At 39.0% G+C, this 59,907-nt stretch overlaps 1 protein-coding gene, 1 non-coding gene and 2 pseudogenes across 2 annotated transcripts; 1 reads left to right on the top strand and 3 right to left on the bottom strand.

Annotated features, from left to right (window-relative positions):
* Positions 1-1,705: 1,705 nt before the first annotated feature.
* On the bottom strand, positions 1,706-45,326 carry TOPAZ1 (testis and ovary specific TOPAZ 1). The gene is given in 21 exon segments (XM_008154480.3): positions 1,706-1,970; positions 5,067-5,250; positions 5,694-5,897; positions 7,357-7,521; positions 12,781-12,946; positions 14,958-15,058; positions 15,733-15,907; positions 18,362-18,428; positions 21,967-22,082; positions 23,188-23,280; positions 23,481-23,632; positions 26,373-26,436; positions 26,788-26,913; positions 28,990-29,075; positions 30,669-30,808; positions 32,931-32,992; positions 37,349-37,476; positions 38,132-38,190; positions 42,113-44,564; positions 44,968-45,106; positions 45,108-45,326. Coding segments are annotated over 21 exon segments (5,118 nt in total). The 3' UTR covers positions 1,706-1,750.
* LOC114228628 (U6 spliceosomal RNA) lies at positions 14,030-14,133 on the bottom strand. Its single transcript, XR_003614758.1, has one exon. It is a non-coding gene; the product is annotated as a U6 spliceosomal RNA (small nuclear RNA).
* LOC103297722 (cytochrome c oxidase subunit 6B1-like) lies at positions 33,989-34,248 on the top strand (annotated as a pseudogene).
* A 9,864-nt stretch (positions 45,327-55,190) lies between the features above and the next one.
* LOC114228584 (small nucleolar RNA SNORA48) lies at positions 55,191-55,335 on the bottom strand (annotated as a pseudogene).
* Positions 55,336-59,907: the final 4,572 nt, after the last annotated feature.

Below are 59,907 nucleotides of genomic sequence, written 5' to 3'. Positions count from 1 at the left end.
TCTTGTCAAGTTACAGACTTATTCCAAGGATGCTGCCATTACCATATTTTGGGAGCTCCTTTAAGAAATACTTTCAGCCCCTGTAGTCACTTTTTTTTTATTATTCACCTTATTCAGACTTTTTCTCCAAATGATTATGGTTTAAAGTAGCAAATCTAAAGTATCAAATTAAGGACTGAAGATGACCACCTTAGAGAATGACTGGTAAATTCTGAAGATGACTTCAGAAAAGGAGTTTAAACTTCCTAAGGTGGTTTATATGGCATAATCCCTGTTTGGATATTTAAGCGCTGGTATATTTGTCTAAAATAACTTTCCTTCAGAGGGAAGGATACTGGAACAGACTGACAGCTGTGAGAGGGAAGGGAGGAGGGTTGGATGAAAGAAGGTGAAGGGATTAGCCAAAGAACATGCATGCATGACACACAGGCACAGACAAGTGTGGGGAAGGCCAGAAAGAAGGGGGGTGGGGTGGAGGCTGGCTGGAGGTGGGCAAAGGGTGGGGGGAAACGGGGACATCTTCAAGAGTGTCAACAAAGTAAGTTTTCTTTAGTCATACCTAGTGTATTTTTAAAATACACATTGGAAGATCAGACAGGCCGAAAACCAGGACTACAGGCTTTATTAGAGGAGAAGGCCCTGCAGGGCTGTCTCAAGGGGAGAACAGCAACACGTGCAGAGGTGAACAGGCCTTTTGAGGGGAGGAATGGGAAGGAATGGGGGCTTAGTGTACTCGGCACGCGCTGACTGGTGGCTTAATGTATGGTCCATGTAAGGTCCATAGTCACTCAGGTACTTAGGGACAAGGGCTTAGGGCAGTGGTCGGCAAACCGCGGCTCGCGAGCCACATTTGGCTCTTTGGCCCTTTGAGTGTTCTAACGCCACTTCTTCAAAATAGACTCGCCCAGGCCAAAAACCGACTTCTGCGCATGGACCACGAAGTTTCAATCACACTGTACGTGCACGCCAGCATGTGGTATTTTGTGGAAGAGCCACACTCAAGGGGCCAAAGAGCCGCATGTGGCTCTCGAGCCGCGGTTTGCCGACCACTGGCTTAGGGTATTTGGCAGGTGCTGATTGGTGGTTCAATGTCTAGTCCATATAAAGTGCCTGGTTAGGTACTCAGGTATGTCCAGGCCACAGGTGCAGGTTACGTCATACTCCGCCCACCAGTTGGGGGAAGGGAGGGTCTATCACATTCAGCATTCTAAAATACACTAAAGGAAAACTATTCACAGGGTAACTTAAAAAATTTTGGTATAACTCAAAAGTTATTCTGGAATTTGTGTTTGAGTCACTTTTCAACATTACTTGACTATTCTATATTACAGATGTGGAATAGGCTTTAGGAACTGGACTGAGTATACACTCAACCTATTTCTTACCCCTAAAGGTTTTTCTGAATACTTGGTTACCTGCCTGCTTGCACATTTCTCCTTTTATGTCTTCCTCTCATTAAATGCTGCACAATATTCATTCAGTTTGTGGTTTTTCAATGTTTGAATTTAAAAATAAATAGGTATTTACTTAGGTTTACCTAACTTAAAAAGAAGTAAAGTAATTTGAAAAATCACTTCAGTGGGGGTAAAACTATTATAAATTGCTTACATCAATCACAGCTTTTAGTGTTTGAAGTCTACTAACTTACTGTAAATCAATAAAGGGCAAAAGCTGAATATAGTGAAAACTATATTTTTATTGCCTTTTATTTTCAACAACGATTACTTGAACTTAAAAAATAAAGTATTAACTAATGGTTATTGAAAAGCCAAACCTTTCCAGCCCACTTCATGTTTTCTTTCAACCATTTCAGGGCAGAACAATGTTCCAAACTATAAACCTGCTCCTTATTAACATTGACCGTCATGTGCTTAATGAAAAGCTTTGGGTCTGATAAACGAGCAGCCATCATTAATCTTTCCACTGCAGCTTGATAATCATCCTTGCTCCGAGACTTGTTTTCTTCACATCTATAAAGCAAAGACCTCACAGAGTCAGAAACTTGAAAGGAAGCTAGATAGTTTCTTCAAGATATTTACATTTATTACTACTAGTTATGGCAGACTTTTTACTACATTCTTCTACCAGTGGCTTTCAAAGTTTTTTGACCAGACGATGACATAATAAAGATGTTTTGAGTTGGGACCCAGTAGACATCCTCATACATAAAAATGGAAAAGTTTCAGCGAACAAGATGCATCCTTATGACAATGTACTCTATTTTCTATTGTCTCAATTTTAATTATGTGGTTGCAACCCCCTGATTGCACCACACAAATGGGCTACAACCGTGATCTGAAAAACACTGATCTAGAACACTGCTAATAACCTCAATCTTCAAAGTTAAAAATCGCATAATTTTTCATTATAATGCATAGAATAATATTGAATTTCATCAGGTTTGGAGTTACTGACCTGTTTTACCTTGACACTGCCTATTTTTGACTGTAAACATACTATGTAGCTAACATTTGTAACAGAAATTATAGTGTTCCTTTATTAAATTTCTGGTTATTTTTCTTCAGCCCTGATTTTTAAGGTACTTCACAAATTGCTAAAATTTACTTTTCTAAAAACTTTTCTACTAGTCTCCAAATTTCATAAAATTCATACCTAATGGCTTTTCCCCCTATGGGATAGGGAGTGGGAAGTATTTAAAATAGAGATGTGGTGGTTATATTAAGCATCACTTTTTCTTTGTGTTTGCTGCATCCTGCTCTTGGCATCTATAGGGTCCAGCAGCAAGGCTCAAGAATGAGCATACCTGCATTAACAGCACAGTGGTCCACAGAGTGGTGGGAGTGAGGAACAGGAACCCCAAGGGTCACAGAGAGGAAAGATTGGTCAAGAGCTTTCTAGTACCTTCTGGCTTAGGAATTAGTGCCTAGAACCTGGTAGATTGGGCATGTGCCAACTGTGTGCAGTTTTTGAAACTTAAGTATGAATAAAATTCTTTCTCATAGAGGTTTGTAACAAGATGGGGCTCAGTATGATAATAAGAGAGTATTGGCTTGGACAAAATCAAAGATGGGTCACAAATACCCCTAAAATCCAACAATGAGTACAGAGGCTGCATATATGTGGAGAATGAAAAGCTATGAGAAAACTACATCCTCCTTAGGATGAAGGGGAGCCCGATGTCTCAGCCACTGCAGTGCACAGGGTAAATAAGGAAGCCCTCAGAAAAGAACAGAGCTAAAACAAAGAAAAAAAAAAGCCAATTTTAGTTGGTTTAAAAAAGAAGATGGCCCTAGCCCTAATCAACTGTTGAACAAAACAGAAACAGAGGTATGGGTACATGGAACAGAATGACAGCTGTCAGAGGGGAGAGGGGCACTGGATGAAAGAAGGTGAAGGGATTAGCCACAACATATATGCATGACACACAGACACAATGACAGTGTGGTGATGGCCAGAGGGGAAGGGGAGTGGGGACTGAGTGGAGGTGGGCTAAGGAGGGGAGGAGGATGGGAACATTTGTTAATAGTGCCAACAACAACAAAAATGGCCCTAAAATTATTTCCTAATTTGTTTTACGTATGGGCGAGATGAAATGCCTGATTTATCACAAATAGAATAAAGCAGACATGACATTGTACAACTCTGGACACTAGGTTGTTAAATAACAATTCTCCACGGGTCCCTTGCATTTCCGCAAGTTTTGAGAGCAGAAACACTGACTACCCCTTCTTCTGGATTTCAATGATGTTTATATAATGAACAATCTTGGGGGAAAAAAAGAGTTTCTCCTTCTGGAGCAAAGGGCAGGTTTGTTACAGCCTTTCAAGATGGAGACAGTGTTTCCCTGCAGAGCAGAGAAGCGGCCTGCTTATTACCCATGATTTGGGTTTTCTAAGTTCAGGATGCCTCTGCTGTAACAGAACCTACTGCATGTGCAGGTAGCCTCTGGGCCCATCTGTGGGACTGGGGACAAGAGAAAGAGATACAGATATGCAGATAATCATGCTGCTTGCTGTACTAGAAGTAATGCAAGTCCTCTGTTTCCAACCCAGGAGTCTGGTGTTATGCTAGAGTCCAGGAAACGGCTTGTAGCCTGCAAATAGGGTAAAATCTCAGAGCCTTCAGAGTTCTGGACATAGATCATAGAAAACACAGCTTCTTCCTTGCCTTTTCTCTCCTGGATTGCTCACTCTGAGAGCAGTTAGCTGTTATGTCATGAAGACACTCAAGGGACTTACGGAAGGGTCTATGTGGTAAGGAACTGAGGCTTCCTGCCAACAGCCACATGAGTGAGCCATTTAGGGAACGGATGCTCTAGCCCCAGTCAAGCCATCAGGTAGGTGACTATAGCTCCTGACCACATCCTGACTCCGTGACAGACCCGGAGCCAGAACCATCCTGCTTAAGCTACTCCAAAATTCCTGACCCATAGAAACTAAAATAATATTTGCTGTTTTAAGCCACTAAGTTTTGGGATAATTTATACTCAGTAATAGATAGCTGAAAGAATATTCAATCTGAGGATCTGGTTTGTGACACCAATAAACTGAAGCAAAATTCCTGTCAGCTCTAAAAGAGGAGTCCCATGGGAACTTTATATTACAAGTTTCCTGGGTAAGGCTGATAAGAAATGGTATAAGCCTAAATTCTGGGACTTTGAACAAAATTATTTGAAGGAATACTAGTCTGGTTCAACAGTTACACTATACTATTTATGAATTTACAACAACATTTTAAAATACAGAAACTAGGTTAATTGAACCTACTAAACTATTACATATTTCCCTTTTAGATCTTTGTGTTGACCAAAAAGATAAATAACTTAGATATCCATCTAAAAACTACAAGTACATGAAAAAGATTGATACCTAAAGAGGACTCCTCTCTTGAACCATTTACAGCATCTCTGAAGTTGTTAAAGTTTTTATTGAATGCTTTGGTTTTAAGTCTCAAATAGGTCACATTCTTTCTTAATTTAAATGTTACCAAAGTTTGTAAATATACACTACACAATTATATAAATATATAAATCATCTACATCCTAGGGAATATGTAGGGAGTCATGATCTGCTTTCAGGATGCAACTATAAGTTATATCAACCAACCTTTTCAAAACTATCTGCAGCATCTGGGTAGGAGTACCAGGACTCTGAATACTACTAGCATTGGATACCAGGAAGATTTCAATAGCTAAAAGCATTTCAACCTCAGATAAGTAAGAAGGAATCCGTAGAAGTTTTCGGTATAAATTTCCCTCTAACGGTGGATAGCAACTCAATGAAAGAGCACCTGAAAATCAAATAATAGATCAAACTTTACTATAGGTAAAGTAATTATAGGTGATAATTACTTACAGTATAGAATAACTGTTCACATTAGAAGCAGATTTATCTCACAAATTATATGATAGTGATCTTATCCTGGTACATTTAAAATTATTCTTTGTACAGTTTCAATCATTAAATATGAAGTGAGCAATATTTAAAAAACTCTGAAAAATGACTTTTGAGGCTCATCATGACAACCATATATTTGAAGCTATAGTCAACACAACATAATTTCAGAATAACTAAAAAACCAGAATAGCTACTTGGACCACTGTCTTTGAATGTGTATCATGTGCTCTTGTACATATTTGAATGTCTGGTAGTAAATATTGTATAAGGATTCAAGGTTAGAAAATCAAAGTCAAAACCAATATATCAAAAAAATTGTTTAAAAATGCAACTTACTTTTGTAGTGGGTTCTGGCTTTGAGCCATAAACAACTCCTTCCTAAAGAAGTAATTAATCTTCTAAGAGAGGAAAAATCAATAGGGATGCTCTTTGAAATCATGAATTCTGCTACGGAGGATGAAATACCAAGACTATTGCTTTCTACACAGGCATCTAGAAGTTTATTAAAAAGAAGGCTATACTGTGAGACCTCCACAACTTCTGAAAAGAAAAAAAGATACAATGAAATGGGTCTATTTTAGCCTCTCAAACTTCTCTCTTTTACTACTTCCCTTTTCCCTTTGCTCCTCTTGGCATTTTAGGAGCCACAGTCACTCAAAGCAATCATCTTACATATTCTCTAAGTAACAAAAAAGCACTCAACCAAAGCAAACTGTTAATTTATTTTATAATGAAGAATATGAAAGGAAGCGTGACAATGATTTCAGAAGCTGCCTGAACACCTCTATGACCCCCACGTATGACCGCATCAGCAGTGTCTCGGATGGATGACTGCATGGTTTGCATTCTCTCTACAGTTTAGACCTCAGACATATATTTATCATGAGTAAAAATAAATCATCCCCTCAGAAATATTCACTTTCAAATGAAAGAAAATCCTTTGTTGGGTAATTCTATTCCTTTCTATTCTTCACTTAGAAGAAAGTGAAGTCACTTTGGAGATTTCCAAGTCTTTTATTCCCTATATTGTTAGTTCAATCTATAACCTAGACTCTAGGTCTTCAATCACTTTAGGATCTTTTAGTGTCCAGGCCTCACCAGAAAATTAATATCGTTACCTTTAGTCTCTTCCTAAACATTACCACCAGAGGAGCTTTCCTAAAACACCAACTTTGATTGATGAAGCACTAAGAGGAGGCCCTCAGGTTAACGTTTTCATTAAATGCTAACCGTCATTCTGAACCCACCACTCAAAACCTTTGCTCGTTTCCCTCATGGACTCCCTCTTCCCGTGCATGCATGATCTGAGCTTTAGAATTCAAGAGCACCACCTGCCACTGCCCACATTAGTACTTTCTTTCTTTGAACTTGTCATCTGCTTAATTTCCTCTACTTATTCCATGTTTACCTATGTTATAAGGTAATGGAAATCAAGTTCTATATTTGTTAAGTAATAAAAGAAAAAGTATTCATTATTCCAGTGCAATGAATTATTTTAAGATAAAAAGCTTGCTGGGGACACTTGACATTGTTTGCTGATGACTTGACAGAGGTAGGGAAAGGGGAATGATGAACTGCTAACAACTCAGAGATAAGCATTTCTGCTATTCTTTTCTTTAAAAAAATGTATTTTATTGATTTTTTTTAACAGAGAGGAAGGGAGTTAGTAACATCGATCAGCTGCCTCTTGCACACCCCCTACTGGGGATGTGCCCGAAACTGAGGTACATGCCCTTGACCGGAATCGAACCTGGGGCCCTTTAGTCTGCAGGCTGATGCTCTAGCCACTGAGCCAAATTGGTTAGGGCTGCTTTTCTTTTTTAAAACCATCAGGAGAGCATATTCAATTTGCAGAAAACAGATTTTACACAAAACAACTTCATTAAAAATATATGCTGGAATATAAAACTTAACGAAGACAGGTGGAGAACTATTTCTTATTAACAGTTAAATATTAGATGGGCGAGAGATAATTAAGCTAGACTTTTAAAAAACATACCTTGAGAATTATGAAAACCTGGTAGATTTTGCAAAACTTCAAATGTCTGTCTGTAAAGGCTCTTGGCTAAGATTTCATGTGCAATTGCACAGAGCAGATTGTGTCGATTGAGTATATCCAGTCTATCACAAGGCCACTGTGGTGAATCGATTATCCAGTCTGACTCTTTAAAAAAGAAAAAAGTACTAACACTTTATTTACACTATGAAAATTACACTTAGTATAATCACAACTAATGTTTTTACCTTTTGGAAAGTGACAAAACTAAAATATGTGTTCTCAAAAAAGATAACCGTGGCTCAAATTTATTAGAAACATGTATACCGTGGTGATCATAATGCCTTATGTTTTAATTCTTTATTTTCTTAATATACTAATCAGTTATTGATTCAGAAGTTAATGTTTATTTTTATAGGACAAAAATGTTCACATTATAACATACTTATAATAATGTAAAATAATATTTGTGTGAACAACTTCAATAATTTTATAATAAAGAATACATAATTAGTTTTGCTATTCTTGGGGAACAGCTTTTCCTCCCAGTTTTAAAGATAATTTTTATCATAAAGTATTTGATATGTATAGAAGAATGTCTAACATATGTAAGTTAAATAAAATGAATTCTTATGTGCCCATCACACAGCTTAAAAAAAGAGATTATCACCTATAATGCTGAAGTTCCTTATTTTTTCTTAGATCTGATGGATATATGACACAAAAAATATACTGTGGTCTTTTTTTCATAAAAATTGCATTGTTCCTTTATTTAGTACTCATTGTTTATTGTTAAGGTAGAATAATGTATTTTTGAAAGACTAATGTATTTTAGGAGATTCATTTTGAAATCTTAACAAATGTGTAGCTATATAAAAAATCTGAACCAGTTGATTATTTTATAGCAAAGTTAAATGAAACCAATAGTTCGAAAGTCATTTGGAAATTAATAAGCTTAATTCAATCAGTTCATAACTTTATCAACATAAATACTTTCATGCCAATTTTATAAAAACACTTATAACAATACATTCTCAAGAATAAAAGCCAGTTTATGGTGTACTTAATACCAGTTTTATGGTGATGAAAGTTCTTACTGCATTAATCCTCATGTTTTCCTCTGTTCCATAGTTGGGAAATATTTCCATTTGTCTAAAAATTTGAGTCAAGTGGCAATCACATTTTCTATAATAGATATTCTTGATCCACTTACCTTCCAACATATGCATATTCAGTCAATACCATGAAGATTTTGAATGTAGGCACTGAGAATGAAAGACTATAAAGACAGTCTGCATTGGATGAATTTCCAGGTTAGTCCGTGAGACAAGCAAATAACTATCCTTTACTATGGTGAATACTGTGATTGGGGGACGGGAGGGGAGAGATATCCAAACATATCCATTCTTGCCCTAGCTGGTTTGGCTCAGAGAATAGAGCGTCAGCCTGTAGACTGAAGAGTTGGATTCCATCAAGGGCACATGCCTAGGCTGTGGGCTTGATCCCCAGTAGGGGGCATGCAGGAGGCAGCCGATCAATGATTCTCTCTCATCATTGATGTTTCTATCTCTCCTTCTCCCTTCCTCTCTGAAATTAATAAAAATATAACCCCCCCCAAAAACAATAAAACATATCTATTCTCCTCTAAATGTATACATTTAATATAATCCTGACCAAATTTTCAACAGAACTGACTCAATACATCCCAAAGGATAAACAGTTGAGAATAGTAAAAAATAGTATGGAAAAGATAAATATTATCACCTATTCTAAAGCTATATTAACTAAAAAGGATATGGTGCTAGCACAGAAAACGAGATCTCTGGGAGAGAAGTATAGAAACTGACCCAAACAGATATGATTCTAATCTATAATAATCTATAATAATAAAAGCATAATATGCTAATTAGACCGGACAGCCGAACGACTGGTTGACTGGTCGCTATGATGTGTTCTGATTATTAGGGGGCAGACACTCAGTGCAGGACCTGCTTCCTGGTGGTCAGTGTGCTCCCACAGCCAACCTCCCAAGGCCGCTTCCCCAGCCAACCTTCCCTGGTCCCTCCCCACAGCCAACCTTCCGCGCCCTGATCAGCCCCTATCGCTGGCCAGGCCAAGGGAACCCACCCGTGCACGAATTTGTGACCAGGCCTCTAGTATATGATAAAAGTGGCATTTCAAATAAGTGAGTAAAGAATGAGTTGGAACATTTGGAGAAGAGAGATAAAGTTAGGTTCCCATCTCATATCAAAATTTAAAAGTAACAATAAAAAAATTTGAAAACCATATGGGTGAATATATAATTTTGAGATAGCCAAGAACTGCCTAAAGCATGATATAAAAACTATTAAAGATTTAAAAATCAGTTTATGTTAAACAGAAAATGTCAGTTGGGCAAAAGAAAACAAAAATGCAAAAAAAAATCATAACTTTCTAAGTGTGATATATACATCATTGAACTAATTTTAGATGTTACACTGTAAGTTTAATAATTTATTTGTGTATTATACAAATTCTAAAAATAAAAGGATCACATTAAATATAAAAATCAAATTAAACCTGTGATTTCATATATATTATTACTTACGATGAGAACATGTTGGTTGATTTACTTTTAAAATAATGTTTACTTTTAAATATAAACTATCCCTATATGCATTTTCAATTGTGACGGATATTTTGCCAAAAAGCTCCTAAACAATGCATGTGAATGCCCGTTTCTATATGCACTCACAAAAAGCAAATCATCAAACTCCGCTCTTTGCTAGACTGACAGGTGTTCTGTTATTTTAATGTATACTTCTAAGTCTCACTACAAGTGAGATTCAGCCACTTCTATTTCTTTCTTGAGAATGGCCTGTTCCCTGCAGAACCCTTTCAAGACAAAAAAATTCTGGGGAGAACTTAGCATACTTCTGTGGGCCCTTCTTTTGAAGCAAGAATATTCTACATATGAAAATGACTTTCAATTAAAATGCTCACTGCAAAAGAGAATCTTGTGCTTAAACTTATAAAAAATTTAAAGATAATCTCAAAATTGAAACATCAAAGTAAAAATTTTAAATCTCCTCAGACCACTCCACATCTCTACCACAGACTCCCCTCATTCTCTAGTTTGAGAAAAACTAGTTGTGCCAGAAACTTTCAGGCAGAAATGTCCTTTCATGGAATGACCCAAGCCCTTTTTATCAACTATTTTAATCTTTCATTTCTTGCCACATTTCTTCTTTCTAACAGAACAAACCACCAATATGAATATGTATATGTGCCAGTATGTGTTTGTGGGTTAGTGTAAAGGTTATCTATTTGCTTTACTTGTACATATATTCCATCTTCCCACCTGAATTCTCAAGGTCTCTTCATTATTATCTATTATTTTTTTACATTTTTAAATACTCAACCAAGGATAATTTTTCATTGATTTTAGAGTGGAAGAGAAAGAGAAACATCGATGTGAGAGAAGCATATCGATTAGTTGCCTCCTGCATGTGCCCTGACCAGGGCCCAGGCCGGGAAGGAGCCTGCAACCAAGGTACATGCCCTTGACTGGAATCGAACCCAGGATCCTTTAGTCCACAGGCTGATGCTCTATCCATTGAGCCAAACCAGCTAGGGCAGTGATGGGCAACCTTTTGAGCTTGGTGTGTCAAACTTCGCCAAAAAACTGAGCATAACTCGGGTAGTGTGTCACTTTGAGGAAAAAACATTATTTTGCAAATGTTTCATCCTCAGGAGCAGCAAATGTTTTATCCTCGGCATGCGGCCGCCTCAGCGGCTGCGTGTCATCAGAAATGGCTACGCGTGTCAGTGCTGACACGCGTGTCATAGGTTCGCCATCACTGAGCTAGGGCATCCTTATCCCATTTTATCAAATAAAATCAACCTGATGGTCTAAGTAGCCAGAGTTACCATTAGAAACCATGCTGTGCTACTACTACCAAACAAACCTTAGTTGCTTTTGTTGGCTTAATTTCATTTTAATTTCTGCTGGGTGGATTAATTTACCAGGGAAAGTAAGCTCTGCTTATCTTCATTGGAAGTCATGTTTGCTTGTACATGCAAATATAGAATTTATGCAGATTGCAGGCTCTAAACCTGGATTGTATGGGTTTGAATCTGGCCTCTACTATTTACTTATATGTCATTTGGGACAAATTGCTTCATGTCTCTGACAACATTTTTAAAAAAATATATATTTTATTAATTTTCTAGAGAAAGGGAGAGGGATAGAGAGCTAGAAACATCAATGAGAGAGAAACATCGATCAGCTGCCTCCTGCACACTCCCCACTGGGTATGTGCCCACAACCAAAGTACATGCCCTTGACCAGAATCGAACCTGGGACCCTTGAGTCCGCAGGCCGATGCTCTATCTACTGAGCCAAACCATTCAGGGCAACATTTTTTTAAAAAAATATCTTTATTGATTTCAGAGAGGAAGGGAGAGATTGAAACATCAATGATGAGAGAGAATCACTGATCATCTGCCTCCTGCACGTCCCCTACTGGGGATCAAGCCTGCAACCCAGGTATGTGCCCTTGGCCAGAATCGAACCCGGGATCCTTCAGTCCGAAGGCTGACGCTCTATCCAGCTAGGGCTCTGACAACCTTTTTTTATCCATTAAATGGTAATTGTAATAATTCCAAACTCATAGGGCTTCTGTGAAGATTAACTGAGATAATAAAGGTAAATAATTTAGTCTGGTGCCTACAAGAATGTAAGAACTAGCTTTTCAACAAAGTTTCATACAATTTCTTCTTTAAAGCTAGGTTAACTTTATCCTTTCATCTTATACAACTGCCTTTCCTACCCACATGACCACTAGGGTTAGACCAAATTATCACCCACAATTCAATACCAACTAAAGGCAGTGATTTTCGCCGAAACCGGTTTGGCTCAGTGGATAGAGCGTTGGACTGAAGGGTCCCAGGTTCGATTCCGGTCAATGGCATGTACCTTCGTTTCGGGAACATCCCCAGTAGGAGGTGTGCAGGAGGCAGCTGATCGATGTTTCTCCCTCATCGATGTTTCTAACTCTCTATCCCTCTCCCTTCCTTTCTGTAAAAAAATCAATAAAATATATTTAAAGGCAGTGATTTTCAATCGGTGTGCCTCAAAAATTTTAAAAACATGCAATACCTGACTATTTAGTCAGGGGTACTGATCTTTTCCCCCTTACATTGTCAAATAAAAAATGACAACAGCCAACACAACAATAGCCATCTGGTGTGAATGAATTAAAATTATACCTATCTTTTGTCAGATCAGCAAAAAATATATTTTTTGGTATGCTACAAAATTTTAGTAATTAGTTTGTGTGCCATGAGATGAAAAAGGTTGAAAATGGCTGACTTAAGGTAATTCATTACATAGACAAGAATTTATATAACACAAATTATTTTATGTTTGCATATATCAGAACTTACCTCTTAATACCCACATGGCACCATCTATGCTTCCACTTTTTAGAAAAATTTCTACTGCAACATTTACAATTTGACATCTTGATGCTAACTTCTCAGGCCCTGTAAGTCCTTTTAAACTTGTAAAATGTATTTTCAATTCATATAGCATATCTAAGACCTTCCTTCCCTAGAGTAAAAATAAAGAGCACTGAGTATCAAACATTTAGCGTATTACAGAAATACAAAGCCACACTGATTAATTATAGAGAAACTCAATATCCAATTTGAATCACCATTCTAGACAGACAGTTCTCAAACTGCTCCAAGACTCTACTTAAGTCCTCTAAAGATTTTATTTGGCACAAGGATTTCATGCCTTGCTGTGGAAAATTACTAATTATAAGTTTTTGCACTTTTTTCTGTTGATCATCCTGAAGTCCAGGAGGGAGACAAAGAGAAAATGAAGACAATTTATTATCAAATTCAGATAAAGAAAGATAGTGAAAAAAAAAAAGGATAAGATTATTGGCTGAAAACTGTTTCTTTGAACAGATTACTTCACGTAGACTACATAAAGATTATCTCTAGTCTGCACATCAGAAATTGGACATACATTATTTTATATTAGGGGTCAGCAAACTTTTTCTACAGACAGATAGTAAATAATTTAGGCTTTGAAGGTCACATCTGATCAGTTGTACATTTTCTTTGGTTATTGTGTTTAATGTCTAACTCCTTAAAAATGTAAAAAACATTCTTAGCTCTCAAGATGTACAAAAACAGGCTGTGGGCCACACTTGGCCCTTAGTTTGCAGACCCTTGTTTTATATTATGTGACACTATTTTGAGTCAGATGCATATTATAATGTTAAGGTACTTTCAATTTGACAATATAAATAGTGCACTTTTAAGAGTTAGCTGCTTCAGTTTAATTTCAATGATTTTACTTTTATGTTCAAAAAGCTATGTTTCATTAAAAAAACTAAGCTAGAATATCTGTTCTAAATAAGATAGTGAAAAATTTTAATTAAAATAGAAATTCACCAGCCTCTTAAGAATAATAGCCTATTAAAATTAAAATCTGAGCAAAATCAATGTGTTTTTAAAAAATGTCTTTTTGTTAGGTAGTCCTTAATTTCTCAAGCATTAAATGTCCAAGATATTAATGCTAAGATCAAGCTTAAACTAGGTTGTGAGGCCTGGGACAAGGTACATTCTGCCCATCCCAGACCTACTATACAAAGAGTACTAAACCTTTTTTTTTTTTTTTTTTAATATGGAATCTTAAAATTTGCGTGTCATCCTTGCGTAGGGGCAGTGCTAATCTTCTCTGTATCGTTCCAATTTTAGTATATGTGCTGCAGAAGCAAGCACAGTACTAAACCTCTTGGAGACTTTAGAGACTGAGGACCTTCTACAATGATTCTGCTGTTGTTTTTAATTTTAAAAAGTTCATGACTTTTGTATGTGTATAAGTGACCATGTACTTAAATGTCATTGAACTCATTCAACTTTGAAATAACCATTTTACAAGAAGAAAGTAACAAGATACATATTAATAGTTGATGCAATAGTGAGCATACTCTCAACTGTCCCACTCTCTCTATGTTACTCCATCCCTCAGCACTTACTCCCAATTTTGGATTTTCTTATCTTCTACTTAAGTTTACTAAATCTATAATCCTACCCACCACTTCTCAGGGAAATCTAAAGAATGGTAGTATAACATGGTCTGGAATCACTAGACCGCTTTTATGGTGAGCCAAACCTCAAAGGCAGACATCAAGATATATAGTATATAGTATTCCAGAGCATTCTAGGAGGTGATTTTTAAGGAGTTCTATTAATTGCGAGTATCCTGGGTTTATCTTTAAAAAGGTGTCTTGAACTCTTGCAAAATTACAATGTTACTCAGGAGCTGAGAAAATAAATTCTGAATTGAAAGTTGCTTCAAATAAATATATTTAGCACAGCTTCCTAAGTGTTTCCTACATTGAAATTCTTCATAGTAGTCAGTCTGATGCCATCTCCTTTCCACATTTGCCTAATATAGCACTTAATAATTCACTTACTGGTCTGGGAGTCATTTAGTCACTTGTGATGATTATTAGCAAATTCCTAACTTAACCTATATTCTGTTCAAAAATGTGAAACTAACACTTTTAATACCAAGCCAAAACAAAAATTTAAGAAAGTACCTTGGACCACTGCAACAGCTTGTGATAGAAGTATATAGCACTGATTCCGATTCTTCCCAGCAAAGTTTTATCTACTTCACTATTTTGCGGATCTTTGCTAACTGAAACACAAAGTAGGCATATGGAAGAAAGTGAAATAGTCACTTAAAAAATGGAAAAGGCAAGTTAATATGAAATTAATGAAATGAACACGAACACCAGGTGTTGGCAAACTATAGCCACAGTCCAAATCTGGCCTGTGGCCTGTTTTCAGATATAGCCTGTGAACTAAGAATTCTTTTATTTTTGAAAAGAAAAAAAAAAGTGACATAGATCATATGTGATGTGTGCAAAGCCTGAAATATTTACTATCTGGTTCTTTACAGAAAAAGTTTGCCGGCCTCTGATAAAGAATATAGCAGTGAAGAGTTCATGTAAAAATAAAATTTCAAAAATATATGAATTTTGGTGACTTGTAATAGTGAAGACTGTAACAATTTTAATGATTCAAAAATTCAGGTGCTCCAATATAATTTGCAACAACAGTTTTACCAATCTGAATAAAAAGAAAAATAAGAACATGAAACATCTGATATTAAGACACCAATTTTTAACCTTATATCATTAACCTAGCTTAACAATACATAGATGGAAAAATTTATAAACCGGAAAAGTATCTGAAACCTGCAATATTAACTTATCCTCAACATGGAAAATATTAAGAGCTTTACATTCCTGTTAAGAATATTACATTACCCTAACGCAAAAGACTCATACCAAAACAGTGACATTTTACCTGTTTGAGCAAATTCACAAAATGGAACATTTGGCCTCTCTTCTTTATAGCCTTTTGTTAGTGTTTCAGCAACACAAGTACAAAATCTCTGGAAATCTACAAATTTTTCACAGTCCATTTTTACCTTAAGGTATAAATTTCCCAATTTGGTCCAGTCACCTTTTTCCTTACAATACTATTAGAATTATTAAAAACAAAACAGAAAAAGAAAGCTGTTATTTATGCAAACATATTATGCAGTAGGCATATACAGGCATTAAATGTACAGAAATGAATAAGACTTAATCTCTGCAAATCTTAGAAACTTACTGACAAGTGTTACAACATCAATAACATGCTATTGTATAGCTTTTCTGACTATTGCAGAGCCTTTATAAATTCTAGATGGAAATGTATATTTGTTTTAATTATCTAGTTTCTAACGTATTTAATGATATCACCCTTAAAATTGAACTAGACAGTGGAGATAGATTTTAAGGAATTTCTTCTACAAAAGGGGGCTCCAAAGTAAATTTTGGTAAACTTACTATCTTACTATTATTTTCTATTAAAAACTAAGAAATAGTTTTCCACACCAACAAAAAATTATTTCAAGGATATAAATACTAAGACTAGACCAACAAGTACTAGATGAGTACAAAAATTATCTTAAAAAGTAAAATCATCCTGAAAGCCCTCTATTTCTTATACTCTAAACTAGAGGCACGGTGCAGGGAGTGGGCCTAAGCCGTCAGTCGGACACCCCTAGTGCTGCTGTGGAGGCATGTTCTACAGCTGTGACCTTGGCTTCTGGCTGAGCGGCGGTCTCCCTGTGGGAGCACACTGACCACCAGGGGGCAGCTCCTGCATTGAGCATATGCCCTCTGGTGGTCAGTGCGCATCATAGGGACCAGTCATTCCGCTGTTCGGTCTATTTGCATATTAGCCTTTTATGCCGAAACTGCCTCTTTAACATCCCCAGAGGTGTCCTGTATTGCAAGAAGGCACAGGCTAGGCCAAGGGATCCGACCAGTGCACGATCGGGGCCAGGGAGGGACACGGGAGGTTGGCCAGCCAGGGAGGGGTATAGGGCATGTCCGGCCCATCTTGCTCAGGCCCGATTGGCTGGACCCAAGCAGCAAGCTAACCTACTGGTCGGAGTATCTGCTCCCTTGTGGTCAGTGCATGTCATAGCGACTGGTCAACCGGTCGACTGTCTGCCCCATGGTGGTCAGTGCACATCATAGCGAGTGGTTGAATGGTCTTAGCACAGTGATGGGCAACCTTTTGAGCTTGGTGTGTCAAACTTCGCCAAAAAACTGAGCATAACTCGGGTAGTGTGTCACTTTGAGGAAAAAACTAACTCCAAGACTCTAGTCGCAAATGTTTCATCCTCAGGAGCAGCAAATGTTTCATCCTTGGCATGTGGCCACGTGTCATCAGAAATGGCTACGCGTGTCAGTGCTGACATGCGTGTCATACGTTCGCCATCACTGTCTTAGCATATCATTAGCATATTATGCTTTGATTGGTTGAACGAATTATCGGACAACTGGACACTTAGCATATTAGCCTTTTATTATATAGGATGCTAGGTGAGAGCATGCTGATCTGGGCTTTCCCGTCATTTCACATACTGTAGCCATCCATGGATCATGACAAGTAAGCAAACTTGCTTGTGCATTGAATGAGTCTGCCATTGATAAGAGTTAAAGGCTAAGCTTTAAGCCCTGGTCAGGTAGTTCAGTTGGTTAGAGAATCGTCCTGATAAACCATGGTTGCAGGTTCGATCTCCAGTCAGGGCACATATAAAAATCAACCAACAAATGTTGGAAGGTAGCTCAGTTGGTTGGAGCATTGTCCCATATATCAAAAGGTGGGGTTAGATTACTGTTAGGGCACATACCTTGGTTGGGGGCTTAGTCCCTGGTCGGGGTGTGTATGGGTGGCAACCAGTCAATATTTCTCCCTCACATCAATATTTCTCTCTCTCTCCCCATCCCTCCCTCTCTCTCCTCATCCCCCTCTCTCTAAAAGTCAGTAAATCATTGAGTGAGGATTAAAAAAAAAGAACCAATGAATGCATAAATAAGTGAAACAACAAATCAATGTTTCTTCTTTCCTCTTTCGCTATAAATAAAAAATTAAAAAATAAATAAAGGCTAAGATCTAGCGGAAACCGGTTTGGCTCGGTGGATAGAGCATCGGTCTGCGGACTGAAAGGTCCCAGGTTCGATCCGGTCAAGGGCATGTACATTGGTTGCGGGCACATCCCCGGTAGGGGGTGTGCAGGAGGCAGCTGGTCGATGTTTCTCTCTCATCGATGTTTCTAGCTCTCTATCCCTCTCCCTTCCTCTCTGTAAAAAATCAATAAAATATATTTTTAAAAAAAGTCTAAGATCTAGATTATTACACCTTAACATAAGTTAATTTTAAACTAATTATTTCCAGAATTACTTTTTGGATAGTCTACAATTCTAAAAATTATGTTTGCCTTTCAAAGTCTTAAAAAAAAATTAAACTTTCTTTCCCTTGATCATTTTTTCTCTGTATAACAGCCACATTTCTAAAACATTTCCTAAAATGGGTTTATTATTCAAAGTTTCTGAGCAATGATCCCAGCAATTTATTTAAAAAATAAGTGTCATACCTTTATTTCATTCAAGGCTAAATCTAAATCACAGGTCCAGTTCTTTTTAAATTGCCTCATTTGTAACCTTTAACAATAGAGGAAAGTGTTAATTAAAGAAAGTGCCATTTGTCCCCCCAAAAGTCACTATTGCTCCTAATTCATTTATTTTACAGTTTATACCTAAGAGACTGGAGGAAAAAGAATGCATTAATATACTATGAAAATTCTTTAGAGCTAAAAATATGTCTACTGCATAAATATCTACATCACACTATTTCCTCCTCAAACCATGGGCAACAATAAGGACAAAGTAAATCCCACACAAAACCATACCTTAAGCCTAACTTGGAAGTCAGAATGCCAAAGATTCAAAATAATTGTGAATAAGAAGAGAAAAAATATTAAATCACAGCACTTGATGCCCTTGCTCTCTACTGTTCCCACTCCACTTTCACTGCTCCACAAGCAAAGTCAGACCAAAACAAAAACAATGCAAAAAAACAAACAAAACCAAAACCAAAACAAAAAACAACAACAAACCTGTGGGAAGAATAAAAAATGGAAATACCAGAGGGATCTAACATTGATTAAAAAAAAAGAAATACCACTATAGCCCTGCTGGTGTGGCTCAGTGATTGAGTGTCCACCTCTGAGCCAAAAGGTCACTGGTTCGATTCCCAGTCAGGGCACTGCCCCAATTGTGGGCTCAGTCACCAGTGGGGGGTATGTGTGAGGCAGACAATCAATGTTTCTCTCTCACTGATGCTTCTATCTATTGCTCTTCCCTTCCTATCTCTCTAAAAGTCAATAAAAAATATATAATAAAAAAAACCACTACAAAGACTAAGTCCACACTAAGTTTAAAAATGATGAAAAATAGAAGTGTATGGGTAAGTAGAACACAGACCATACAGAAGGAACTTAAAAAGTTTATATGATTTAGCCAAAACCGGTTTGGCTCAGTGGATAGAGCGTCGGCCTGCGGACTGAAGGGTCCCAGGTTCGATTCCGGTCAAGGGCATGGGCCTTGGTTGCGGGCACATCCCCAGTGGGGGTTGTGCAAGAGGCAGCTGATCGATGTTTCTCTATCATCGATGTTTCTAACTCTCTATCCCTCTCTCTTCCTCTCTGTAAAAAATCAATAAAATATATTTAAAAAAAAGTTTATATGATTTAAAGAAGGCAATTTGAAATGCATAGCTTTTGGGAAAGGACAAAAAGACAAAAATGAAAAGGAGAAGCACCCTTTGGCAATAGCAAAGAGGAAAAAAAGAAAAAAGGGAAAAAAAAAGGTACCATTAAACTAAGTGTTGCAACAGACCTATAAGAAATGCTCAATGTCACTAAACATCAAAGATAATGGCTACCATCAATAAATCAAGTGCTATTTTTATTGCAACAAGTTGGAGAGAACTGAAATACCCATTACTTATCATACATCCACACAATGGAGTACTTTGCATTTATAAAAAGTGATGAATTTCTCTATGAATTGATTGATTTTCAAGATATACTGTTTGAGTGAAAAAAAGCAAAGTTGTAAAGAATACTTTTTGTATGCTATACTTTATGTGAGAAAGAAGTGAATATAAAAAAATATATACAGCCAAACCGGTTTAGCTCAGTGGATAGAGCGTCAGCCTGCGGACTCAAGGGTCCCAGGTTCGATTCCGGTCAAGAGCATGTACCTTAGTTGCGGGCACATCCCCAGTAGGGGGTGTGCAGGAGGCGGCTGATCGATGTTTCTCTCTCATCGATGTTTCTTTTTTTTTTTTTTTTTTTTTTTTTTTACAGAGAGGAAGAGAGAGGGACAGAGAGTTAGAAACATCAATGAAAGAGAAACATCGATCAGCTGCCTCCTGCACACCCCCCACTGGGGATGTGCCCGCAACCAAGGTACATGCCCTTGACCGGAATCGAACCTGGAACCTTTCAGGCCGCAGGCTGACGCTCTATCCACTGAGCCAAACCGGTTTCGGCTCATCGATGTTTCTAACTCTCTATCCCTCTCTCTTCCTCTCTGTAAAAAATCAATAAAAATATATATATATATACATACTTGCTCAGAATGGAGCAAGTATATAATTTCTTTAAAAAATAAGTGTCATAAGGATTAACCAGAAACGAAAAGACTGGTTACTTCCAATGTGTAGGTAAAAAAAGAAGTAGAAGGCAGGAGGGAATGGAAATGGGGAGTAGGGGTAAGGAGGAGCAACTCTTCTCACTGAATACTTTTTAGCACAGCTTTGACTCTTACAAGAATCAGTAATGTTTTATATACCTTACTAAATAAAACCAACTAGGATGTAGAAGAACTCCAAAACATAGTACAAACAGTAACAAATAAACCTAAATATTCTAACAATAACCATACTGAATGAGAGTGTGGAAAAAAAGAACTACCTTAAGTTAACGTAGGAAATAGTATTTTGGCTGAATACTGTAAGGCAAAAGAAAAAAATAGCTTTTACTAATACTGAACTCCAGATAGTAATTCCCCTCCCCAGGGGTATAAGTTAGCATTTCTGAGACTACTTTATGTGGATAGATAGTAGAATTGAATAAATGAATAAACATATTGTAGATAATGAGAATCAGATTTCTCACTGTCAGAAAAAAAATCTATACTAATAAAAGGGTAATATGCAAATTGGTCAGGACACCCTCACAGTAACGACTGAACAGCAGGCTGCGTGGGGCAACCAGGCCAGCAAGGGGGTGAGGGACAACCAAATGACTGAAAAGCAGGCTGCGTGGGGTGACCAGGCCGGCAGGGGGGCAGTGAGGGGCAACCAGGCCGGCATGGGGGGGACAGTTAGGGGGCAACCAGGCCGGAAGAGGGGGGCAGTTGGGGGAAACCAGGCGGGGGGGCAGTAAGGGGAGACCAGGCCAGTGGGGGGGCCAGTTAAGGGTGACCAGGCTGGCGGGGGAGGCAATTGGGGGTGACCAGGCCAGCAGGGGGGGCATTTAAGGGCTACCAGGTCAGCGGAGTGGCTATTGGGGGCGACCAGGTCGGCAGGGGGGGCAGTTAGGGGTGATCAGGCCAGCAGGTAGAGGCGGTTAGGGGTGGTCAGGCTGGCAGGGGGGCAGTTAGGGGCGATCAGGCAGGCAGGCAGGCAGGTGAGCACTTAGGAGCCAGCAGTACCGGATTGTGAGAGGGATGTGTGACTGCCGGTTTAGGCCCGATCTCTGGGATTGGGCCTAAACCGGCAGTCGGACATCTCCTGAGGGGTCCTGGATTGGAAAGGGTGCAGGCTGGGCTGAGGGGACCCTCCCCCATGCACGAATTTTGTGCACCGGACCTCTAGTTTATAAAGAAAAGTCAAGGCTAAAATAAACCCATGGTGTTGGATTAGAATCAAGTTATCAGTATGAACTGTTTTTTAATATGCATATAAATAAATATGTTGGCTAGAGGCAGCTTGACTAATGACAATGTAACTAAGACATGAACAAGAGATGGGAGAAAGGCTTAAGGCGTACACTGGGCAACTAGATGTTTGCACATGTAAATAGTGCTAAGTGCTTTGCCTTCATCCTTTAAAGTCCCCACCAACACACACACACACACACACACACACACACACACACACACACGCCTTAATTATAATGATTTTTCTTACCTAGATTTCATTTCTAGAACTGCAGTTATTTCTTGTTGGGGAGCTTGTACTTGGTGTAAGAGTTTAACAATATAGCTAAAGTGTTCTGGGTCAAGCAACATCCCAGCTTCAACAAGCTGAAGAAGAGAGGAAAAAAACATTTTTTTAGCTTTACCATAGTCATTCTTATAAAAATATGAAAGCGTTGAAAATCAAAGTGTGTGAAACAACTAAGAGAGTGATGGGAAAAGTGAAACACAGACAAGTAGGATTAACACTCCTTAAAAAATTTAAACCATACTTTCTTCAAATACTTGGGAACCATAATAAGACACCCGACTTCAAGAATTTAAAGCAAAAAGAAAACTGATTTGAACTTTAAACTTGAATATTCTCTTGTTCTCCAAGTTATCTCAACAATTTTGTCACTTTACCCCTTATTTGGTGTGCATTCCACCTGTAGTAAAGCACTGATGTACACCTTATCCCTGATTGTCAGCTTCCTGCGAAGTATCATACTGAGGTTTCCTACAACTCCTAGAGGTGATTAGTAATTTCTGATTAAAGCATTTTCCAGACAAATAATTCTGTCAAGTTTTGTAAAGTGGAACTAGAGGTATTCATTGAAATATTTGTTCATCGGCTAGAGTAGCTCCAATGCTTCCCAAAGAAAATGAGGGGTTTTCTGGCTATTAGGCCTATTCAGAATGGATGGCAGGGCAGTACCAAATTTAGGGAAGTATTCAACAAAAGTAAAAATTTTAATATATTTTTAGAGAGCCATAAGTTTTTTGTTGATGCCAAATATAAAATTAATTCCTAGCCACCATTTTCTATTTACTGTCTTTGTTTTGGTCATGATTTTCTATTTGTATATTTACTTATACATTTATTTTTATTAGAAATGACCTCAAATTTTTTGTAAGAGGAAATTTTTCTATAATCATCCTTAAGGTGTAGATATGAGGATAGTTTACGAGTCAGAAAGAAGTCACCCGAAGTGCTGGGAACTACTTATTTAAAGGGAAGAAGGCCTGTTAGTCACTGGAGTCTGTTTATAAACCCTATTTTGGGAGAAAAACATTTCTAAAATTAGAATTCTTTGGCATTAAAAATGTGAAAAGGCAGTTTAAGAGTGCAAGTAGAAATCATTATTTTTTTTGAAAAATCATTTCTTTCTAAATCATTTTCTTTTAATTGATTATTCACTACCAGAGAATAAAAGACAAAATAAAATCATACCTTGCAAAAGATACCAATTAAAGCAGGTACAGCACTCCTTAATTTCATAGTTGCCACATACTCAAATATTTCTAATAATATTTTCAGAGCAGGCTGGATAAAACAAAAAAAATTACACTCATGTTCGTGTCTTCTTTCAGTACATTTAAAGTGTCTCAATTTATGCTGAAAAACACAAGTGTTTTCTAGGAAGTATTCAACAAATGTGGAAATTATAACTGTTAAATTATGTAAACAATAACTATAATAGAAGAATTAAATTATTAAAAATTATATACTTTCAGGTTACTTACCAGCATGTTAACCATTATGCTGAGGTTCAATACCTGAAATACTTCTTTCAATAAGCAGTGCTTGAGTAAAGAATTCAGGAGGTCATTTAGCACTTGTAAATCAAAGTGTATACCAGGAGGAAACTTTCTGTAGTACTCCGTAAACATGTTTACTGAAAATGAAAAAATATATTAAAGTCATTTGCTACTTTTAAGATATTCAGCTTTCCTAAATTGGACAATTTTTATATTTTTAAAGATTGAGTAGTAGAAATTCATTTTCTTAAAAGGTACATTTCTAGTATCAGAAATATTTGATGAAAATACAGTCAAACTTTGATTCTTGAATGTTCCCAATCTCAAACAGTTTGCTTCTCAACCTGACAACCCTTTCATGCTGATGCCTGTATGATTAGTCATGCATCTCTCAGGGGACAAAGGAGAGAATGGGTGAGTATGGGTCAGTTTACCACTATTAAAATCTCAGAATGTTGTGCTGTGAATATTTTCGTGTTTTTTTTGGTTTTGTTGCTGTTTCATTTTTAACATTTCCTTTCTTTTTGTTAAAATTTCATTTATATTTCATGTCCTTTTTGTTTTTGAAGTGTTTATTTAGAGATTAAACAGTACACTACACATGTATTGTATATACAAAAGGATAAAACAGGGAACCATTTGGGAGTCTGGAGTGGATTAATTCAATTTACATTATTTCTAATGGAAAAAATAAGTCAGTTTTCCAATAGCTTTCCAGAATGAATTAAGTTAAAAAAAAAAATGAGGTTCCACTGTAATTTAAAGCAAAAGTTAATGGCAATGACATTTGAAGTCAACCAGGCATGTTAGGAACTAGATTGAAAACAAACTCATGTGCTATCCACAAAAAATAGGTCCAAACTGTCTTATACATCATGGTCTCAATATGAACTCCCAGAAAGTCTCACTCCTAGGGAGTCTTTAGGCAATGGCCTGGTCATGTATGAGAAACTATATAATTTGGGAATGGATGCAGACTATATTTTGACATATACCCCTTCTTGTTGTTTTAACCCCACCAACATGTTGACCCTGAGGATATTTTTTATTCCAGCTTATGATTATGAACATTGTACTAAAAATGTACTAATACATTGTACTAATACATTATGATAATACTAGAGGCCTGTTGCATGAAGATTCATGCAATAGGCCTTCCTTCCTCTAGCTGCCAGCACCAGTTTTTCTCCGGCACCCAGGACCCAGGCCTTTGCTCTGGCCGTAGCAGAGAAGCCAAGCCTCGAGGCTAGGTTTCTCCACTCCGGCCACAGCGAGGCTTGGCTTCTCCGCTCTGGCCACAGCGGAGAAGCCAAGCCTCTTCAGTCTTCAGTCTTCAGTCGTCTTCAGTCTTCAGTCTTCGCTCCATGCCTGTGTATGCAAATTAACCCGCCAGCTTTGTTGGGTTAATTTGCATACCCACTCCTGATTGGCTGGTGGGCATTGCAGAGGTATGATAAATTTGCATATTTCTCTTTTATTAGTGTAGATTCAGCTTTATTCCAAAGTTTCTTTATATACTACAATTTTTTTTCCTGGCACATACAGAAAAATTCTTCTGGCTATTCACTTTGCAGTATCTGTATAGTTGCCTATATAAGAAGCAGATTACAGATAACATGGGAAATTCAATGTCTGCTACTGTAACTTAATAAAACTGAAACTGCAGATATTTAAAAAGGAAGGTATACCAGTAGTTGCAAAGAATTTGTTAGCTAGTGTTGTAGTCCACTAATTGACATGCATTCCTCCTTTTTTGACATTAAATACTTTAAAATTTAAATTATTAAAATGTTAATATAGTTTCTCCTTTTATTTTTAAACTAGAGGCCTGGTGCATGAAATTAGTGCATGGTGCAGCCCCTAGGCCTGGCCTGGTGTGAAAGGGCAGGTCCCAGATGACCTCTGGGCCTTGGGCAGCACCTGGGCCCCCGGGTCCCCCACCCCTCTCCACCTGAGTCATGGCGCCCGAGTCCCTACATGGAGATGCGGTGAGTGTGGCTGGACGCCATGGGCTGGAGCGCAGTATGGGCCTCTGGCTGCCCAACGGCGCTGCACAGAAGCCGGGCAGGCAGAGCACTCTCTCCCAGCTGGCCTCCCAGACTGGCTTCTGTTCGAACCCAGGGGGAGCCTGACTGGCCCCTGTGGTCCTGGGGGCTGCAGGCCAGCTCACGTGGAAGACGCTGTGTGGGTACAGAGTGGGCTCCTCATGGGCGCCCAGCACCTGAGCGCAGGGGCTTCCCCAGTGTGCAAGCCCTGGTGTCCCAGTGGAGGATAGCAGGGAGAAATGAGAGTGAGCTCGGTGGACACATTCTCAATGCACCTCCATCTCCGTCACCCCTACCTCCAGGTAGCCGGTGAGAGGTCATAGGGTGTTGGCGACACCCACCATGTTCCACACCGCCCCCTGGTGGTCAGCGCACGTCATAGTGAGTGGTTGAACTCCCAGTCTCCTGATCTAACGACCGGCCGAGGGGACAATTTGCATATTAGGTTTTTATTACTAGTATATAGGATATAGGATTCTCACCCAAGAATATGTTTTTATTGATTTTTAGAGAAGAAGGGTGAGACAGAGAGAAACATCTATTGGTTGCTTCCCCCGTACATGCCCTGACTGGGGATCAAACCCACAACCTAGGCATGTGACCTGACTGGGAATCAAACCTGCAACCTTTTGATGTACAGGATAATGCTCCAACAACTGAACCACCCAGCCAGGGCACTTATTTTTAATTCTATCTAAGACCAACAGAACTATTCTAAGGCATTTGGTTTTCATACTTAAAAGTACTAAACTACTTTCAAACTATAAGATACAATAGCACATTGATTGAAATAAATTAATGCATTTACAGTAATCATCCCATTGTCTCATACCTGCACGTTGTAGCAAACACAGCTCATTGATGCTTATATATTTTTTAAACACATCCATGCAAACCTGTAAGTCATGAAAAATGTGAAATAACCTTTGGATATTTCATAAAAACTATGCAAATTTCAATCCTATCTTTATGCTTATTCCATTTGTTTAAAGTGAACTTAAAGCAATGGAATAAAGAAGCTGATGTTAGGTTAATTCAGATCTGAAATACATGCTGAATTAATTACAAAAACAGTAATTAGAGAATCTCTGTCAAAGAAAGAGTCAAGGAAACAGAGTCAAAATTATAAGCAACTACAGAAGGGAGGAAAATCCTTGAAAACTATAATAAGCCTTATTTAGGTCATTTAAAAATTAACCATTTATTCACTCAAAGATAAAACATTGACCAGACTTTACATATTTTACCTTTTCATCCCCTTGCTCAGGCACGTGAGCAAACTTGCACTGTGATCGCTCACAGCCACGTAACGTGTTAAAATGAAATTTGCAATATCTATTGGGTATCATCAACCCTAGGGACTTCTGAAACACCTAGAAAATAAAACAAATTCTCTTTCTGTGTTAAATATAAAATACTATAGTCAAGTGAGAAAATCTGAAGCAATCAGAAATATATACCCAAAACAGTATCAAGACAAATTGCTTGCTGACTTGATAAAAAATAAAGTTTCAAATGATTTACATTTAAAAAATTATGAAAAATCAATTAGAGTGAGTTGTCTAAAATTTTGCAATTTCCTTTAGTGTAAAATATTCATCAAAGTTAGTGCTTTACTTTGTATCTCTTAAAAAGCTTATATATTCCCTCTTCCTTTTTGTGTACCTTGCCCCTTGGCTTTCAGAAAAAGTTAATTCTATTATAACTAGAGGCCTGGTGCACGAAATTCGTGCATGGGGGTGGGGTGTCCCTCAGCCCAGCCTGCACCTTCTTCAATCTGCACCAGTGGGATTGGGCCTAAACGGGCAGTCAGACATCCCTCTCACAATCCAGGACTGCTGGCTCCCAACTGTTCGCCTGCCTGCCTTCCTGATTGCCCCTAACCGCTTCTGTCTGCCAGCCTGATCATCCCCTAATCACTCCCATGCCAGCCTGATTGATGTCTAACTGCTCCCCTGCCAGCCTGTTTGCCCCAAACTTCCCTCCTCTGCCGGCCTGGTCAACCCTAACTGCCCTCCCCTGCAGGGTTGATCGCCCCCAACTGCCCTCCCTTGCAGGCCTGGTGCCTCCCAACTGCCCTCCCCTGCTGGCCATCTTGTGTCCACATGGGGGCAGGATCTTTGACCACGTGGGGGCAGCCAACTTGTGTGTTGGAGTGATGGTCAATCTGCATAGTAATCTTTTATTAGATAGGATAGAGGCCTAGTGCATGGGTGGAGGCCAGCTGGTTTGCCCTAAAGGGTGTCCTAGATCACGGTAGGGGTTCCCTTGAGGTGTGGGGCGGCCTGGGCGAGGGGCCTGTGGTGGTTTGCAGGCCAGCCACATCACCTGTCGAGCCAAGCAGAGGCCCTGGTATCTGGGTTTTATTTATCTTCTACAATTGATACTTTGTAGCCTGGACCGGAGCCAAGCCTCCTGCTCACTCCATGGTGGCAGCCATTTCTGTTGGAATTTATGTATCTTCTGTAATTGAAACTTTGTAGCCTGGAGTGAAGGCCTGAGCTGGCCAAGGCTGCAGAAGCTTGGCTTCCTCCATCGCCCAGGGCAACTCTAGCCTCCTGCTCTTCCAGCTCTGTGGCTGCTGCCATTTCTGTTGGAATTTATTTACCTTCTATCATTGAAACTTTGTACCCTTGAGTGGAGGCCTGGGCCCGCCAGGGTGTGTGGAAAGCATGGCTTCCTCCGTTGCCAGGGAAACCCAAGCCTCCTTCCTGCTCTCTGTGGCCGCAGCCATCTTGGTTGGGGTTAGTTTGCATACTCACTCTGATTGGCTGGTGGGCATGGCTTGTGGATGTGCATATACTCTTTTATTAGATAGGATATGCATCATATTTCAAATGTATTTATTAGAACCAAAATTTTCCTTAGCTTTTCAGATGAAAAAGTCAAATGACAGTCAAATCTTTCTATGACAAACTTCTATAAATTGCTCTATATCACTATTCCCTTTCATCACAGGGAATATTTATCCTGTATGTTTTGTTTTGGATATCCACACCCTCTTCTGCTTTCAACCTCTTATGCTATTTGTGAATATCTTTTGAATCATGACAAATTTTCTGCCTCTTACCATCACCCCAATTCAAAATCCATACAATGTCCGGAACTGGTTAAAAAATGATAGGGAAATACAACCAGAAAGACCCAAAGTATGTGCTTTATAGAATTATTTTAAAATTATTTTTAACCTTCACTGAGGACATGTTTAGAGGGGAGGGAGGGAGGGAGGGAGAAACACACATACACATCAATGTGAGAGAGAAACATTTATCAGTTGCCTTTGTACACTCCCTGAGGGATGATACAACTCTGCAGGCTGCACATACAGGAAACTCAGGTATGTGCCCTGATCTGTAATGGAACCAGCAACCTTTAGGTGCATGGGTTGACACTTAAGCAACTGAACCACTCCAGCGGGGCAGATTACTTTTTTAAAATGTGGGACTTACCCTTACAATCTTTTCCCTCTTAAATATTTCACAGGTTTCAGGATTCTGCAACTTTAGGACACAATGTTGTCCTGAAAATCTGAAATCTAAAAATGATTAAGAGTGACATTATACACCAATAAGTTACAATTTATTTCTTTTATACAATAAAACAGATGACCACTACTATCTGCTTTTAAAGTTTTACTTGGGACTATTCACGCTCAATTCACAGACTGTGCTGCCATGGGTGTTCTGTGAAATACAGAATGATTTATAGATTAGGTGCTCTTTAAATATTTTCAGACCTAAATTTAAAATTTATTATAAGCTAAAGATACTTTTTTATTTTTGAAGATACTTAAAAGCTTTACACAGCATCATTGAGCACTGCATTCAAATGATTATCTCTAAATTAAACAGACAAGTATTATATACAATAAACTTTAAAAAAAAATTCTTTATTGTTGAAAGTATTACTTATGTCCCCTTTTTTCCTCCATTGACCCCCTCCAGCCCGCCCCCCTCGCCCCGGCCCCCCTCAGGCCTTCACCACCCTACTGTCTGTGCCCATGGGTTATGCATATATATGCATATAAGGTCTCTGGATGCACAATAAACTTTTTTAAGGAAAGCCACTGACATCCCAGGTGTTTGAGACTGAACTGTGACCCCCCTCAAATTCATATGTTCAAGCCCTAATCTTCACTGTGACTTCATTTGGAGATAGGGCTTTTTACAGAAGTATTAAGGTTTAAATGGGGTCAAAGGGGCGAGGCTCTGCTCTGATAGAATTAGTGTCTTTATAAGAAGAGACACCACAGAGCTTACTCTCTCTACGCACATGTACCAAAGGAAAGGACTTAGCAAGAAAGCAGTCGTCAGTAAGCCAGGAAGAGAGCCAGGAACTGAATCCTGCTAGAACCTTGATCTTGGACTTCTAGCCTCCAGAACCATGCAAAATAAATTTCTGTTGGTTAAGCCACCTAGTCTGTGGTATTCAGTTATTGCAGCCTGAGCTGATGAATATACCAGGCATCATATTCCTTAATGTCGGTCTTTTTAAATAAGAGCATCTTAAAATTGTTTTCTACAGATAAAAATTTTTTAAATTTTAAATAATTTCCTTCAACAACTTCCTCCTCCTCCTCCTCCCTCTTTTTGTTTTTTTTTTTTACTTTGGCAGCATCCAGATATAATTTGGAACAAGCTAAAACTTTTGCTGCATAGCTTTGCAGTAATTTTTATTATGAAATCTGTAGGCTTTTCAAGATAAAACACGTGACCATCATGGCCTTGTTGCTATAGTATATAACAGGTTGCATGTCAGTAGTGTGAAGGTACAGAAGAATTAGGTGTGAGCTGCACAAAAACATTTTATTGTTTCTAAATTCATTCCTCAATCTAGCTTATTTTTATCAAAGCATTATGAATTATTAAAAGAACTGACACACCTAAAATAATTCTAAATAATCAACTGAAGTACAAAATGTTAGGTATAACGTATAATTTACTTGTATTACCAATATCACATAAATATACATATTCAGAAATTATTCCATCAAAAGTACTAAATGTACACATCCTCTAATTTTAATATATTCTATCTTGATTTTTTTTTACTTTTTTGTTTTTAGTAGAAAATCTATATAGTTTCTATATTATCAAAAGCCAACATAATTTTATTGAGAAAATAGTACCATTCATCCATGGCTTTAGTAGTGTGTCTTCTTGAAAAGCACTTAGATTCAAAGGTGGCAGCGATAAGCACAGAGGTTTTGGGCCCAGTGTTGCTAATTGACATTCACCAACCATAATCTCTGCATTTTGAGAATCTTTGCTGTGTGAGCAGAAAACCAAAATCACAATTTAAATTTATTCCAAAAATAAAGTAATGAGAATAAAATTAAGTCGGAACACAACCTAATGCTATATATTCCTATATATTATTATTATACTATGATTATCTGGTATTTATAGATTATTAGCTTGAGAGAGGAAGGGGGGGAGATTAAGACATTAGTTGTTCCACTTTATGTATTCATTGATTATTTTAAAAAACATGTTTTTATTGATTTCAGAAAAAGGGAGAAGAGAGAAACATCAATGATGAGAATCATTGATCAGCTGCCTCCTGAACACCCCCTACTAGGGATTGAGCCTGAAACCCAGCATGTGCCCTGACCAGGAATCCATCCGATACCTTCTGGTTCATGGGTTGACACTCAACCACTGAGCCACACTGGCCATGCCACTGGCTGATTCTTATATATGCTTGACAAGGGATCAAACCCACAATCTTGGCATATTATGAAGACGCCCTAACCAAGATACCTGGCCAGGGCCAATTATTCAATATTTTTAACAGGTTGTTTCTACCTTCTTAGCTAGAAAACCAAAGCTTGTTAAATGACTGGGTTAGGGGTAGGAATTAGGTGGTGGAATTAAAACTAAAGCAAAATATTTCTGATCATGCCAGACAAAGTTTTGAGGAAGGACTGGCCTAGTGTTCCAATCCAGAAAAGATAATTCAATTACTCTATTGAGAGTGCAATAAAATAAATTATAAATTATTCTTCAGGACAAGTATATATAATAAATTTATACATGTATTAGTATTTGAGAGCTCCCTTTGGGAAGAAGTTTAAAAAATGTGTTTTTCTTGGTTGCTCATTTAAACAGCTTTGTCTATATTTTAATATAGACAATTTTCCAATTTTAGAAAAACTTAACCTGGAAGTCACTTATCTAGAAAAATAAATAACATAAAACAAAGAAATAGGAATTATGGAATTTTATAGATGGAAAAGATTCTCTAGTAAAAAATTGCACAGGTTAATGACCTGTTCAGTGTCACACTCCTGGTCATTATGGCAGAGCCAAAGTGATGATACAACTCTGCAGGCTGCAATGACACTTTTTGGCTTGTAAGCAGAATGTTTTCAATAGAAAAGTTAACCCTGTTAGTTTTTCTTTAAGATCTCCCAATAGTCATGAATCAAAAGGGCTTCTGTGCCAATCTAATTTTTACCTAGGCTTTTCCTTAATACAATGGTTTCCAAACTTCAGCATGAATCTGATTAGCTGATGGCCTTATTGAAACAGATTCATGGGCCCCATCTCCAGAGTTTGGGAGGTCAGAAATGGGACCCAATAATTTGCATTTCTGACAAGTTCCCACATAATGCTGCTCCAAGAATCACACCTTGAAAACCACTAGCTGCCCTAGCTGGTTTGCTCAGTGGATAGAGCAAGAGCCTGTGGACTGAAAAGTCCCAGGTTCGAGTCCAGGCAAGGGCACATGCCTGGGTTGCAGGCTCGATCCCCAGTTGGGGGCATGTAGGAGGCAGCCAATCACTTATTTTCTCTCATCATTGATGTTTCTATCTCTCTCTCCCTCTCCTTTCCTCTCTGAAACCAATAAAATATATATTTAAAAAAAAGAAAACCACTGGCTTAACATAAAAGACTTGAATGTATTCATCACCTGATCTGAGTGTGCTCTGGCCACAACAGCGAAATGGGGGTGGAGGATGGGACCAGATGGTCTCAAGGTATCCTCCAACTCTAAACTTGGTACCTATATATGTTCTAGTAGTTGTACTATAACTCTCAGTACTAATCACTGCAGACATGTAAATATCTGCAAACTGCAATGTTCTTCTGATTTCCGTCACTCTTACCATCATAAAAGTCACATACATATTCTTTATTCTTTTATCATTATTCCTTATGCCTTTCTCAAAAAATATTTTAAAGGCTTAAAAACCTTAGTGACAATTTTAAGGTAACTTACAATATCCCTGACATCTAGGTATAACTGACATATTAATTAAATAATGCCCATGGTGGCTTATGGCATAGTAGTCCAAGCACATACAGCAGGTAATGAAAAACATACTCAAGATGCAAATCAAATGAATAACTGTCTTAAAGTTACAGATTTAAAAACTGTTACAGACCTTTTGCAAACTTCAGGCATATTTTCTTTTTCTTCAACAGTCACTTTGTCTGAAAATTTACACTGTGAAGATATGGTTAAAAAGTTCAAGTTTAAATATCTGTATTCCATATTAAGCTATGAGGCTTACCAGATTTATTAGAATGTATTCGATGTTACTTCAACAACTGGTTTATCGCCAACCTAGAAAACAATTCTACTCTACATTATTTAAAATACCGAAAATTGACTTCAGAATTTCCACTGCTGCTTAAGAGAAAAACAAATATAAATCAATTTATTTTATCAGCTTTTGATATCACCTCTTTTACAAGCCAACATTTCAAATTATTATGAATAATTAAAATCATGCAAAAAAAAGTCATGCTTCTTTTTAATATATTGATTTTAGAGAGAGGGAGGGAGGGAAAAAGGGACGGAAAGAATGATCGATTTTTTTTTGTTCCACTTATTTTTGCATTCGTTGGTTTATTCTTCGATGTTTCTGTATGTGTCCTGACTGGGGATCAAACCACATCCTTGGCTTATTGGGATGATGCTCTAACCAACTGAGCTACCTGGCCAGGGTTATGTTTCATTAAGAAAAAAGGCTTTGAGTAATATTTATTTTTAGGTGGTATTTATGAACATACATTTATTTTTCATTAGAAATATTTATATGCCTGGCCGGTGTGGCCCAGTGGTTGAGCATCAACCTATGAACCAGGAGGTCACGTTTGATTCCCGGTCAGGGCATATGGCCAGGTTGTGGGCTCAATCCACAGTGTGGGGCATGCAGGAGGCAGCTGATCAATGATTCTCTTTCATCATTGATGTTTTTATCTCTCTCACTTCCTCTCTGAAGTCAATAAAAATATATTAAAATAAGAGAAATATATGTATTTAGGTCTCAATTCTATTTGGCATATAGATACCAAATTTAGAGTTGGAGGATACCTTGGGGACCATCTGATCCCATCCTCCACTCTCATTTTGCTGTTGTGGTCAGACTGAGACATCTTTGCTGAGGGTCACACTGAACTGCGAGTGGCTTCAGGGGCATCTTTAGGAGTCAGCAACATGGCAGAAGACATCAAGATCAAAATCAAGAACTACCACACTACCCCTTTTGACAGCTGCTTCCCCAACCAGAACCAGACCAGAAACTGTTGGCAGAAATACCTGGACTTCTACCCCATGAGAAGGCAATGACTGCTAAAGGGGTTGATGTCTCCATGTGCGAATGGTACTGGTGTGTGTATAAGTCCCTTTGCCTCACATCCTGGGTGTTGACCTGGGATGACCGCCAGGCAAAAGGCCTATTTCTTGGGAAGATCTGAACTGGCTGTACCCCACCTGTCTCTGTCCTCCACCCTTCTCCCAGGGAGGTGAGAGAGACCTAGGTACATCCCAACCTAGGATCCTGATCATGGCTTAAGTGATAATACTTGTTGGAAAAGTATAAAATTTTATATGTGTAAAAGATCTGGATGACTGGGCAAGACGCTGGGTTGGTAATGCTATCTGGACCAGTAAGAGGGGCTTCAGAGTGAGTATTTTTTATTTATTTTTAAAATATATTTTTATTGATTTCAGAGAGGAAGAGAGAGGGAAAGATAGAAACATCAATGATGAGAGAGAATCATTGATCGGTTGCCTTTTGCACACCCCCTACTAGGGATTGAGCCTGCAACCCGGGCATGTGCCCTTGATCAGAATAGAATCTGGGAACCTTCAAGTCCACAGGCAGACATTCTATTCACTGAGCCAAACCGGCTAGGGCCAGAGTGAATATTTTTAAATTATGTTTTGAATTTTTATTTTATCAAAATTTGACCACTTCCTCTATGTCGGACAATAGAGTGAATGATAATATGAAATAGCCGCAAGTCCCTGTATGGGCTAAAATTTATCTGTATTTTCCCTTAGTTATCTGTATAATTTAAAAAACTTTTCTTAATTTTAGAGCCAAATGAAAATAATATAATAACATGTAAAAAAGGAAAAAAGAAATATTTAGGTGTATTTAAAACATTGTTGTACTTAAAACATTTCACAATTAGTGTTTTTGGAATTGTGATTTTCTAATTATTATAAGAAAGTTATACATGCTCAAATATTAAACTTTTGAAAAAATAGTCACCAAGAAGGTAATCCCTCAAGTCATCCATTATTTGAGTAGTCACAGATAATACCTTATATCTTTAAAAAATCTTTTACATTTTATTATGTTTTTTTCTATAATTTTCCAGTTTTATTGAGAAATAATTGACATTGTCAGTCTATAAATTTAAGCCATATAGCATCATGGTTTGATTTATATACTGGTGTTGGCAAAAGCATGTTTTGAGAAATTAGAAATTAGAGTAATGCAAAAACCCGAACACAAATGTTTATAGCAGTTTTATTTGTAATAGCCCAAAATTAGAAACAACCCAGATATACTTCAAAGAGTGTATAGCTAAATAAACTGTGGTAAGTCATACCATGGAGTGTTATTAAGCAATAAAAGTAAATGAACTATTGATACATGCAACAAACTTGATGAATACCTAGAGCATTATACTGGCTGAAAAAACCCACCTGAAGAGGTTCCAAACTGTATGATTCCATTTATATAACATTCTTGAAATGAAAAAACTATAGAAATGGAGAACAGATTAGTGGCTGTCAAAGGTTAAGGAGGGATTAGGGGTAGGAGGGAAGAAAGTAGGCATGGCAATAAAAGGGCAACATGAGGGATCCTTGTAATGACGGAAATGTTTTGTATCATCATAGCTATAATAATGCCAATATTCTGATAGTACTCTAGTTTTGCAATGTCATTGGGGGAAATTGGGTAAAGGGTACATGAGATCACTATGTTATTTTTTTTACAACTGCATGTGAATCTGCAATTACCTCAAAATTAAAAAAAAATGTGGGATGCTGCTAAACCACAATTTATGGATAAAATCATAGCACTAGATGCCTCTTTTAGAAAATAAGAGGTTTCAAATCAATGATTCAGTTGCAACCTTAAGAAACTGCAAAAAGAAGAGCAAATTAAACCCAAAGTAAGCAGAGGAGAAAAGGATCAGAGCAGTAAAATAGGAAACAACAAAGCAATAGAAAAAAATAAATAAAACCAAAAGTGAGTTCTTTTGGAAAAGTAATAAAATTAATAACCTTCTAGCCAACCTCTAAATGAATCTACCTTTATTGCAAAATACCAAAATTACAGAGATGGAAAACATTAATGGTTGCTAAGGTTAGGGATATTAGAGGTAGTGAGGTAAAACGTAGGGAAATCTTTGTAGTGATAGAATAATTATCTTGATTGCAGTAGTGGCTACAAAAAAATTGTACACTTGATAAAATACACAGAACTATATATACTCATTGTACTAGCAAATTCTTGTTTTTGGTATTGTACCTTAAGATGTAATCATGGGAAAACTATGTGAATGGTACACAGATCCTCTTTACAATTTTTGCAACTTCCTGTGAATCTATAATTATGTAAAAATGAAAAGTTAAAAATATAAAGTACACTAGTATTTTAATTATATGGGGCTCAAAATTAGAATAATTAAGCAATTACTACCATGGTAAACCTAAAAATTGTTACATACAAATTCAGTCTATAACTGATACATAGAAGAAAAAACAAGGTCTCTGGAAAAAACAGCATGTGTGTATAATGTTTGTATATATGAATATATATATTCACATATATATCTATACACACATATAGATATATAAATGCAACATACTAGAGGCCTGGTGCATGAGATTCGTGCACTCTGGAGGGGGGATCCCTCAGCCCGGCCTGCACCCTCTCTCAGTTTGGAAGCCCTTGGGGGATGTCCAACTGCCTGCTTAGGCCCATTCCCAGCCCTAAGCAGGCAGTCAGACATCCTTAGCACTGCTGTGGAGGCAGGAGAGGCTCCCGCCACTGCTTCTGCACTCACCAGCCGTGAGCCAGGCTTCTGGGCTTCTGGCGCTCCCCCTGTGGGAGTGCACTGACCACCAGGGGGCCTCTCCTGCATTGAGCATCTGCCCCCTGGTGGTCAGTGCACATCATAGCGACCGGTGGTTCTGCTGTTCGGTCTATTTGCATATTAGCCTTTTATTATATAGGATATACATACCTAAGTATAAAATTGATAATAAAACATGTCTAAAAATTCACATACACAAAAAACATATATAAAAGCAGAAAGGTAGTAGGTTAGGCATATGTCCTATAAATCAACTTATTTACCCTCTAAAGTTCCTAAAATTGTTATTGTGCTTATGCAAAACATTAAGCAATATATCCAATGGCCAGAAGAGTATTATTCTTTCAGTCAATAAAAAAGAGTTACACTTGTTCATCTGATGACACTGTTCAGAAGAATTTTTGTATTACCCCTATTCACACCAAAAAATAAGAAAATGCAAAAGATTCCCTAGTACCTTTTCATCCAAGTCTGAATTTTTTATGTGTTCATTGAAGTCTCCCAGTTTTTCATTTTGAGAGGTCCTATTAGTAACTTCTCCTAAGGAAATGCTTGCATCTTTAAAATCATATTTTATTTCACTTGCTGAAAAGAAATAATATTTAACTGTAGAAACTACAAATGACAAAATAAACAAGATTATCCTAAAATAAGTTAGAATTCAGAGAGTTTTTTAAAGTCCAATAAAACAAATTTAAAGTTTTCAGCAAATTATACAATTATTCCTCTTTATCAAATAGCTCCATTATATGGTATAAAAAGAAATGGCAATAAGATAAAATTGAAACAAATCAAGATACTTTTAAGAATCTTTCTTGATCATGTCTAGCTATTTTCAACATATTTTGAAACTTGAAAGTCAAAGTAAAATTAATTTTCAAATTAAGTTATTTCTTGTAAAGATCTAGGTATTTAAACCTATAACTAGATATAAAAATTTTTAAAAGAACTCAGATGTAAAATGTGATAAAGCTTAAATATATATTTAAATTTCAAAATAAGACTACAAGAATTACTAAGGCCAATCATCTATCTTTTGTAGATAAAGCCTAACGAAGTTATTTATGAAATAATAAAATAAAAAAATTTTCAAAATCTGATCTACCAACCAGGCCATTGCAACTTGAGAAAACTAACAAATGAAAGAAAAGCTTTCTATTTTAATGCAGTTATTTTGACTATGCTTGGAGATATGAAAAGATACCTCAATATTGCATATTCTGGAAATGTCAAATTTTACCTGCTGGCAAGGAAGTACAGATCTCTGACTTTAATCCAGGATCCAGTACAGGAAATTCTCTATTATAAAACAAACAGAGCTTAAACATTATAACATATTCTATGCAGAACTATCTACTTCTCTAAACATTATACAATACTGGCTTTAGCAGCTGGTCAACATCAGCTTAGGTCCTCCAAGGACAGAGAATTATACTGGGACTCAGAACCTAGCACACCCAAGCAGATTCCTCATTTGTTGCTCAATTCCATGTACTTCAATTGTTAAGGATGCTGCCATTCAAACTTGGTTACTCAAAGAGAACCCAGTGGCATGTACCCAGCATTTTAAAAAGTTTTCAAGTATTACACCAATACAAGATAATGTTTAACTTCGACTCTCAAAGTATGTGTATGTATGTCTTATTGCTAATGTAAAAGGAAGACGCTTTGAGAGCAGCTTGAGGTGGTTTTTGTGTTTGTTTTTTGGTGGTCTCTGAAAATAACAGAGTTCAAAGGTTAAAGCTATGAAGATCACAGTCCAACTTAGGTTTAAATATTGTTCTGCCACTTTGTGTTAACTGTGGCAAAAATATTTAACTTCTTTGAGTCTAATCCTATCTGTAAAATGAGAGTATCACATACCCATGAGGTAATGTAAAGATTTAATGAGATAAAATTTTCTTAAAGCCAATAGCATAGCCTCCAACAAATGAAAATTACATCTATAACTCGAAAACAAAAGGCTAAACACTATTCAATTTTTAAAAATTTAGATAAAAATATACAAAAGTACATAGAATAAAAACCCATAATCCCACCATTTATTCATTTAATAAATGGGTTTTATTAAACTTATCCTAAATAGCCAAGAAAAAAGGAAACTGAACAAAATATTTTATATACACCATTTTTTTTGTTTTGTTAATCTTCACAAGAGGATATATTTTCATTGATTTTTAGAGTGGAAGGGGTGGGGAGAGAGAAGAGAGAGAGAGAGAGAGAGAGAGAGAGAGAGAGAGAGAGAGAGAGAGAGAAAGAGAAACACTGATGTGAGAGGGACGTTATTTCTGTTATTCAGTTGTGACATGCTCTTCCCTGTGGACTTTCATATAGGCTATTCTTTCTATGACAAAATTCTACTCACTTTTCTTCACCTCTTGGTGAATTCTAATTATCCTTTAGATTAGATCAGGACACCTTTTAATTGTCACTTTGATCAGGACACCTTTAGTATCTTGCACTTTATCATATTTTATTGTACTTGCTTAATATTTGCCTCCCTTGATAGACTAAAAGTGCTGTGAAAAAAAGGCCCACGTGAGTCTACTCTCATATACTCAGCACTTAACATCCTCCTGGCCAGACATGAAGGAGACCCAAATGAAGATGACTCTCTCCTATCTAGAAACTCCCAGTATAGGAGGAGACTTACATACAAGCAGACATAATATACTGACATATATGCCAAGAGAACTATTGGAACAAATCCCTAGAAAAATATCTCAGATGTGATTTGAAGGATAACTGAATGAAAATAAAGGGACTTTCAGATAAACATATGCAAAAGGATTCAAGTACATGACAAATTATGGAAACAGTGAGCTTCTTGCTTTGCTTATCTCTTATTAGCATTTTACCCCCCCTTTCTTATCCCCTACCACACAGTTGTCAAAGAGAAAATGGATGTAGATCTACTAAAGAACCTTAAAGAGCCATGCCAAGCAATTTAGCCTCTATCCTCAAGTGGCTGAAAGCTAGTGAAGTACTGTAAGCAGTCACTGACAGATCAATTTCTATTTCATAGTAACACTATGGAGAGGGTATACTAAGAGAGTTCAGGAAGATTAACCAGGAGCTCATTACAATAATCTAAGGGAAAGATGAATAAGATACCAGCAGTGTAAATTGAGAGGAAGAAAAATTGTGAGATAATAGCATGAATAGTATTAAGTGACTCAACAGAGAAGTGAGGGATGTTTCTGTGGTTTCTAATTATCCTGAAAGTTACATTCATAATAGGTTATTAGCTTAAGACATACAGGAAGTCATTCCTGATAAAAACAAAATAAAGAAAATAAATAGTATAGCAAGTATACTGTTTAATTTCAAAGTAGTAAGATTGTATTTTAATATTGCTGATATAGTTCATAAGTGTGAGACACTTTTTACTATAGTTTACAAGGAAAGTAAAACTGTACATGCCATTTTCGTTACAAGTAATTTAGTTTTGTTTCAAATTTGAGAGACACAGAGATTAAATTCACCCAAGTTAAAAAAAAATAAAAGTAAGCAAAATTGCAATCCACATAAACATTTTACAGTTTTGCATTTGTGGGGTGGAAAGTTACACCTCTGCCTTGATAGAGCAAAAAGGGAAACAAATGAAGGGTAGAAGGAGCAAAAGAGAAATAAAGAGAGATGGTTGAGGCTACAGGAGTATAGAAAAGCAAAAGAGATGATTTGAGCAAAAAGGAGAGAACAAGAGAAACTTCTGAAAAACTACACAGAGTACATCAAGTTTATCCCCCAAAGAATTTTTCAAGGGGGTGATAAAATTTAAGAAGTTCCAACCAGCATTTTAAAAAATAAAACAGACTAAAGTACAAAATATGTTATACCACTTGTAGTAAGGAAAATTCTGTTTTTGTAAATCTATTATTTCACATATTCATAAATATACACTAACTGGATTGTAATGTAAAATATGTCTTGACTATGGGTAATTGACAAAAAGTTTTGAAGATGACTGCTTGAGAATAATTACTAGCAGAACAAGTTCGGAAATGAAATAAATAATATATAAAGCTCTTAGTCCTTCATTTGACACAGAGTAAGTACTTTATGTGATTATAGATTATAAATTCTTGTAATACTAAGAACATCAAGAATATGGCATTACAAAAGTAACTAAAATGTATAAATACCAGATAAATTTAAGTCATGTACCACTTTCTTAGTGGAAAGTATTTTCATGTTTCCTTTTGAGTCTGTTCACAGGCCATTACAATATTCAAGTATTGCAACATACAAATATAAATCAGAGCTTGAAGAATTATAAAAGTTTAGTAAAATATGACATACTATTAAAGAATATTTGAGCCAACCCAGAATAGCTCAAGTTCCAAAGCATGAAGGTTACTACTTGGCTCCATTTAAAGTTGCAACAGGCAAACTTGTCCTCATTGGGGGCTAAATCATTTAAAACCATGACCTTAAAAGCACAACAAATTTTTTTTCTTTTCTTCTGAAAATTAGTTTAACTCCCGATTCTACTTTCAAGTCCTCATTACATCAAATAAACTTTTCCAAGACTTCTCTGTTCCTCAAAAATGAATATTTTATTTAATAAAAAGTCATACCCCTGCTGGTGTGGCTTGGTGGTTGAGCATTAACCTAGGAACCAGGAGATTATCGTTCGATTCCCAGTCAGGGCACATGCCTGGGTTGCAGGCCTGATCCCCAGTGTGGGGTGTGTAGGAGGCAGCAGATCAATGATTCTCATCATTGATGTTTCTCTCTATCTCTCTCTCCTTCTCCCTTCCTCTCTGAAATCAATAAAACTATTTTAAAAAATTTACAGAAAGTGGGTTAAAACATACAGTATTGTTCATAATAAGTAACTTGGCTGAAATAAAAGCATATCTGTATATTGATAATAATTAAAGAACATATGAAAATAAATTTGACTTTGAAAGAAGCAATCTCAATAATTTAAAAAGCCATTTACTAAATCATCATTTTATTTTGGACAATCTGCTCCATTATAATTTCCAACATATATATGTATATACATATCTGTATATACATATTGTTTTATTTCAATTATAAGTTTTAGCATAATGACATTTCCATGTCTCAGCAATAATATGCTATATTATAATAACAGGGTTAATAAATGGAGCTTCAATGATCACTGAATAAATTAGTGACACCTAAGAGTAGAAAGTGCTTTTGAAACCCCCAATAATGTGTACCAAAAGGCATACTTGAACATGCATACCTCAATTTATCACTTGGTTCTTTTTTTTCAGGAAGTTCCATGTTCTTGGAGTCTGTTGATTGCTGCTCTTCAGCAACATTGGGCTCCTGGTTTACCATGGGGACCTCTGAAGTAAATGAGAGCTCCCCTTCATTGGAGACTCCAAAGAGGTCTGGGTCATCTTGAATTACATCAATTAAGAGGACATCATCTTCATATGCTTTAAGAATATCTGGGATAATTTTAATGTCTGAAAAGTTCTTAGTCGTTTTTCTACCACTAACTTCAGAGGAAACTTGTTTGAATGTTTCTTGTTCATCAGAGCAGAAGGCAGGGCTTTTCTCTATACACCCAGGATCACAAAAAAGGGTATTCTTTTCAACTGTGAGAGAAACAGCTTTCTTATTAGAAACAATATTGTCTGGTTCAGAGATATAGTTAGATGGTTTATTATTACCTTGCTTTAAAAAACTTGAAGAAATAGTATAGAAATTCTTATTGCAGTATAAGTCAGAACTAGATTGCACTGGAGCGACACTATTTTGTATGTTCAAAGATTGAAGTCCTGAAATTACTGTGGAGATGTTTTCTTTATTCCTATTCTGTCTTATCTCTGTTCCAGATATATTGTCAAGAAGCTCTAGGGGACTATATGCTTCTCTCTCTGATGACTTGGCATTTATTTCTTTTCCTTTTTCTGTTTTATTCTTAAGTAAAGGAATTTTAAAATTACTCAGCCGTCCTGTGTTCAATATTTTAACCAAGTCTGGAACCACAACTGTTGGCTTAGCAACGCATGTTTTTCGGTGAATAGTTTTGCCTGTAGAGTTGTTAGCTTCCTGGCCATGCTGGGAAGCCAGTGTCAAATTAAGTTTTGTTAAAGTCCCTCTATCTTTTCTTTTATTTCCTGTTAAGTTTTGAGTCACATTAGTTAACCGAGTATCTTCATTCGCATTAGAAGCTACCTCTGACCCACTTCTGCTCGGTTCCTCGTACTTCATCTTTTCATCATCATTGATTACAGGTTCCTTTACAACCATTAAAGTGGGTTCTATAGCAGAGACTACTTCAGAGACTGCAGACAGACAATTTATATTAGAATCCAAATTTTCTTTACTTGAAGATTCATTGTTTGTTTCTTTTATGGAACTTTGTAATGGTAATTTGGAGTCAGTTAAGTGAGTCTGATTTGCTTGGTGTTTAAGAAAATCATCTTGACTAACACTTTCCCCAGACCCAGGAAGAGAGTAATTTGATTTTGGCAAGGAAGACCTTTTCCAACAATAGGCAGTTACTCTAGCACATGAATAACACGGCCAAGTTCTTTTACCCATCATTGGTATTTTTCTTTGACAGCTGAACTTGAATTCTTCCGCTTCATTTCTTAAATCTTCCTGTGATCTCTTTTCAATAGGATGGCAATCACTAGGTGATTTCACTGTTGAGCTTTTCACTGACTTAAAATATTCTTCTGGCTCCGTGCTTTTACATCTTAAGGGCTCTGAAGCATTCTTGGTTTCTTCTTTCAAAAGTGGCGCTAGGGTTTTCTGAAACATAGTCTTTACCAGATGCTCAGGACTTGTCTTTTTTTCTACTGTTTCTGGAAGACTTGATAAGTGATCAATTGGAGAAAGTGTATTATGGTTTGCTTTTCTCAAAATTTTTAAAGTTTTTGCTTCTTTACTTTCAGCACCCATATGGTTTTCTTGTAACAGCAACTCAGACTTGTTAGGCACATTAGAGAAGTTCATTTTGATAACCATTTTATCTCCTTTTTCAGACAACTTCATCCTTTTCCTGGGTTTTCTTCCAACACTGCTCTCCTCTACTGAGTATTTATTTTTTTCATTTTGATGGCAGGGAAGCAAGCCATTATTTTTGCTTTGGTATAAATCAGTTTCTTCAAGCAATAATTTATTTACTCCCATTAAGTTTTCTTCAGTGTTTGATAGGTGAGGAATACTATTTGTGTCACTCTTATCTGAAAGACTCCTAAGGTTTTCTTTCTTTAACTCTGAGGAATTTTCTGATACATGGATACATCCACCATCAGGTTTATATGTAAGGCTGTTTTCATCATTACAATCCTTGGAATGGGGGAAACAACTGCAATCATGTAATTTTAAAATGGGATTATTTTTTACTCCAGGTGACAAGCTGTTACAAGAATATTTTGGAGTATTCTTGCACAGTTCATCTTGAAATTCAACCTTTATATTTTGTGTAGCTTTATTTTCAGTTATTTTGAAAAGTGGACTGGCTAAGTTTTCAAGTGTTTTAATTCGACTTCTTCTCTTAATACCGTCTACCAAAACTTCCTTACCCAAAGACTGCAAGAGAGTTGTACTTTGAAATTCACTGCACTCCACTGTTTGGAAAGATTCCGAACTGGTTAATGATTCCTTTCTTACCAGGTCAGTCCCTGGCTGTGGATCATCACTTGAGGCTCCAATAACTTTTCTTTTTTCCTTGGCTGATCAAAATGACAAAAATATACCAGAAAAATATTTTATATTGAGGAAGAAAAAGCAACACCAGTTAAAAAAAAAAAAAAAAGTGATGCCATCCATTTTCATTTTCCTAATTTCTGTTAAGGAGCCACATACAAACCTGTGTAAGTTCTAAGACAGCTGAATAACCTTCAGCATCACGGTCATTTCACACTAGCCAAAATGGATCACTAGTAGGAATCCCTTTTATAGTAATTCTGACCAAGAGCTCCTAACTGGGCAAATACCTCTTAAGAGAATTCCTGTTTCTTCCCTCTCTCCCGGTCATCAGTAAAGCCCACGCTGGTTCAAATTAAACGCTAGTGGTAAAACAAAGATGGAGCGGGCTGAGGTACAAAGGCTAGTGAGGGAGTGGCCGCTGGATGCTTTCTTACTGCGTCTTCCCGATTGCAAGAGGACCTCGCCTCCTTCTCTCTGCTCCTAAGCCCTGCTGGTCCCACAGGTGTGAAGGGCCTACCTGCCCCCGACCCGCCACGGGCCACCTCGCCTCGGCCTTCCCAGCCCCCGGATGCCTCACCGGACTTGTCACTGTCCACCTCTTCTCTCTCAGACGCCCGGCCCACCATTCTCCTCTTTCTCCTGCTCTCCTCAGGCCCGTGGGCTTCAGGGCCGCAGGCTCCCGCCTCGCCTGGCTCCGCCGGCCGCCGGCCTCGCTTCCTCAGGCTTCGGGCAGGGCCCTCACGCCCACAGGAGATCGTGGGGCCCGAGGGCGGCTGCCGCCTCATCGGCCCCGCACCGCCTGCCCGACTCGCTGAGGAGCCTGCGGGAGGCGCCAAGGCTGCTCCCGCCGCCGCCGCCGCCGCCGCCGCCGCCGCCAGGGATCTGAGGCCGGTCTTTCCGTCCCTCATCTGGACCCGCTAGGATCGACCGGAAGCGGAAGTGGGCAGCGAGGCCGGCTGGGCCGGGCGCGTGAGGCAGCAACGTGCGGAAGAGCGGCAGCGCCCTGTCAGGCTTCTCTCGACGTCTCCGCGGCGCCTTCCTGCAGGCCCCAACCTGTCGGAACCGTTCGGAGCGCCTCTCCCGCCTGGCAGCTCACAGAGACCACTGTCCGCCAGTGGCTTCTAACGCCGCCTCAAGTCTCTGGACGCGCAAAACGGGCATCTTTCCTCACAGAAAAGCGCGCCACCACCCACCCGGCTGCCTCCGCCGGAAGCCTAGAAGCTAGAGACACCCTTCTTTCCACGCCATCCCGCCTGCACGTAAGCGCTGTCTGATGCCCCTTTCTGTGTTTGTCGGCCGCTGTCCCCCTTTGCAATGGCTCCGGCTCTCGGCTGACGGACTGCAGCAGCCTCCCAAGTTGTCTGTGTGCCTCCATCCTTGGGTTATTTCAGTCAAGCTCCCACCTGCTGCCAGGCCGTGCCCCCCAAAGAAAGGAGGTCCTGGCACTGCCCAGCGTGACCCTCAAGAGCCTCCTTGGCCCAAACGCTAAAACTGACGACAGAGTCCGAACCCATTTAGTGGGGTGTTTGCAGCTCTTTGCGATGTGGTACCCGAGGATTTAATGTTGTCCTACTGCCGTGTTAGGGGGAAAAGTTGGGCTTCAGTGGAAAACTGTGCGCAGGAGCCACCCTTTTGCAGGATCTGATTCTGAGTCGATGGGACCTGCTTTGCAACTATGTAAGTGGTAAGTGGTAACAATGCAAAGTAATGGTCCCTAGACACGCACATTTTGTCCCATAGAAGTTCAGTTGACTTCCCACTCCCCCTGTGGAAGAAGCCGGCTTTGCATCCATTTGTACATCATTTCAATATTCCTGAGTTGTTATAAATGTATCTGTTCTTTGGACTTAACCTTTGAACCGGTGGTTATAAAATCTGCCTGAGGAGAGAAAATCTCTAACACTTGTTCATGTTTAGATCTATATGAGAATCATAATTTTATCTTTTTTGGGGGGAAGGTTGCTATCTTTTAACACCACATACCCTGCCTTTAAACCACACCGGATTACTACTTGGAGTCCCCCAGATTTCATATGCTCTGTCATGCCTTTGCCTCTCTACACCCTAGTTCTGGAAATTCTTTGTGTATCTGTCTGGTGAACTACATATCCCTCCCCCTTCAAGATTCACTGCACTGATCATCCCTCAAGGATGTTTCTGTTCTCCTTCTGTTTGGAGAGGGCGGCAGCTGTTATGCCTGCCTGCTAACACATTGCTTTCAGCTGCTTTCTTGTTTGTGTCCTTCAGGGTAGATACCTTCTGTTAACCTTTGCGTTTTGTGTGTTTAAAGCGGAACTTGTTGATTTTGAGCACAATGTTACGTTATTCATTAAAGGATGGTAGTATGATGCAGAGAGAGTGTTGCAGTTTGGATGAGCAGTTTAAATGGAGTATCCTTAGGAGCTTTTATAAAAGGGGGGAATAGGAGGAGGTAGAAGAGAGTAAAGGGGGGGGGGCGGTAAATGGTGATGGAAGACTTGGGGTGGCGAACACACAATACAATATACAGATGATGTATCGTAGAATTTTATGCCTGAAACTGTATAATTTTATTAACCAATGCCACTCCAATAAATTCAATAAAAAAGTAAGCACATGTAAAGCATCTTAAACTTTCTTTGTTTCTTTCTGTTTGTAAATACTCCCAGTAAAAGGGAAACAAGAATAGGAGAATTTATTTTTATTTTATTTTATTTTTTTATTTCTTTATTGATTAAGGTGTCACATATTTGTCCTCATCCCCCATTCCCATCCCACACCCCTCCCCACGGATGCCCCCACCCCCCTGTTGTCCTTAACCATTGGTTAGGAAGAATAGGAGAATTTAGAAAAAAAATATTTTATGGATTTCAGGCTACATATTCATTCCAAGTTCACTTTGTGCCTTAGTTTCCTCACCTGTAAAATGAAATAAGAGTATCTCCTTAAGGAAACCAGAGTATGTAATCCCCAAATATGCCTCTTTAACAGAAAAATTATTTTGAGCTGAAGGCTTTCTCTGGTTGATCCTAAATTGGAAGTAGAGACAAAAATTAGGGAAGTTGTCAGATATTAATTAATTCCTGGCCATTTGGGTCTGATTGTTACAGAAGTTGTTGGTTACCGTAGCTTTTGGAATTGTTACTAGAGTAGCAGTCTGACTTCTCACAAGTCTGACTTATTAGCAGGCTGGCTTCCTGGGCCACTTATATTGTAGATTAGAGTTTCCTGGGCAGGTTGCTACAGGTTGTGGGTCAGAGTTCTTTTTTTACATATAATCTGGCTACAGTCTGTTTGCATATTTAATCTCACTCCTTTTCTCCTGCCCCAGAGAATGTACCTTCCTCTGTTTGTCCAAGGTTGACCCTTATACTGATGATCTCAACATCACACAGCCCCACTTGCCAAACTCTCCCATACCTTTCTTCTTTTTACCTGCCAGATGCCTCTGAGTCTCCCTACTTATACTCTTGCCCCTTAGTTTCTTGAAAACTGGTTTCCTTTCCCGATACATAAATGAAATTTCACTATCAGATGAGATTACAGGTTTAAAACGCTGATAACTCAAACATTGCAAAATCCATAAAACTAACATAACATCCTGCAGACACAACCACAACTCTCTTCAGGTGTGCTCACAATGAGGGGGGTAGGGCATACTTCAGAGAGCTAGGTATTTGTTAAAACTGAAGTCCTCTGCCTTTTATGAAATCAGTGGCTTCAGGCAATATAATTGTGTTTGTAGACACTAAAATTTAGGAAGATCTTATTTGCTTGCAGCCCTCCCTAAGGCACTACTTAAACTACTGCCCTTCCCTATGCATAGTATTTCTGCCAATGAGAAACATCCTTGACCAATAAGACCAGCCTCAACTGGGAACTTGTTAGAAATGCAAATTCTTGGACGCTGCTCCAGACCTCCCGAGTCAGGGGGTGGGACCCCACAATCAGTGTTTTAACAGCCCTGCAGGGAATTCTGGGGTGGGCTCTAGTTTAAGAACCATGGTCTAGACTCTAGGCTCTGGGGATCAATCACTTCCTTCATGTTTTGTGAGACTAACTGAGGTAAGGTTCTGTAGGGTGCTTGGCATCCACATGCTCCCGAAGCATTTTTTCACTTCCTTGGGTAGAATCTAGAGAGAGTTTTTAGTTTACTGCACCATCATTGTGACAAGCTACATTCACAGTTTGAGTCTAGTTTTCCCCAAGATTGGCTTGAACCCCAGTCACCGCTGCTGGCTGCCCTATGATTCACCTTGAAGTCAGCTGGAGCAGTCAGCTGGAGCAGTCAGCTGGAGCCACAACGACAGAAAAGTACAAACCAGCCCTAAATCCTTTAGCAGTTGCTCCTCTTTGTGTGGTTTAATCACCCACGTAGGAGAGTGCCTCCTAAGCACTGTGGCTGGTTTCCCTCGCAGCCACTGCAGCCACAGTTACAGCTCTCGATGACTCTCTGCCATCTGCACAGCTGCCCCCAAACCCCCACCTGCTCCAGCATAACATGCCCATGCCTCTGGCTTCAAGAGCCTTCCAAATTTGGTGGGAGGGCGAAGGGGGTGGGGTGGGGGGGGACACTGGGCCCACTTAATTCCTGCCAGAGAGGCCAGTGCAGTGGGAATCCAGCAGAGGGCACCTGGTCTCATTGCTCCTCAAGCCCTATTCAATGAGCTACATTAGGTACAGTCCCTGAGCTCGCCAGCTGTGCCTCCTTGACGACCAGTTTTTCTTCTGGGTTCCTGCAAGTGGGAAGCAGATCCAACAGGGAAGCAATTCAAGGTTGTCATAAAACGTGTCCTTTTCTTCCTATCTCCTGTCACTCCCAGTTATCCTAAAGTTACTCTTATTGCTCCCTTCACTTAAAATGAGAGAATAGCAGGTATTCAGGGAGAGGTAGAGACACACAGGCAGCTGGGAAGTTGTGACATAAAGGCATCAGGCTTTAAGTATGTGTTCCTGAAAGTAAATGTTAACTCCTCCATCCCAGCCCTTCAGCCTATCCTGCTCTTAGTCCTGTGCTCAGAGATCTGCCTTCTCCCAGTCACCTCATTCTTCATTAACACCTCCAAGGGAATGAAGAGTTGGGGTTCCAACTGGGATAATTTTGAGGTTGTCAATGAAAAGAACCTGATTCTCTGAAAATGTTAGAAAGATTTTTTATTTGGGCCTTCCTGAGAGGACGGTAGCCCAAAGGCAGAGCTTAATGAAGCCTTGAAATAGAGCTCTAACTTTGGAAAGGGGGGCATAGGCAGAGAGGTAAGCGAAAAGTACATTTAGTGCATTAGAAATTTCAATCAGGTCACACATAGTTTAATAATGAACAGTTTTACATCAAATGGAAGGAAAGTTAAGGTTGGATCATTGTGCCCCTGGCATCAGGGAATCTGGGGATAGGGTCTGGGCAGAATTAAATCTTTAAAACTCCTTTAAAATTTTTTTTTCTAAAAGTTGATTTCAGAGAGGAAGGGAGAGGGAGGAGGGAGGGAGAGAGAGAGAGAGAGAGTGAGAGAGAGAGAGAGAGAAACATCAATGATGAAAGACAATTACTGATCGGCCACCTCCTGCACGCCCCCCGCCCCCCAATTGGGGATTGAGTCTGCAACCCAGGCATATGCCCTGACTGGGAATCAGTCTTGGTTCACTGCCTCCACCTGTCAATCTGTCATCCCTCCAGCCCACAGGTCCCCAACTGCCAGATTTCTTTTAAAATTTTTTTTATTGGTTTCAGAGAGGAAGGGAGAGGGAGAGAGAGAGAAACATCAGTGATGAGAGAGAATCATTGATTGGCTGCCTCCTGCATGCCCCACACTGGGGATTGAGCCCGCAACATGGGCATATGCCCTGACTGGGAATCGAACTGTGATCTCCTCTTTCACAGGTTGACACTCAACCATTGAGCACACCATCTGGGTCAGATTTGTTAGTTAACCTTCAATTCAGCACAGCTCAGAGTTTGACATTCAGGCAGCCCCTTGCTTCTTTCTCCATGGAAATTCCCAAGCCAAGATAGACATCTCCTCCCCAAGAATCACCTTTTTCCTCTTAGAAAAAGAAAACACAAGTTCTGACCTTTGGTTCCTTTGAACAAGATTTTGTGAAGGAAACTTTTGGGGAAGAAATCTGGTTTTCAATATTAGATGTTATAATTTGTTAAGTGTGGCAAGTCTTGCTTCCAAAATTCCAGCAAGTCTCTAAAGTCCCCATAACTCCCTCCCACTCCATCCTGTGTAACTTTTGATAATGACCTCTCTTCTGCTGATTTGAGAATATGCATGAAGGCAGTAAGCACAGAAGGGGATGAATGGGATGATTTATTTACACACACCCCCCATCACTGTCCAGGTGCTGCTTTGAGAGAAGTTGGAGATCCTTAAGTCAAAAGGAAGGGTCAGCACAGATAGAACCAGAGCACGCTGACAGGGGAGGAGATTTAGGCAGAAGGCAGACTTAGAGAAGTGATTTCCCCTATTTAGTGTATGGAGCATTAAGATTTTGAAAGGCAAGTCCTCATGCTAGTGCTAGCTCTATATTTAAGACATCTTGGCATAGAACTGGCCCTTTCTTAAGCACAGTATTGCCAATACTCTAATCTAAACTGGGTTTTCTTTCTTTGTCTTTGGTCACAAGTTTTTGACCATTTTCTAGGCTTTCTCATAGATATATCCTTTTGATCACTGACCACAGTTTGAGGAATAAGAGAAATCTCAAAATATCTCACCAAGAGCAAAGTCCATTATAGAAAAAAAGCCTTTATACTGTTGTGTCCCAACCAAGAAAGCAGCTGGGTATTGTGAGCTTTGATTGAAGCGACTAAGAATTAAGGGGTTGGGATGCTGTATTTAATCGCCCTCAAACAGCCTTCTCCTCCAGCTAGATTTTACCTTTGTAAGGCGGCAGCCCCTTCCCCGTGCAGACACTGCAGAGTCTCCCTACCTCTGGACTCAAGCTTCGTATCCCTCTCCTAGGCCTGACCTTGCTACCTGAACCTGCTCAGATAACTCTTCTTGGAAGCTCCACCCACCTATGCCTACCGACCTTCTGACCTTCCGACTGGGGGCTCTGGCTCAGCCTTGCTCTTATACTACCCTCCTGCTTGTCAGCGAAGAGAGTTCAGCTGAGGGTGTGGCAGCAAGAAGCCTGCTGATAATCTGGTGCTAGGTGAGTTCAGAGCTCATCTTTCTACCTCTCTCCTTCCTTCGGGGTTGATACCCATAAAATCGAATTGTGTTCCATAGTTTAATATTGAAATTCTAATCAAGGCATGACTGATTTCTACTTGTTATAAATTATTTCATGTCAACACCTAAAAATAAATCTTAGCAAATAGTTTAGAACACAAAGGAGAAACAAATCTGTATTTAAAAAAACACATGTTAGAGTTATGATTTTAATTGTGAAATATAGCATTCAGAGATAAAATGAGTATTTTAATACATAATCATAAAGCAGATACCTCTGTGACCACCCCTGGGGGCCAACAAAGGGAACATTGCCCAATTATCAGAAACTTCCCCTACTTCCATCCTTTCTTACCTCTTGTGATAACCATTTCTTACTTCTTTTGTAGTTTTACTCTCTATACATCTATTCTTAACTGAGCTACTAAAGTTTTAGCTCTTTTTGAATTTTATGTAAATTGGTCATACTGTATGAATTTTTTGTCATTCCCCCATTTTATGTTGCCAATATTCATCCGTTTTGCTGCTCCAGCTTGGCTGTTTTCATTGCTGCATAATATTTCATGTACTAATGTATCCCAACTTATCCATTTTTATTGTTGATGGTTTTGAACAGGTCCTTGGGAAGCACAGATGGGGAAAACGGCAGTCATTGAGCAGTTCTAAAAAGTTCTAAGAGTGTGATTAGTTGTTTTGTCCATCAACTGTAGCCTTCCCCACACACTGCTAACAAACTTATTGCCCTACCATGGGGGGAACAGGTTGTATTTTTTGTCCTTTGAATGCATGGGTCATGTGTGTTGTTCCTGAAACCTGAATTTGCATGAAGAAATAACCACCTTAAATAGTTCCTATTACTTGTTTTCCTTTGTGCTTAACTTGTTTAAATATTTAACTTGATGTAAATTCTGGACTTTAACCTCAGAATGGATAACCTGGAATTCTTCTCAAGTATTGAGGTCTACCTTGGCTTAAGAGGGTGCATCTAGTTTGTACCTGATTTTCATTGGAGATGATGATGATGATGATGATGGTTATTTTACTTTAGGAGCAACTCTGAAGAGTAAGGAATTTTGATCATAAAAACAATAATAAGCCGAAACTGGTGTGGCTCAGTGGATAGAGCATCAGCCTGCGGACTGAAGGGTCCCGGGTTCGATTCCGGTCAAGGGCATGTACCTTGGTTGCGGGCACATCCCCAGTATAGGGGGTGTGCAGGAGGCAGCTGATCGGTATTTCTCTCTCATCGATGTTTCTAACTCTCTATCTCTCTCTCTTCCTCTCTGTAAAAAATCAATAAAATATATTTAAAAAAACACACCAAAAACAATAATAAAAAAGATAAAAACACAGCAATAACATTTTCATATTTTGAATCTAAATAATAATTGTAAATGCATATGCAGTGCTTAGTATGTAGAAAGCTCTGTTCTAAGTCATTACATAGAATAATCCACTTAATCCTCACAACAACCATATAAAGTTAGTAGTATTATCCCTATTTAACCTGAGGCTCAGAGATTATAGGAAAATGACCGAACCAGGTTAAAAAACCAGATGATGAGCTCCAGAATAAGTTTCTAGCCACTAAATTATGCTGTTTAATTACGATTTATTTAGAAATATTGGAATATGGCATTCATCAGGATAAGAGGAAAGCCATAATGTGGTGGCCAACACACTGGAGTGAATCCATCCAAAATTCATTCAAAGTAAAATCTGGAATGTATAACGAAATGATAATAATTAAAACACTTTAATAATAGCAAAGTATGAATTAATTTCTAAAGTTCTTAATATATATTAACTCATTTAATCCTCACAAAAACTTAATGAAAAGGGTACTACCATTATGCCCACTTTACAAATGGATAAGCTGAGGCCCAGAGAAGTAAAATAATTAGCCTAAGGATACACAGCTGAAAATGCATTACTGAGTTTCCCTAATTCTAGCTAGCTAAAAACCACTTGTTCTCTATAAACATTCAAGGTTCTTTTTCACATGTATCATCTCATTTTATTCTCAAAATAACAGTGTGCCAAATTGTTCAGTCAATTTTCTTTAGCAGTTAAAGTGTAAGCTGAAATGGCGTGAAGCAAAGAAGCAATCACCTTGGGACACATCTTGCTAATGAATGCACAAAATAAATTGATGTAAAGCATAGATGCTCACAGACACAGTTCAAAGTTATAGTGGCTTGATTCTGAGATGCTGAGCTGAGTGTAGCACCCAGGAAGGAGTTTGGCTGGGCCATTCTCGCTGCTTAGGGTGAGCTCTGCCTGTATAATGGCTGCTGCAAAACAAATGCTGGCCCTAACTAGTTTGGCTCAGTGGATAGAGCGTCAGCCTGCAGGCTGAAGGGGTCCCAGGTTCAATTCCGGTCAAGGGCGTGTACCTTGGTTGTGGGCACATCCCCAGTAGGGGGTGTGCAGGAGGCAGCTGATGGATGTTTCTCTCTCATCGATGTTTCTAACTATCCCTCTCCCTTCCTCTCTGTAAAAAAAAAGAAAAAAGAAAGAAAAAAATATATATAAAACAAAAAAATGTTGAACACTATTTTTGTTTTTCACCCCCCCCTTTTTTTTTTGTAAAAGCAAAAAATCCTCTTCGGATTTCTTTCAGTTAGCAAAAACAGGTACTAATGTAAAAGCAAAGTGGTATAAAGTGAACGAACATTCAAGAAGCGGGGGATACCTGCTTCAGCACTCCAAGGTAACACTCCAAGTCATTTTGCTGAAATGAAATCATGTCTGTCCATTGTGAGCAAGAATCACAACCCAAGGTTGCAGGGCTCAGTAGGAAATAGTGTTCCTAAGTGGACAGTACAGACTCAGGAAGTAAACAGAAGCCCTTTAAACCCAGTCAAGTGGAAGGCTGGGGTTTCACATCCATTCTGTTCTTCTTCTTCTTTTTTTTTTTTTAAATATATTTTATTGATTTTTTACAGAGAGGTAGGGAGAGGGATAGAGAGTTAGAAACATCGATGAGAGAGAGACATTGATCAGCTGCCTCCTGCACACTCCCCACTGGGGATGTGCCCGCAACCAAGGTACATGCCCTTGACTGGAATCGAACCTGGGACCCTTCAGTCCGTAGGCCGACGCTCTATCCACCGAGCCAAACCGGTTAGGGCTGTCTATTAATTTTCTGATGGTGTTTTTTGAAGCATAAAATTTTAATTGTGGTGAAGTCCAATTTTTCTATATTTTTTCTTTGGTTGCTTGTGCTTTTTGAAACATAGCTAAATCTGGGTCATGAAGACTTATACCTATGTTTTCTTCTGAGTTTCGTAGCTCTTACACTTAGGTCTTTGATGCCTGCAATGTGACTGATAGCCTGTGCAACCCTGTGTGGCAGCTCTGAGTTGGAGACCCAGGTATTACATTAGATCTAAACATTCTGTGATGAGTCTTATAACGTGCAAGGCACTGTGCTTATCTGTAGGCATTAGGGCAAGGTTTAGGGGATGTGCAGGTGCAGCAATTGATTTTTTTTAATGTGCCTCAGGCATGAAACAGCCCTGGCCACCGATACAGGCATCAAGCTAGGATGAACTAAGGACTGTACGTCTGCTTTGCCCCTGGTTGATATAAGAGCAACACCACCAAACATGTGTCTCCTTGCCAATTGCCAGGGGGTAGCAATTGATTTTAATAACTAGTTGTTGAGCACCTACTGCGTGGAATGCCCTTCTGGGATACTAAGATACATCCTTGCCTCCCAGTGAGCTCAGAATCCAGTGTGAGATGGACAAATAGACACTTATAACTACTGTGTAATTCAGCCATCTTTATGGGCTACTGCTATTTCAACAATGAAGTCAAGGTCCTTTGCCAAACAACCAACATCAGTCCCTTTCCATGCTGCTCCAAATGATCTAAGCCAGGGGTCCTCTTTTTAAACAGGGGGCCAGTTCACTGTCTCTCAGACCGTTGGAGGGCCGGACTATAGTTTAAAAAAAAAACTATGAACAAATTCCTATGCACACTGCTAAGTCAGCTGCTAAGCAGGACAGGCAGCGGCGGCAAAAACACCCGGCGGGACGGATAAATGTCCTCGGCGGGCCGCAGTTTGAGGACCCCTGATCTATGCTCAAGTAGTGTCCCCAGGTCCCTGGGTCTAGCACTCCTAATCCCGGCCGTATGGAGAGGTTCTGGAGCCACTCCTGTTCATGACTGATACAGGCTCAGAGTTAGTTTGAATATTTGATGGTGTCTCAGACAAATCATGGAGCAGACACCCTGTGTTGTGGAGTCATAGGAAGGACTCCTAAAAGTGTAAGTCGGGGCTTGGCCTGGACTGTGGGTTTGCATGCTGCTCTTTAGGTGTGTGGGCCATGGAACACTAACATTGTTACTAGCAGGGTGCTTGATACAAATGTAGAATCACAGGCCACTGACTCAGAATCTCTCTGGGTGAGACCCAGCAACTTGCATCTTACTAAGCTCCTCTGGTGTGACCCCTGTACAATGAGGCCTGAGAATCACTTACTTCATCCATGCTTCCAAGTGCCGATTGGGCAGTAGTTTCTCCCCACCGCACATTAGACTCTGGGGAATGACTGTTTACTTCCAGAAAAATACAGCCACTTTAGTTTTCTTAAGAACCCACCTAGCATATTCCTTGTAATCATAGAAGTGTTGACTGCTTATTAGAAACAGTGCACTGTTGGATAAAGAAGCTGTGGTACATTTATACCATATAATACTATGCAGCAGTAAAAAAAGAAGAATCTCTTACCCTTTGAGACAGCATGGAGGGACCTGGAAAGTATTATGCTATGTGAAATAAGCCAGTCAGAGAAAGACAAGTATCACATGATCTCACTCATATGTGGAATCTAAATAACAAAATAAACTGATGAACGGAGTGGATCCAGAGACTTGTGGAAGCATGGAACAGTGTGGGGAATCTTGGAGGAAAGGCAGGGGAGGGTGAGTGGATGGGAGGTGATCAACCAAAGACCTTGTATGCACAATGCATAACCCATGGACACAAACAATAGGGTGGTGAAGGACCTGGGGAAGGGGTGGGGGTCAATGGGGGAAAAAGGGTACATATTTAATACTTTCAACAATAAAGAATTATTAAAAAAAAGAAAAGAAAAGAATTAGTGCCCTGTTGCTCAAATGAAGGCTCCCTCATGTGAAGCAGCTGAGTAGAATTGTGGATTCCCCTCCTCCTCAGGTTTTCCTGAGCAAAAAATCTAGTCAGAGGTTATAAAAGCTCTCTCTGAACCAGCAGCCTCTGCCTTCAAGGGTGGTGGAGGAATCCAGCCTGTGTCTGGAGTCTTTTTTGAAACCTGCTGTTCTAGTAGCTGTGACCAGAGCTTTATGACCTCTGGAAGGTACGCCCAGGATAAACAGAGCGTTTGTGGAAAAATCTGAGTTCCTACAGCATGGAGGGACCTGGAAAGAGCTAAGGTCAGCTGTGTGTCTCCCTGTCGCCATAGAAATGCATTCCCCTGTGCATTTAATCTGCTCTCTGGAGAATACGGTCTCCAGCCACTGCCCCGTCTTTGCTCTGAAGAACCATGGTGTCTTATGTCGTTATGTGGGGGAAGAGAAGATTCCTAAGTCAACTGTTGTTTCCATGGGTTGTTTGAGGAGCCCCTCAGGTCTTTGGTAAATTGCAGTTGCCTCAGTGAAGTAACTTTTGGTTCCAAGCTATTCTTTTGTGTTTTAGCTTTATGCTTTTCTAAAATTACTAAGAGGTTGAATTTTAGCTTTGTTTTTAAGTCCTAAGTAGGGGGAACTCTGCATCTAACTTCAGAATCATCCCTAGAAGGGCACAAGGCCTGGGGTTATTTAAGCCATGCTGCCTGCCCAGGATAATGGCATTTGAAAGGAGTTTGGGCTATTAGTATACTTCATGTGTCCTTGAGGCTTTGGTTAGAAACAGAAGTTTAAAATTGGATTGTATTGATCAGAATACAGAGGTAAAGTGCAGTATTATGTGGGGCTCATGGGACCTTGTCACTCTACCCAAGGGAACAGGCCTGTCTACAATGGTAGTAACTAAATCACCATAGCAACACCGCCCAGTCATTTTAATTTTGGTCGTGGCTATGAAGGGGCCAGATGGTTGCTATTTTAGTTGATAGTAAACTCCTGGGTTTTTGTTTTCAACTCAGTTCAGGTGCTGGGTCTTGATTCCATTTCAAGGCTGTAATGTATCTGGATTCAAGCCAGGAATGAGTCCTGTCAAATGTGAGCATCCTATATAATAAAGAGCTAATATGCAAATGGTTGTCATGCCCTGCGCCCTCACGCCAGGGCCAGGGGACCTGAAGCCTGGCCAGGGGACCTGAGGCTGTGTCTCTCCCCCCACCCCTCCCCCGCCCCAGTGCCAGGGCCGACGGACCTGATGCCATTCCCCCTGCCCTGGCGGGCTTGACGGGGGACCTGAGGCTGTGCCCCCACCCAGCGGGGCTTGATGGGGGTAGGGCTGGCCAGGTCTGGGTCTCGTGCGATTTTGAGGCACGCATGGGTGGGTGGGGACTTGACTCTGGTTCCCACGGCGCGCCCCAGACTCTGACAGGAGGGAGATTTTCATATACATTTTACTAATTTTCTTTCATCTCTGACACTTCTATTATAAAGAAAGGGCAAATAGCAATATTAAAATATTTCCTCTAATTAATTCCCTTTTACTGTTCACGAATTTCGTGCCAGGCCACTAGCTGCTAAATAAAAGGTAGTGCTTCTTTGGGCACCTGGTCTGGTTTGTTAGCTCTGGCTTAAAGTCACTTCCTACTGGCCACTCTGCCTGGATTATCAGTGCAGCCTGCCAGAGCACCCAAACCAAAATGATACAGTGCCTAGTTTTAAGTCCTGTCTGACAGCTCCATCTACACATCAGAACCTCACTGGCTGTTCCCCTTTCCCTTCCATGGTAGGCCACTGCTGCTCTAAAGACAATTTTCAATGAGAGAACACCATTGACTTTAAACCTGGGGATGTCCTTGTGCTTCTTCCTTAGTACTGGGTTGGCTTATGAAGCTGGTTTATTTCTCCACACTATCTCTCCTCTTTCAGAGGTAGTCATTTCCTTCTGTCCACTCTCCAGCTGTGGCTCCACCTACCTCTCTTGTCTTCACTTGGCACAGGTTCAGAACACCCTGAAAGACTCCTTCGTGAACCCAAAGACTATGTTGGTTCAGGAGCCCAGCTCGTTCTGCCCTTCCATGTTGATTAAATTATATTTGTTTTTTGGCAGAAAGCATTTGACTACACTCTTGGCATTGGTCCCCAAGAGCCAGTTGGCACACTTAAAGCTAGAACTTGGAGTGGCACCTCCATGGGGAGCTGCAATCTACCTCCATCACCTTTTAATTATAACCTTATGAATTATGCATATATGAAGATGGCAAGCTCTATGTGTGAGATGTATGATTTTTCTCCATCTAATTTTCTGTAACATAGAATGGCTAATGACCCCCACCCTTCCTTTTACTACTAGATTGATTTTGGGGGTATTTGTTTCTAGATGTCTGAAGGATATTCTGAATAGCAGGAGTAATAAGACTATCTGAAGCAGTTTGTGGAAGGGAACTCTTTGTTTAGCACCTACTTTCTGCCAGGACTGTGCTAGACTAGACACGTTTTCTTTACAACCTGGTCTGAAGTGTCTTCTCAATTAAGGCTCAGAGAGGTTTAAATCACCCAGAGTCACATTCTTTTCATGGAAGCCCTTTATTTTTTTAAGTAATATATTTATATATTTGTCTTTATTTAGTATTGCATTTCTAAAACCAATTATGGGGGAATGTTGAGTTATTATCATAGCATTAAAATAGAAACCAAAATTTCCATTTATGTCCTTTCTTTTTACTCAAGAGGTATACTGTTAGGGTTGCTGGTCTTAAAGTTGAGTTTACTGGAGATCTGTCCCCCTAAGAGCTGGACTTAAAATCCTTGGCTATGCTCAGCCGGCGTGTCTCAGTGGTTGAGCATCGACCTATGAACCAGGAGTCACAGTTCGATTCCTGGTCAGGGCACATGCCTGGATTGTGGCCCAATCCCTAGTGAGGGGCATGCAGGAGGCAACTGATCAATGATTCTCTCATCATTGATGTTTCTATCTCCCTTCTCTCTGAAATCAATAAAAATATATTAAAAAATAAAATAAAATCGTTGGCTATGGCTATATTGGTCATGAAGTTTTAGATTCTATGTTCCATTAAGGTCAAGATTGTAAATCGAGTGAACT

The sequence above is a fragment of the Eptesicus fuscus genome, chromosome 18 (genome assembly GCF_027574615.1).
Source record: "Eptesicus fuscus isolate TK198812 chromosome 18, DD_ASM_mEF_20220401, whole genome shotgun sequence".
In the NCBI taxonomy this organism is placed as follows: domain Eukaryota; kingdom Metazoa; phylum Chordata; class Mammalia; order Chiroptera; family Vespertilionidae; genus Eptesicus; species Eptesicus fuscus.
The sequence above is the reverse complement of the archived record's forward strand: the minus strand, read 5'-3'. Positions and strand labels throughout refer to the sequence as shown.